The 71,527-nt window shown below is 45.4% G+C and overlaps 1 protein-coding gene across 2 annotated transcripts; it reads right to left on the reverse strand.

The window, feature by feature from the left end:
- Positions 1-5,572: 5,572 nt before the first annotated feature.
- Positions 5,573-53,328, reverse strand: TRAF3IP2 (TRAF3 interacting protein 2). Of its 2 annotated transcripts, XM_043592127.1 has the most exons (10): positions 52,898-53,328; positions 50,609-51,602; positions 37,093-37,923; positions 27,025-27,202; positions 20,418-20,596; positions 18,277-18,365; positions 13,508-13,576; positions 12,274-12,390; positions 8,812-8,886; positions 5,573-6,130 (listed from the first exon to the last, which is right to left on the reverse strand). In XM_043592127.1, the coding sequence occupies exons 3-10, from the start codon at positions 37,913-37,915 to the stop codon at positions 5,984-5,986; spliced, it is 1,677 nt and encodes a 558-aa protein (XP_043448062.1). In that variant the 5' UTR covers positions 37,916-37,923; positions 50,609-51,602; positions 52,898-53,328; the 3' UTR covers positions 5,573-5,983. The 2 variants fall into 2 exon arrangements, with proteins under 2 accessions (XP_043448062.1, XP_043448063.1); XM_043592128.1 differs by lacking the exons at positions 18,277-18,365; positions 20,418-20,596; positions 27,025-27,202; ... (1 more) ...; positions 50,609-51,602; positions 52,898-53,328 and adding an exon at positions 16,397-16,450.
- Positions 53,329-71,527: the final 18,199 nt, after the last annotated feature.

The following is a 71,527-nucleotide window of genomic DNA, read 5'->3' on the forward strand; positions in this document are numbered from 1 at the left end:
CCTCGGAAGGATGCAGTTTTGACCACTGCTGGCCAGGCCTCCTGGTTCCTCCTGGATGAATGCGCCAACCAGCGGCTTTCTGCGAGGAGCCCGGCACCTGCAAGGGGCCAAAGGCCAGGCAGGTACCTTCGGCCCAGCGGCTGCCGAGGGACGAGGCCCGCAGCCAAGCGGAGCGCCTGCTTTTTTACAGCCGCCCTTTTGATAACACTGATTACGTTTCCCTTCACCAGAGCCTTGGGCCGATTGAGCAACAGCCAACTTCTCCGGGTAACAAAGAGGAGGGGAAAGTAATCCAAACACAGGTTTTATTATAAAAACCAGGGAGTGAGAGAAGTATGTTTATTCTGTAAGATAACACACCTGCTCAGTGCCCGGGAGGCTCATTTCCATCAGTTGCCATGGCAAACTCGTTATACTTCAAGGCCATGTGGCTTTGTTTCCTTTTGAGATCTGGTCCTTGTCCTACCTTTTCTAACAACTCCAACACAATGCCATGGAAGCCCGCGACAGCATAATTGATTTCTCCTTCCCTCTATCAACGGTTTACATTTGTTGGGAGCAGGACTGAGGCTCCCTTCTCCTTTGAACTCCTAGCTAACCGTGAAGGCATGCTTCAGAGAGCCGTCCTCATTAACATTCCAGGTCCCCCTTCCCCGTCAGCGATAAACGAGCCCTGCATCAATGGCCTCCTTCCTTCCAGTTTTACAAATGAGTGGCTCAGTTCCATGTTTTGCTGCCGATCCAGGTGCCCAGGCGGACAATGCGGGGCTAAGAAGCACGCGGGAGAGACTAAAAATAGAACAGCAGTTTGGACGCATACCAGAGCAGCTACTTCATCTCAACTTGCTTTGCACACTAAGCCTAATGGGATCCATCAGGCATGAGTTCTCTCAAGCGCCTTCTCCCTCCCTCTCCCGTGTCTTTCCCCAGCTGCCGTCAACCATCAGCGCCTTCCTGGTGAAGGGAGCAGAGGGAGGTCAGGCAAGGGACAAGAAATGTGTGCCCTGGTGGCTTTCGTTACAAGTGCTGGGAGATCTGGGGGCTGCAATTATTCCTTCCCCGCGAGTGTTTCTAGAAAAGAGCAGGGAGGCCCAGCACACTTCTCCCAGGTACACTTTGGTCCAAGATGCCCTTATTGTTTAGCAAAGGCTCAAATACCACTTCCTAAAGGCCCCGGGAAGTGTGACCTAGACCCATGCTCATATGCTCCTTGAGAAGTCAAATACGGAACTCGGCTACACGGAGTGCTGCTCTTACAGGTCCCACCTGTTCTGCTTGAGGCTGAGGACTTGGGAGCAAATGCAGTCACAGGTGGAGGGGCTGTGGTCCATGTAGGCGAGTGGGCAGCACACGACTGCCCAGGGTCCGTGAAAGCTTCCCAGCCCCTACCAAGTACGCTGCGATTCTATCCAAAAGCTTTTTCCGATAGAAAATGGAACAAATCAGGGGCACCTGGGTGACTCAGTCAATTGAACGTCTGACGTTGGCTCAGGCCGTGATCTCACTTTCTGTGGGTTTGAGCCCCCATCGGGCTCTGTGCTGACCAGCTCAGAGTTTGGAGCAGTTTCAGATTCTGTGTCTCCCTCTCTCTCTGCCCCTCCCCCACCTCGTGCTCTCTCTCTCTCAAAACTAAATAAACATTAAAAAAATTTTTAAAGAGGGGCACCTGGGTGGCTCAGTCGGTTAAGCCTCCGACTTCAGCTCAGGTCACGATCTCACGGTCGGTGAGTTTGAGCCCTGCGTTGGGCTCTGGGCTGATCGCTCAGAGCCTGGAGCCTGCTTCCGATTCTGTGTCTCCCTCTCTCTGCCCCTCCCCCGTTCATGCTCTGTCTCTCTCTGTCTCAAAAATAAATAAACGTTAAAAAAGAGAAAAAAAATTTTTAAAGAAAAAAGAAAATGGAACAAATCAGCACGAAGTTAGGAACATGCTACCTTAGGAACTATGTTCCTGTCCTAGGACCATTGCTAGCCTTTTGGGCGAGGCTCTTTAGTGTTGTTGCTGTGCTTCCTGATAAAACGTACCTTTCCTGAAGCCTCCCCCCACCCACAGGAGAGTTATAACCCACACCTTTCTCCTTGTTTCTTCTGAAAGGTAATGCGTTTTCCAAACAGCTATGTATTATTCCAACAAGCGCTACTCTTATAGAATCAGAAGCAGGAGGGAAAGATGAATACCACAGTATTTAAAAAATAAAAGCACGTTTCATTGTTTTTGCCTTGGAGATTGGCCAGATAAAACTGAAACAAAATCGATCTAATAGCAGATTGTATCTGGAAGCTTCAGGGAGGTGCCAAGATCTTTTCAATTGTGCTTTGGTTTTATATAATACTAGTATAAAATAAATATGCCACACTACTTCAAGAAAAGTTACACTCCATATAATCACAGCAATAATTAATTCCCCCAAGAATTTCCCACAGAACAAGTTGCAACATGATCATTTAATCCTCCAGCCACCAGAGGACAGAGATGCATCTTCCCTCAGGCGTCCTTCTTTCACGAGGCTCAGTTTACCTCCAGGAGACCCTGGGTCATTTGTTGAACAAATCTACAACCAAAAGCCAGAAAGCCTTCTAGGTTTCTCAAACAAAGGTCTGCAGACTAGAAATCAGGCTCTCTGGGTTCTAGCCGCAGGGCGAACTTAAACAAGCTTAGGTGTCTGTGGGTCCCACTTTTCTATGCATGAAACCACACTGCAGAGGTGCTGGATTTCCCGGGTCCTTTTCAGATGGAAAATTCCAAATGGTTCCAGAAATAAGTGATTTAAGAATTACATTTATTTCTGTGCTTTCTTTCTTCCTTTCTGGTTTTTGTTTTAGTTTATTTCGTGGGCTCATATAGAGCCACTGATCTTGAAACGTAGTGCCTAATTCTTCAGGATGAGAGGCGTTTTTTCTTTGTGCCATTTTCCCACAGTCTAACCTTCCTCCTCTTTTCATTTGCCGCTAGGAGGTGGGTCTCACTGATTCTTCTTGGTTCATTAGGAAGAAACAGAAAGATCCTGTTTTGAGTTTTGAGAAACTCTTTCTGGATCATTTCCCAATGATCACAGGACTTTTGCAATCCCTTTGGCAAAGGTGATGGTGACAATGGGGTGTTTGGCAAAGTGGGTGGAGGTGGCTAATGAAGTGGCTGAGGTTAAGAAAAATGCTCTTGGCAAAACATCATGAAACAAGGTCTGGAGTGCTCAGAGCCGGGGGCTTTCCTCCCTTGCTGAGATGACTAAGAAAAACCCAATCTTTAAGTAGGTGATTTCTTTAATAGGAAAAAAAAAAAAAGAAAAGGGTATCAACAACAATAATTTTTCTGAGCACTGAACTGAGAAGTAGCCAGTCCAATACTTAGATTGTAGCCATGCACTGAGATGCCATTAAATGATACAGAAGTCAAAGGAACTCGGCATAGATTTTGAAGCTGGTCACTGAAATTAAAAAATTACATTTCAAATTTTAAGTGAGTCACTAAATATTAGACTTAAGAATCTGACCTTGCATTGTGCACACCTTACCGCTAAAATCAGTTTTGGTCTGAATCAAGCCTTGAGGCTAAAGGGTTATTTTTACTGAGTCAGCCCTACCTCACTTCCACCCCCAAAATATCTGCAGATGAACGCAGAGGACAGGGATAACATCTAAATAAACCAAGTGTTAATCCTAGTGTCAGTGCTCTATAATAGTTGTTAAAATTCCTTTGATATCCGTGGTCATCAAATTTCTTAGAAACTTCAAGGGTCCAACTTTCATCACTTGGCCAGGTGTTGTACGTGTGTGTGTGTTTACTTTTTGTTTGTTTGTTTTGCTACCAGTGCTCCCAGCTGTAACACTTTAATGAATGTTTGTGGAACACCGGGGAATAACCCCGGGTAGGAACAGTGGCTGAGGGCTCAGGACAGGTCTCCGAAGGGAGGAGGGGTAACAACGTCCCATTGTTAAACCTTGCAAACTAGACACATTTGAGGGTAGTAATTACGAATGTCATTTTATTTACAAGGGTGTGAATCCTTAATGATCGTGTCACCTCCAAAAAAGATTTAAAAAGAAAGACTTGAAGTCCCAAAGACTTGTTTGGGGTGTTTTCTTAGGCATTTTGAGTTAATCAAACAAGAGAGAGTTCAACCGGGTCTCAAATGCTATGGAGCTAAAGATGCTTGTGTTCGTCTTACAAATGATTCCTTAAGGGATACTAGCTTTTATCCTTTCCCTATTTTTTTTTTTTCAACACAAAGACATTCACCTTACCACCCAGAAGACCTCTAGGTTACAACGTAAATGAAACTAGCGTTCTTTACAATTCATTAGCAAACTTGCTTATTTATAGTTGGTACATATTTGTCTTTTCTCTGTGGCGACATACCAAGGTTGAACTATCTCACAGCACAATTGAGCCTTGTTTAAGAGATTAGATAGATCGGTAACAGGAAGCAGTAGCACCCCTCCACCCCCCACCAAGAATCTTATTAGCTTACTACTTAGGCCATAATTAACATAATGCCACCTTGCTCAATAGTTTATGTAGATTATACACATACTTCATATACAGGTATGTTTGTGTGTTTTTTGGAATCAGATGAGCAAGGTGTACGTGTTTCTAAAATTATGCATGTGAGGGACTGGAGAGATTTAAAGAGAAGAGATTTTAAAAAGAAGAAAATGGGGGCGCCTGGGTGGCGCACTCGGTTAAGCGTCCGACTTCAGCCAGGTCACGATCTCGCGGTCTGTGAGTTTGAGCCCCGCGTCAGGCTCTGGGCTGATGGCTCAGAGCCTGGAGCCTGTTTCCGATTCTGTGTCTCCCTCTCTCTCTGCCCCTCCCCCGTTCATGCTCTGTCTCTCTCTGTCCCAAAAATAAATAAAAAAAAGTTAAAAAAAATTTTTAAAAAAAAAAAGAAGAAAATGTCCTTGTTAAGAAAATGTAAATTTATCCTCTGGGAGATACAATTATGACAACTCAGTCATTCCTCAAAAGAGTATTTAGAACTTAGGTCCCAGACCTTCAACCATTTAGGGCCGTTAGAGGTACATCTGTCCATGTGATTTTGTTTTGGGTAGGCTTCATCCCAGCACAGAGCACAACAAGGAGCTTGCACTCATGACCCTGAGATCAAGACCTGAACTGAGATTAAAAGTGGGACACTTAAGTGCTTGAGCCACCCTGGCACCCCTGTCCATGTCAGTTTATAACGGAGTCCTCGGGGTTTCAGAAAAGTGAAAGGACTTGCCTAAGGTCACATGGCTAGTTAGTGATAGAAGCAAGACTAGAACACAAACCACCATTCCAGCCAAACTTCTACATCCACGGCCACTCCTGACCATAGAGGATATTCTTAGATATACACATATCACGGTGGTTGCACAAGTGGTTTTGTTAAAAAGTTCTACTGCAACAATAAAGCTTTCAAGATTATGTGAAAAGGGATTGTTCAACTATCTGGCTCTAATCCTTTAATACAGACTAGTCTGTTACATGTATCTAATATTATATCTAAGCAACTTTACTAACATCCCTGGAAGCAACTGCCCATCTCATCAGGAATTAATACACATCTATCTCCTTTGAGATAAGTAAAATACAGTCTTACAAAAGAGTAAACATTTTATTATCTGTACACGAATCAGGTTGGTCTGAGGACACAAGAACATCTGGCTAACTCATAAAAATAGCCCTAAGCGATGGGAGAGCGTTTGTGGTCCGTTTACATTTATCGCAACATCATTTATATGATCTACTCGCTAAGCAGTGAGAGGCCCAGAATGGACACATCAGACAGTTAGGAGCAACATGCCGTGGGTGTTAGCAGTAGGGAAGGCAGAGCAACATGGCCTCTGTCTGAAAGGAGGTCTCTGGAGGAAGAATGCTCTGCAGAACAGGTTTTCTGGGGTCGGGGGGAGCCCTCTGAGAGGGCCTGCAAAGGAACAGCCTCTGCTAGAAGAGTGCTTGTAAGCACACACACACAGCATGGCCCTGGGGCTCTGGGGATGGTGGGGGTCATAAGGGTACCACCTGAAGGGTGGGCAGAGGCCCCCGGGGAGGGGCTATGTACTCTTCCTCTCTGAGCAGCCGCAGCAGGATGTTTTTTTTATTCTTGGGCCAGCTGTAGATGTGAGTGTTCTGAAGCCAGGTGGGCACATGCTCCTATGGGAGAGAGAATGACAGGAGTAAAGGCCATTAGAGAAAAACCTGGATTCCAGATCCCCGGCTCCGTTCCCAAACATCTACGGCTTTCCCTGCATGGGCGTTCCCTGCCGAACTATCCAGGGAGTTGTGCTGTTTTGCTTTTGGAAAGGGCTAGCATGTGAGCCTCTCCTGGCTCCGCGTACAAGCTGAATATCTCATTATGGAAACCACATGTGCGCGGCGTTTTCTGTCAGCCTCCCAGGCTACCTGCCCTTTGCATTTCAACGTGCTTTTCACCACCCTCACATAAAAGGGGTAGGACAGAGGTCACGCAGAGTGATGGGAATTCCTTCGTGGCTTCAGAAGAATGCCAAGGCTAGGGGCTTAATCTAATTCGTTTCAGCCACAGATCTGGCCTGCAGCAGCAGGAGCCCAGCAGATCTGTTAGCAGGCAAAAAGCACAAAGCGTGAGCCGGGGATCGTGAGGGTGCGCTTTCTGACCGCCCTCGTGGAGTGGACATTCTGTCTGCTGTGGCATGGACAGACAGACGACGAATCAGGAAAACGTATAGTGTGTTTGATGGTGATACATGCCTTGGAGAAAAATGAAACAGAGAAAGGGACTGGGGAGTGCTGGGGCAGGGCTGAAAGGTTGCAGCTTTAAACAGAGCGTGTAGGAGGAGCGCCTGGATGGCTCAGTCGGTTGAGCGTCCGACTTTGGCTCAGGGCATGACCTCACAGTTCATGGGTTTGAGCCCCGCATCAGGCTCTGTGCTGACAGCTCAGAGCCTGGAGCCTGCTTCAGATTCTGTGTCTCCCTCCCTCTCTGTCCCTCCCCTGCTTATGCTCTGTCTCTCTCTCTCTCTCTGTCAAAAATAAATAAACATTAAAAAAAAAATTTTTTTTTTTAAACAGAGTGTATAGGAAAGGTCTCACAGAGAAAATGAGCAAAGACCTAAAAGAGCAGAAGGGGCCAGCTTTGTGGATGTCTGGGTCCAGACAGTGCAGAGGCCCTGTGACGGGGGCGTGCCTGGCCTGTTCAAGGAGCAACAGGCCAGTGTGGCCAGAGAGAGAGGAGTGAGTGCAATAGAGTAGGAGAGGAGGTCTGGAAGTAGGGGGGCCCGTGTCCCATGGGGCCTTGTAGGCTTTTCTCTGAGGAGATGGGATCCCTTTGGGGACTGCCGGATACACCCAGAAGTAGCACGTGCTACGTGTCAGGCATGGTGCTAGGTGTTGATGACACCCAAAGGAAAAGACACAGTTACTGTCTTGAGGAGTTCACAGTCTAATGTTGGAATGTGAATGAAGATGTAAAGAAACTATTTTCTAGGCAATAGTGTACCAAGGGGGCAGGAGGTGGGAGCACAGGCCACAAGGGACTGTCTGACGAAGTTTTAAAAACATTAATAAAACCAACTAAAAGTCGGTCTCCTTTTCCATCACCATATTCCCAACAGTGCATCCACCCCCAACCACATTGACTCAAGGCACTACGACTGAGAGAGCTCAAGAGTATTGGCAAAGGGGACGAGAAGTCAGGAGAGGCTAGACAGATTGGGTGATATAAGGATAGGCAAGAGTTGACTATACAGACAAGTCAGGGAAGGGCATTGTAAGCGGGGGGAACAGAAAGTGCGCAGGCACAGAAACATGAAAAAACACGGCAGGTGTGAGGGCATGCTGAAATAGCCCAGTACGACCCGAGCATAGTCACTGTGCACACGGTCGGGAGAGGAGACTGAGCATGTGGGCACAGCCCTCTTCTCAGGGGCCTCATCTGTCACGCTAAGAAAGGTGGATATGATCCCGTGGTTGGTTGGCATCCGCCACACGATTTCTAAGCTGGGGCGAGACAGGGGAGATCTACATTTTGGATGTTCCTCTGCACGGCGGTGCAGACGATGGCTAGGGAGGGAGACCAGTCAGGAGATGCTGCAGTGGGGCTTTGAGAGCCTGGGCAAGGGATGGACATGCATACCATCGCATAGGGTGTGAGCTTTGTAACTGGAGGCATCCCATTCGTATCAGCTGGACTCTCCCTCCTTCAGCACCTGAGTCTCAAGGCAGCCCTGACATTTAGGGATCCTCCAGGGTGCAGCTGGGCCTGGGCTCAGGGTGCTGTGCTCCAACTCTCAAGACATCCACCACACCTCTGTCTTCCCTTTGCCAAGCCTGGAACGTGGCTTCAGATGGTTTCTGTCCTCCCTCCCCTAACCTGCTGGCATGCTCTTCTGGGGCAAAAACCCACATAGGAACCACAGCAAAGCTCACTTTGGCAACTGTGTAGATTTAATTCCTTTCATCTACAGGTTTGAGAGCTGAGCTATGTGCACCAAAAGACTTCTGTGGCTAGTCAGCAAAAAATGTACATATCTTGACTTTTATGTACAAGAGATAAGAAGTATCAGATGAACAGCCTCTTTTTCTCTCATGAGTTAAAACACAAACTACTTCTTTGTGTGTAATGGCTGTTTGAACAATTAGGGCAGCGATGGTCTATCAGATAACGTCTTAAAACCTTCCTGATCCATGCAGCTGAGCTGAGTGCTCTACGACCTGTGGATCTTTCTGGTAACACTGTTATCTCTAACGACTGATAAAGAGTTCACAAGCTTTTCCACTTAAAATCCCAGATAGCAGACAAAGCAAAGCTCGAATTGTTGAGGTTTGTTTGTTTGTGTGCTTATTTCTTTGTTTACCTTCTTAGCGTTTGGGAAGAGCACAGGGATGAATCTGAAATTCATGCTTCCTTGTTTTATGAACTCAATCTGCATCTGGAACAGAAGGAATGTGAAAGTTTGATTTCAGGAATGAGGAGGAGGAGTTAATGGCACCCACAATCATGCAAGGCCCACACAGCGTTTTTATTCTGATTTCGAGGGCCACACACTTCGCCTGTCAGGTGCCCCCCATGACACATGCATGCCATACACACGAATCATTTGTTGAAGGCCTGTTAAACATCACACTCAGTGCTCGACCTTGGGTTTCAAGGATTAGGATACCCTCCAGGGTGTGCTGAGCTGGCTCCTATCTGCTCACAAAAGCCAGTTGTATGCATCCATTCCTAATTCCTTGTTCAGTGATTTTACACTGGTAGCTTGAAATGGGCCCTAATGAGAGTATTTATACCATGGAAATGGGGAAATGCTACAAATCAGGATTTTTTTTTTTTTTGAGAACCAGTTTACCGGAACACTACGGATACAATCCCTATCCTCCGAAAGTCAGCAGATTGGTGCGGAGGAAGAAGGGTAAATTGCCAACCACGGTGCAGTGTGAAAAGTTTAAACAAATTGCTGTGGAAGGCCAAAATGGGGGCCATCCATTCTGCATCAGTGATTTGAAGAGTTACAGGGGATGTGTCACTTAGATACTGGAGGACAAGAATAATTTGATCAGGCAGAGGAAGTGGGGGAGAGGGGAAGGACACTCCCAGCAGATGAAACAGCAAGAGCAAACCTTTGGAGGTGTGAAAGAATTTTAGTGGGGTTGGGGCCAGCCAACAATGCTTTGTGGCTAGAGCACAGGATGGGCTAGGGAGGGGATGGGAGATGAGGCTGGGTGGGGCGGGGGGGGGTGTCAACCGTGAGGAGCTCTGCCTGCCACAGAACATGTAGGTTCCCCACACGGTTCCAGTTTGCTCTGACACTGCTGTGGCCCCAAAAGACTCAGCTGCCAAGAACTGTATCAAAACCAGAATTTTCAAGATGAGCGGAGCTGGGAGTCTTCCCAATCCTGTGACCAGCACAAAGCTCTCAGTCAGTCATCTGATGACAAGGAGATGAGGAATTATGTGTCCCCAAGTATCTCATCTTCCAATTGATTTTTAAAACTGAGAAATCTTCATTGTGCAGGGGAATACAAACAGGACAGAGAAGTGACAGTGGTGACAGTTGGTTATTGAAGTCACCATAGAAACCCACAAACACGGTCTCACGCGTGCGCACTCACACACACACACACACACCACACACAAATGCCCCACACGGTGTTTTCTCAGAACCGCTGTCTTTTAAAATCCAGAGGACCAAAAGCATATTTTAAAATGACCCACGTACAGTGCAAATGAAAGCACCAATCATCAGGACAAACACGTGAAAGGAAGGGCACAGGGTTTAGAAGCTAAAAGTAAAGAACTGGATTTCACCTCTGACTTCCCAGGACCCTGTCTCTAAAATTTTGCTTGTCTGCTAGGCTACCCAGCCTGCCGGCGGGCCAGACAGCAGCAGCAGATTATAGTTCTCTCGTATTTCCAGATACCGGCTTTTCGTGAAGTCACTGGCTCTATAATGCGGTTACTCCTGGGTACCTTTTCACTCCCTCTGTCCTAGAGGTTTCTGCTGCCTGGAGGGGACCTGGAGGTCAGCCAGTTGGGCAGGAAGGCACTTCTGTATCAGGCCTCTTCAACTCCTTCAGTGATAAGGAAGGGCCCAAGACATCCATGTCCCCAGACACTGAGTTTGGAGACAATCTGGTTCATGGCTGGGCACAGTCAGACAAACTCTGAGGTTGAGCTGCGTTTTACTGCCTGGCGTGGCCACACACCAGCAGACCTTGACAGGTTTCCTCAGGAACTGGCAGGGACCTGGAGCCCTTCCCACACACCAGCTGTCAGCTCCCAGGACTGGCAGGTTCCTAGAGATGCAGACAGGACATTGAGTGCTTTGGGGCCAGCCAGACATGCAGCAGACAGCCAAGGGATGGCAGCACCCGCAGCCAGCCGTGACCCTTTTCTGGGCCCTGTCCAACCCCCGGGGGGCTGTCAGACTGGGAGAGGATGAACAGGGGGGAGGCTTCGCTCCTGATTCCCTGGCCTTACTCTCTGACCTCACCACCTTGCCTTGGGTTGGTTCTGAACTCGCACAAGTGGTCGGCACTTGGTAGAAGAGGAGACAGATGGGGAACCCCCACCCACTCTGCCTTTTTCCTGTGCTCCTGATCCCAGGACAGACCTGGACTTAAGTCAGCTTCCGCTGAGGTAAAGCTGCATGTCCCTTGCCTGCCTGTGTCCTGCCTTGTGCTGCTTACTTATTCTGTCGGGGCCACTTCGGTGTCTTGCCTCATCTTCCTGTCTTAGTCAGTGATCCTTTCTGCGCATTCCAGGTGCCTGTGGAATGTTACCGTTGAAATGGAGCTTACAAGTTCTAGTCCAGTGGATTTCAAGCCTTTTCAAATCTCAAAATCCTTGGTAAACAAGCCTGAGAAAAGCAAACCAGCTGTGGCTGAGTTGGGGTTGGAGGCCCAGAGCCGCCCTGACCCCCAGCACCTGTGAGAGTCCATCGGGGACATTTTGACCCGCAGGACATTTTGAAAGTCACAAGTCTAGTCCAGCGCCCTAGTCAAGCAGGGACCATCTCCACAGCATCTCTGTAATCCTGGAAAGCAGGGAGATTGCTAGCTCACAAAACAGCCAATTCCAAAGCTGGGTGGTATTTTCGGTCAGAATGTTTTGCCAGATGCTGAGCACGCCTAACTTCCTACAAATTTTTCCCACTGGTTTTAGTTTGACCAGATCCCATAGTTTAGGTGTGGCCGTGGATGGTTGCTCATCTATCATGAGCTAAGAACAGTCCCTTCCCTTGATGTGAGCATCGATATGTTCGTCACGAACGATTTCATTCGATCTTTACAACACTGTAAGTATTAGTGACCCATTTTATGATTAGGGACATGGAGGCACAGAGAAGCTTAAGCAGTTGGCCCGCAGTCACACAACTATACATGAGGAAGCAGAATTTGAACCGGGTCTATCTGACACAACAGCACGGGTCCTTTTCACTATGCTACTCTGCCTCTCTGGTGAGGCAGGGGTCAGAATAGGACACAGATGCAGGAGCCTGCTCTCCGCACAGCCCTGTCCCCTGCCCTCTTGGGACTTCACATTTGTTGGTAAACAACCAAGTCAGCAGAGCACTGTTTTCCAGAGCCTTGGACGTTCCAGAGCACATGTGAATCTCCCCTTGCTCCTGATAGGAACGGAGCCCCAGAGACGTGGTCACTTAAGACAGAGCCAGAACCAACACCCCCCACTGCTGCCTGGGCTTCTTCACCCATCATCATGCCGCCTTCAGTTGGTTTCTAGTGAAGGACAGGCCTTCACAGAAGAAAGCGCCCCTCTCCGAGGGGCGGCGAGGTGCTGCGGTCCCCCCACCACTCACCATTCGATGAATGTACTTAGTATGTAAGCCATGCTCATCCTCGTCCAGCTGTGATTCAGCACCTTCCACATCCTGTTTGTATTTGGGGCTGATTGCTACAATTATCATCACTGTCTTCTGTTAATGAGAGAGAAAGCATGTTTATGGAAGTGTAAAGTGTGGTCCATTTGGTGAAGGCAGGCTGGAAACTGGCCAGCAGGACTGTAAGCGTCGTGACATGCTCCAGAGTGGAGGGCCTGGCTCATTCTCTGCCCAGGGTGAAAGGCACTGGCCTCCACTCTTAACAGGCTCCTGTCTCCCCTTCTCCCCTCCGTCTCCCTCCCGGCTCCCTTGAAATGCAGAGCAAATGGCTCTGTGAGGAGCTCTCCTAAATGGAGGCGGTTTTGCCCACCATTGTCCACAACCATCACTAATAAACGTCTAATGAAAGCCAGAATCGCTAAGTGACTGTGCATCGTGGCAAAAAGGCTCCGGAACATCACCGATGAAAAGCCCCCTCCCTCTGGCAGCTGGGTGTAAGCTGTCAGTTACTGCACTCTTGACTGCCCTGCGTGCCACGAGCGCTTACGAGTCAGCACAGCCAGGAGGAGCAGCCCCTTCAACACAAAGCAAACATCAGGCTGCAGACAAAAGGAAAAGCCACAAAACCCCAGCCTGCTGAGACTCTCTCCCCCACCGCTCTCTCCAAAAGAAGCAGCTGAAGCAGCCGACACGGACACACTGGCAGCAATCAATTTCTATCTTGTTAAAGCACAAAGTGTCCCAGTGGTCAGTATAGATTCTGTCAGTGGAAAACAAATCACAGGGCTCCGAGTGGGCGCCTGGATTGGGGAGGGGGGACGGTTGCTGCACAGGGAGCCTCCGGGGAAAGCTCTGGAGCCCAATCCTGCAAAACACTTGGGGTGGCCTCAGATTAAATTGAATTCTGTCACTCCCTCCCCACTCCCTGCCTTCATTTCCTCCTTTCCTATTCTGGTCAAAAAATTGTTTGCTCTGATTGTTATCAACCACCTGTGTCTGGTTTGACCGTTATTTCCTGCCTGTGCATGTCCAGAAGGGTGACCCCATCCTTCCTTTCCAGGTCTTTGCGCGGCTGCCAACAAGGGAGGCTTTGTTGGGACTTTCTCGGCTTTGGACTTGGTGGGTTTGCCAATTGCTCCTTTCATAAAATAGCCCCATAAGCACATTGTCTTTCCCACCAGCCAACGAGCTCAGAATTTTGGAATGTACTTACATCTCTAAGGTAGCGTTCCATCCACTTGATGATATCAATGCCTCGGATTCTATCCTCAAATATGTCAATCTACAAGAAAAAGACATGGGAGGTGGCTCTTAATGAGAAGCTTTCTCTAGTTGCAGAGCAAGAGAAAACACGAGACTATATGCATTTAAGACTGAAAAAATTATGAGCACTTTTTGCAGAGAGCAGCATATAAGTCTAAAAGCCAAAATATAATTTTCTTAAAGTGTTCCCTATTTCAACATTAGTAGGCATTTAAGTATTTAATATCCGTAATTAGGATATAGTGGTACAAATCAAAATGTATCTTTGGCTACACAATAATTATGTATTAAAAATCTGAGAGATTGGGGCGCCTGGGTGGCGCAGTCGGTTAAGCGTCCGACTTCAGCCAGGTCACGATCTCGCGGTCCGTGAGTTCGAGCCCCACGTCAGGCTCTGGGCTGATGGCTCAGAGCCTGGAGCCTGTTTCCGATTCTGTGTCTCCCTCTCTCTCTGCCCCTCCCCCATTCATGCTCTGTCTCTCTCTGTCCCAAAAATAAATAAACGTTGAAAAAAAAATTTTTTAATATCTGAGAGATATAGTAGACTACCAAATTGGATATAAGCCAGCAAAAAAAAAAATTATATCTATATCTATATATATATGTGTGTGTGTGTGTGTGTGTGTGTATACATACACATATATATATATATCTGTAATATGAAAGGCAAACACGATATGATTCTGGAGCATTTTAATGGATGTGTGGTGTGCAAGTACTGAGATATAGTTCTGGTGCTTTACTTGCATTAGCCAGGTCATTATTATGGTATTATGTCCAGTTTCGATCTATACGTTTAAGAAGGATTGTATGAAACTTGGAGCAAATCCAAGGAACAGTCACAAAAACAATTACTGAGATGGTGGGAAAAGGTTTATGATGAAAGTCAAGAAGCAGAACCTCCTGGGCCTTGAAAAGATAGATATTAAATATCAAGTCTTTGAAGGAGTATTTGAAGGGGAGAAAAACCAGTTACTTTCTGTTTTTTCAGAAGACCAAATAAGAAGGCCTTTCTGGGGCTCAGGCTTTGCCCTGCAGCCAGAGAGTAATGTACATGTGTACAGGGTGCTCTTGTTTGGAAGAGGGATTATATACAAGAATGGGTGACTCGGGGAGAGTGTCCTTGAGGAGGAGTTATTTAGTTCGGCCACACCGTTCTCAGATCAGTTGTCCTAAATGTCACTCCGCCATTTAAGTCCTAGCTGTTCAGTAAGCTCTCCATGCCATCCGTGACCCAGTCTTATTTCTTGTTTCATGTGCCCTGTCTACTTTACTCCCCTGCACCCCAATAGCATAGCCCAAGCCTCCCTGCTCTGTGACTCCTCCCCACTCGCTGACTTCCTCCTCCTCACCTCACCCGACTCAGCCCTGCTGTGACCAGTGCTGTTAGACACTTAACACATCATTATAACATCCTTTCATTCACTGTATGACTCATTTATGTCTGCCTTATCTCTTCAACCTAGTTCTAATCTTCCTGTGGAACGAGAAAGTGCCTCGAGAACACCAAACTGTCAAACACATACAGTATATAATGTTTCTTTACCGATGGCGCATTAAAAATAGAATGGCTTTCCTTTTGGTTTGGATGATTCCTGCTTTAAAATGTCTGATAGCCAATGACCACATGAGGTAATCTCGAGAAAGCTTGTAGCTCTCTGTGACTGTATCAGGAATTCATTTCTATTATATGAGACAGAAGCAATATAATGTTGGGGTTGAGAAGGAACGGACAGCTTGGCTCTACTCTTGGTTCTACTGTTGGCTTCTGCACTTCCTGCTTGCATAACTTTAAAATGTTATGGAGGGGCGCCTGGGTGGCGCAGTCGGTTAAGCGTCCGACTTCAGCCAGGTCACGATCTCGCGGTCCGGGAGTTCGAGCCCCGCGTCAGGCTCTGGGCTGATGGCTCAGAGCCTGGAGCCTGTTTCAAATTCTGTGTCTCCCTCTCTCTCTGACCCTCCCCCGTTCATGCTCTGTCTCTCTCTGTCCCAAAAATAAATAAACGTTAAAAAAAATTTAAAAAAATAAAAATAAAATAAAATAAAATAAAATGTTATGGAAACTCTCTAAGTCTTATTATCCTTATTTGTAATATGTGGTTACTAAACCTACTTCCACGGATGGTTATGAGGATTAAAACAATTGGTTATGAAAAAGGTATATCATAATGCCAGGCTTGAAGTAAGTACTCAATGAATGGTAATTTTTATTGTTAACTGAGCACCTAAATTATTCCCTGCTACTGAGGTGGACTTTCTGGGAGGCACAATGTGCTTGATATCTCTCATTTGTCTCTCCAGGTCTCTACCAAAGTCCACAGCATCTGTCAGGCCAACTTTTCCACACAGCTGCTGTTAAAGGCCACATTGTTTCCCCCAAAACTCACATGTTGAAGTCTTAACCTCCACTGACTCAATGTCACTATATTTGGAGATAGAGCCTTGAGAGAGGTAATTAAGGTAAAATGGGGTCATGTGGGTGGGCTCTGATCTAATAGGACTGGTGTCCTTAGAAGAGATTAGGACACACAGAGGGAAGACCGGTGAAGACACAGGAAGAAGACGGCCACCTGCAAACCAAGGAAGAGGCCCGTAATGAAACCAATCTTGCTGACACCTTTATCTTGGACATCCAGACTCCAGAACTATGAGGAAATAAATTTCTTTTGCTTAAGCATGTGGTACTTCATGGCAGCCCTAGCAACCCATACGGCCTCCCTCTTCAGGTTGCCATAGCCACTGTTCCCTTGCCTCTTTAGACTTAGGGGTGGTGGCAACTTCCTGCTGTTGCTGTAGGCCCAGGATATGCCCTGTTCCCTGAGGATTTCTTAAAATTTACCTAGAACTTTGAAAATAGTCCTTTCGGGGCACCTGGGTGGCTCCGTCGGTTAAGCGTCCGACTTCGGCTCAGATCATGATCTCACAGTTCGTGAGTTCGAGCCCCGCGTCGGGCTCTGTGCTGACAGCTCGGAGCCTGGAGCCTGCTTCACATTGTGTCTCCCTCTCTCTCTGCCCCTTCCCTGCTCATGCTGTATCTCTCTCTGTCTCAAAAATAAATAAACATTTTTTAAAAAATTAAAAAAAAAAAAAAAAAGAAAATAGTCCTTTCATTAAACTTTCCTTAAATTACCCATTAAGTGTTTTTCTCCACTAAGGGACTCTTGATGTATCAATATAGTAACTTAGCTGTCCAGGATGGGGTTCTGTGATTCTAATACAAGGCTTCATGGTGATACAAATTAAGGACAGATTTAAATTCCGTCTAAGGCGTCCCTGACTCTTAAGTTCATAAAAACCTGTCTTCTTCTCCAAGGGCAATCAGTATGCTTTTTTGGAAATGACCAAAAGTAAGATCTTTTCTGCAAATGTTGGCCTTAGGACCTGTAATTTGATTTTACATCCTGGTTGCCGCAGTGCTTTCTTTCTCTAGAAACGAGAAATTGAAATGTTGGCTTCTATACAGTCACGTAAGTTGGAATGTATAAATTGTATCCATTTTTAACCTTGTAGACGCTCCTATTAAAAAAAATTATAGAATAAAGAGAAATTCAATAAAAACTGTTAAATAACGCTAAGTAATGTTTAAAATTGACATTTAGTTGCTAAGTATTCTCTTTTTATCCTTCCACATTCCTATTCATAGATATTTTCCTTAATTTTTCATCACTCTCTAGAATTTACTATCACTCAATACCCAAAGGGGGCCTCTGGGAAGGAAGAGAAGTGAGCTCAGTGTTTTAGGAAAGCCAGTCCTTTGAGTCGCCTCCTGTGGTATTTTGTTTATCCTACAGAAGAACTTACATGACTTTAAGCTGTGCTGTTGGAAGGCACTGCAGGGAAACTTGAGGAGTGTGTGCTTCCTGAGATTTCTTGGGCCAAGGTCACAGTGAACTGCAGGGCTGGGTTGTCTACCTCCCCTAGAACTAGACGAGACCAGCTGAGAATCAGGCCATGTATTCCCTGCCCAGAGGGGCTGCTGCTGCATCAAGATGTGGAAGGCAGCTGTGCACAGTGGGCCTTGACCTCAGACCTTACAGCCTAGTGCCCGACAGAAGGGCCTTGTACAATAAGCAGGTGGCCTGGTTAAGCCTGAGGCCTCCTGCATCACAGGAAACGCAACCAAAGCAGACTTGCTTGGTTAAAAAAAAAAAAAAAGAAAAAAGAAAAAAAGGGCAAAGGTAGAAAGTGCATTAAGAGCCTGGCATTTCCTTTGCGTTGGGGGCCAAGCTGCGTCTGTGGTCAGCGCCGACTACCACCGTTCCGGCTGTTCAGAGGTTCTCAGGGTCCCTCCATAAGCACACAAGAAGTAACTGCTGGAGACTCTGGAGAGTTTAAAATCTAGAAAATAATTACCTACATTTATAAGCGTTTAGCTCCTCATCACGTAACTCAGATAATACAGTTTAAAACTTCAACAGCTATTTTGTTTTGCTTCTCATTGTACTTGCTTTATTATTTTTTTAAGTTTATTTATTTCTGAGAGAGCGCAAGCGCATGCACACGCATGAGTGGGGGAGGGGCAGAGAGAGAGGGAGACACAGAAACTGAAGCAGGCTCCAGGCTCTGAGCTGTCTGCACAGGGCCTGACACGACGCTCGAAGTCACGAACCATGAGATCATGTCCTGAGCCTAAGCTGGATGCTTAACTGACGGAGCCCCCCCCCCCCCCGGCTGCCCCTCATTGTACTCACAAGTCTTCTCTTTGGAGAAAATACTTACTGCAGTTTGGAAGCCATTTACCAACAAAAAGTTCACGAATTTCACCACCTCCGTGGCTGTGTCCATAGAATAAGTGATAAAGACTTTCCCTAAGAGAGAGTTTTCACATTTATTAGAAACTAGTCAAATCATTCTATTCTGAACACTTGTAAATTGTATGCAATGTTTCTTGTCTTTTTAGACTTATAAAGTGAAACTTTATCTGGGGTTGGTCTGAGGGCTTATGCCTGCAGCTGTGTGCATCACTAGGCCCCAAGGGGCGGCAGGGGTCTGTCCGAGGGGCTGCAGACTGCCCAGTGTGCATGGGAAGAACAGTGCTGGCAGCCTGAGCCAAGCCAAGGAGGTCTGCTGAAAAATCACACGATGCATTAACAACATCTATCACCCAGAACCTGAGGGGCCTTAAGATCAGGCCACCTCCTGGTTTCTTAGAGACACTTGGCACTGTGCCTGAGGAATACTCTCACAGCAGGCCAAGAAGCTGAACCTTGCTAAGGGGCCACCCAGCAGTGTCCTCTTTTGATTTCATGATGCTCTCTGCTCCCCGAGCTCTTGCTCAACAAAAGCAAGTGGGAGGAGAGGGAGCAGGTGGTTCCCTACCACCTCCTTCCCCTTACCACTCACTGCTGGGAGAAATGCCAGGAAATGAGGGTACACCAAAGCATGGATTGGGAATGTTAGTAGGAACTTCAACAGCTTGAAGGACAGATTCCACCTCTGGGCATCCAGTGTCACTTATTCTCTGGCTCCTCCCTGGGTCAGCCTGGAGCAACAGATGGCATTGTGCCCACAGACTTGACCCAGTCAGGATGGCATGCCAATGTTTTCTCAGGCTAAAATCTTAGGGAAATTTCTGGGTAGCATGTTAATGTGATAGATGAATAATCTCTGTGTGCTGGCTTTTAGTCTGGAAGAGACAAGCTCAATATCAGGAAGTCCCTGGGGCAGGAGGTGGAGAAGAAAGGAAGGTTGGGGAGAAAATATGAGTTTGTATGTATTCATCTATGCTTGGGCTCTGGACTTTTGAAACAAATATCTCAAATAGAAGCATGTACAATGCTCATACTGACTCATTTAAGCAGCCCGACATATCGATGGCCCTCAATGTATTCTTAACGCCTAATATTCAACCAATGCCTAGGTAAGAATTTCCAGACTCCTTTATAGATTATGGTAAGATAAATATGATCTGTAGATTGACATGAGGGTTATATCCTATGCAGGACAGCATCCATTCTCCAGAAGTGCTCAAGATTAAAATGTATAAGATTTTGAAAAGATTAAAAAAATTTTTTTGGATGATAAACAACAATGGATCCTTACCATAGATATCTTCCAGAGCCCTAAATGACTAATGAGCACAGATTCCCCCGATAAGAGTTAGCAAATGCAGAAGGCTTAATTTTCAAGTTTGGTTAAAAGAAGCACCCAGGTTTCTAAAGGGCTTATTAGAATTACCTGAACTTCTCTAGCAAGCACAACAGAATATAACAATTTCACAAGTAGTGGCTGTTTTCATAAGATTTCTGGAACTTACTGTCCTGACTGACCTTAATATGAGAACATTTTGGTGATATTTCAACATTTCTGGTTCTGGCTGCAAAATCTGGAAAAAGAATCATCACCTGACACTTAGTTGAATGTTTCTTTAAATAAAAGGCTTGGTTTGCATTGGTTGTAAAACAGTATGGAGAATGTGAGACCGCTTTTTCCAAACAAGATTGCTCATTCCTACAGGAAATGACCTCGTTCCTGATGGCTGTTGCTAATTTATGGTGAAACACTAGGTCCCTGGCCAATACCACATGGACATCCAATCAATTTACCCAGGGACAAGTCCACTCAAGAGCATCATTTAGAAGAGAGAAGCGTTGGAGTTATTTGTTGTTGGAGTATACGTTTAAGAAAATCTAACGGTAAGCATTTTGTGAGTTTTGCTGGTAGTGTCAGCATCACTAAAAACGATTCATATAAAATGCTGGTTACTTTTTAAAGCAAAAAGTAAGGAAGTGAAATTTATTTCACTCTGTGTATGAGGAATACCCAAGGTCAGGGATGAAGTAGAAGACCTGACAAGTAGAAGACCCCTAAGTAGAAGACCTGACAAAAAAGAAGGAAAAACAACATTGCAAACAACTTACGTAATTCTTCTGGCAAATTGCTTGTTTTCAGAGTTCCTCTGGCTGGAAGGTTACTAGGGGGTCTGGGGACAGCAGCTGGGGATGGAGCCTGGGGAGCTGGTGGTCTCAACTCTGCAGGACACTCCAAGGACTCCTCAGGAACTCCCGCTCGATTAGGTGGCTGATGATATAGTTGGTCCCTGGAAAAGAATACATTTATGGTAAAATTTTCATTTTTTTACAAAGGCAAACCTAGCAAGACAGAAAGCCTTTAAGAACTATGGGAATATACCAGTGAGCTATCTCTCTCCTCTCCCTCCATTTCTTTCCTGAGCCAGAGGGATGAGGGTTGCTCCATTGAATTTCAGTCAATAAGTAATTCGGCAGGCTGCCATTTGTAAGGACCTGTGCTAGGGGTCGAAAGAGGGAGCAAGACCTGTGTAAGAAGAACAAATATTGTTAAAATGTCGATACTACCCAAAGCAATCTACATATTCAATGCAATCCCTATCAAAATAACACCAGCATTCTTCACAGAGCTAGAACAAACAACCCTAAAATTTGTATGGAACCAGAAAAGACCCCAAATAGCCAAAGCAATCCTGAAAAAGAAAGCCAAAGCAGGAGGCATCACAATCCCGGACTTCAAGCTTCACTACAAAGCTGTAATCATCAAGACAGTATGGTACTGGCACAAGAACAGACACTCAGATCAATCGAATAGAATAGAGAACCCAGAAATGGACCCACAAACGTATGGGAACTAATCTTTGACAAAGCAGGAAAGAATATCCAATGGAATAAAGACAGTCCCTTCAGCAAGTGGTGCTGGGAAAAGTGGACAGCGACATGCAGAAGAATGAACATGGACCACTTTCTTACACCATACACAAAAATAAACTCAAAATGGATGAAGGACCTCAATGTAAGACAGGAAGCCATCAAAATCCTCAAGGAGAAAGCAGGCAAAAACCTCTTTGATCTTGGCCACAGCAACTTCTTACTCAACACGTCTCCAGAGGTAAGGGAAACAAAAGCAAAAGTGAACTATTGGGACCTCATCAAAATAAAAAGCTTCTGCACAGTGAAGGAAACAATCAGCAAAACTAAAAGGCAACCGAAAGAATGGGAGAAGATATTTGCAAATGACATATCGGATAAAGGGTTAGTACCTAAAATCTACAAAGAACTTATCAAACTCAACATCCAAAAAACAAATAATCCAGTGAAGAAATGGGCAAAAGACATGAATAGACACTTCTCTGAAGAAGACATCCAGATGGCCAACCGACACATGAAAAAATGCTCAACATCACTCATCATAAGGGAAATAAAAATCAAAACCACAATGAGATTCCACCTCACACCTGTCAGAATGGCTAACATTAACAACTCAGGCAACAACAGATGTTGGCAAGGATGCAGAGAAAGAGGATCTCTTTTGCATTGTTGGTGGGAATGCAAACTGGTGCAGCCACTCTGGATAACAGGATGGAGCTTCCTCAAAAAATTAGAAATAGAACTACCCTATGACCCAGCAATTGCACTACTAGGTATTTATCCAAGGGATACAGGTGTGCTGTTTCGAAGGGACATATGCACCCCAATGTTTACAGCAGCGCTATCAACCATAGCCAAAGTATGGAAAAAGCCCAAATGTTCATCGATTGATGAATGGATAAAGAAGATGTGGTATATATATGGTATGTATATGTGTATGTATATGTATATATAGTATATATATAGTATAGTATATACATATAGTATATACATATATACATATAGTATACATATACTATATACATATACTATATATATATTATATATATATACACATGTATATATATACATGTGTATATATATATATACATACACAATGGAGTATTACACGGCAATCAAAAAGAATGAAATCTTGCCATTTACAACTATGTGGATGGAACTGGAGGGTATTATGCTAAGTGAAATTAGTCAGTCAGAGAAAGACAAAAATCATATGACTTCACTCATATGAGGACTTTAAGACACAAAAAAGATGAACATAAGGGAAGGGAAATAAAAATAATATAAAAACAGGGAGGGATACAAAACAGAAGAGACTCTTAAATATGGAGAACAAACAGAGGGTTACTGGAGGGGTTTGTGTGGAGGAGGGGATGAGCTAAATGGGTAAGGGGCATTAAGGAATCTACTCCTGAAATCATTGTTGCACTATATGTTAACTAATTTGGATGTAAATTAAAAAAAAATAAAATTAAAAAAATAAAAGAATATGAACAGGAAAAAAAAAAAAAAGAAAGAAAAAGAAACAGAGAGAAGATTCGATTTCTCCATGCAAGGACTGTCTAATTGGGAAGATAAGTAGTATGTGCAAGGCAGACCTGGTCTCCAAAGAAAAAAGGAATATAATGGTTGACATACAAGGTTGGTGTTATAGGCATTCAGATAAAAAGACAGGATTTTTAACTCATGGTAGAGAACAGTTCATTATGTATCAAAAGGTAGAAAAGGCTGTGTAGGTTTAAGTATTTATGTTGTTAATATATGGATGAAAATCTGATTTTGAGGAGCTTTTAATGAAGTTTCTACCACATTGTTACATGTTATTATTAGTATTATTTTTGTTTTGGTTACCAGTATTCCCATGAACATTGTACTGAGAGGAACACACAGATGCACTCATGTGAGATCTGGAAAGCCAGAGGAAATATGCTTCTGCCACTTCTGTGGTTTCTGTTGATTAGTGCTACCATCAGGTGCTGAGTTCCTGGGGAAGCACCCCAGTGTCCCATTACCAGCTCCCATGTCAAGGTGAGGACAGAGGCATCCATTGTTGGCCAGTGCAGATCCAGCAGGCACAGAATGGACCCAATAATTGCAGCACTGGTGGCTTCCTGATCCTGGACTATACGGTGGCGACATGGCCTTGAATGGAGGGTTCTCTGATGGCTTTCTGATCTTCTGCCTCTCCCACTGTGACGGAGGAAGCAGCTTTTTTGGCATCCTGTTCTTTGGTGCTGCTCTGGGGTCATTCCTGGAAGCCTGGCCTGAAGCTTGCCCTTCCAACCTCCAGCGATTCTGTAAGCACCCGATTCCCTGCATTAAATCCTTTCTGTTGAAAATAGCTATTTTCTATAACTGAATCCTGACCGATAGGGGGACTACACCTGCATCTGTAATGTTTTATTTCTTTAAAAAGGCTCTGGACTATGTATGGCAGTATGTTCACATACAAAAAATCTAGGGAGTGGGAACGTGGATGTTTGTTGTGTGCTTGAGATTGTTTTATATTCTAATATTTTTTAAGTTTATTTATTTATTTTGAGAGACAGAGCATGAGCAGGGGAGAGGAGAGAAAGGGGGAGAGAGAGCATCGCAAGCAGGCTGCACAATGTCAGCATATAGCCCTACATGGGGCTCGATCCCATGAACTGTGAGGTCATGACCTTAGCCAACATCAAGAGTTGGCTGCTTAACAGACTGAGCCACACAGGTGCCCCTTTATATTCTGAATTTTAAAAACGGTTTTGATGACAAAATCCATGTGTATATGCCCAGTTTTGTAGATTGTTGCATATGCTCATATTTTTACCCAAAAGAGTATTACAAATTTTGAAATTCTTATGCAACAGGATTTAAAACAAAATTACACAGAATCTCAAGTATACTATATTTTTCCTTTTTTTTTAATGTTTTATTTTATTTTTGAGAGAGAGACACAGTGTGAGTGGGGGAGGAGCAGAGTGAGAAGGAGACACAGAATCCAAAGCAGGATCCAGGCTCTGAGCTGTCAGCACAGAGACCATCACGGGGCTTGAACCCACCAGCCGTGAGACCACAACCCGAGCGAAGTCGGCCACCCAACCAACTGAACCATCCAGGCACCCCAAGAATACTTACTATATTTCTAAAGTGTGAATGTTTGAGGAACTTATTTTTATTTTATATTTTTATTAATGTATAGAAAAAAATCTCCATAAAATATGCTTTTATCTAATGAAGATCCAGCTCCACATCCTTTTTGCGTGAATTCCCTTTATATCGAAAGCTGCTTGGTTGTTATAGAAGACAATTGCTCATTTGATAAAGACATGTTAAAGCTTTGATAATATTTTTGTAAATTTTTTTAATGTTTATTTATTTTTGAGAGAAAGAGAGAGAGACAGAGAGAGAGCTTGAGCAGGGGAGGGACAGAGAGAGAGAGGGAGACACAGAATCCAAAGCAGGCTCCAGGCTCTGAGCTGTCTGCACAGAGCCTGACACGGGGCCCGAACTCATGAACCCTGAGGTCATGACCTGAGCCGAAGTCAGACACTTAGCCTATTGTTGGGAAGATTAAGTAGTATGTGCAAGGCAGACATGGTCTCCAAGGAAAGAGGTGCCGCAAAGCTTTGATCATATCAAAAAACCTCCATATAAAAACAATATCATGGATTGAATGACAGAGGCAAGTTTCTGTGTCAAGGTTCCCTTTCAAATTTATCAGTAAGAGGAGAATTAGCTTCATTACCTGAATTTATTTTTCATTATCCTAAAATGATAAAATAAATCCAAGGAGACCATAGCAGGCTCAAATTGATGTTACAAAAGCAATTACTCTGTACTAGCTTTGCAATTCTTCTGTAAATCTAAAAATATTTCAAAATCAATGTTTTTTTAGAAAAAAATTACTATTGTCTCTCCTATCCAATGCCAGTAGACATGTGTCATAAAGTTGCTTAAATTTTGTCTGTTTTCTTGGAATTTCAGATATTTCTTCTGCAAGCATGCTTATCTGGTTGTACAGTCACATTTTAGTTAATTTCATTATTTAAACTCCATGCAATGTTTTAAGTTTGTTTATGTATGTATGTATATATGTATTTAAGTAATCTCTACACCCAACCTAGGCTTCCAACTAACAACCCTGAGATCAAGAGCCAAATGCTCCACTGGGGCGCCTGGGTGGCGCAGTCGGTTAAGCGTCCGACTTCAGCCAGGTCACGATCTCGCGGTCCGGGAGTTGGAGCCCCGCGTCAGGCTCTGGGCTGATGGCTCAGAGCCTGGAGCCTGTTTCCGATGCTGTGTCTCCCTCTCTCTCTGCCCCTCCCCCGTTCACGCTCTGTCTCTCTCTGTCCCAAAAATAAATAAACGTTGAAAAAAAAAATTTTTTTTAAAAGAGTCAAATGCTCCACTGACTGAGCCAGCCAGGCACCTCAAACTCCATGCAATTTTGTTTTTGAATAATAAGGGCTCTGTCTAGAAAGAAAATCTGAGAACATATGGGCTTTTGAATAAAGGTACAGGCATGCACCTTATCTACCATTGTAAATGGAGTGGGCTTTTATCCTTTTAATAAAGTTGCTGAACTAATTACCAACTTCTGCATTTCTGAAAAATCTGCTTTACAATGACCTTTGTGTCTCATTCTTTTCTCAAAAGAGAATATAATTTTACTCTGAATGGTCTATAAAAATTGTGCTTGAGCAAGAGCAAACATTTCATCTACTCTTTTCAATTTTGTCTTAAATTAAGAAGCTCCCTTTTTACAAATTCTTCCTCTGTATTTTAGATCTGTTAATTAAGAGGGGGGTGCCTGGGTGGCTCAGTTGTTTGTCCAACTCTCGATTTTGGCTCAGGTCATGGTCTCACAGTTTGTGAGATCAAGCCCTACGTGGGGCTCTGTGCTATTAGCACAGAATCCTAGCCCTGTTTAGGATTCTCTCTCTCCCTTTTCTCTGCCCCTCCCTGGCTTGTGCTGTCTCTCAAAATAAATAAATAAACTTAAACAAGAGCAAAGAGAGAGAAGAGGAAAACTTGAAGAAGAGTCAAAGGAGAACAATAAAGAGAAATGACTAAAACTTAGACAACTGAAGTCAAGAAATACCAGAAGTAGTTTTCTGGAAGAAGTATAGGAAAGACCTAATAATGGTGTTCCATATGTGTGGATGCTAATATAAAAAAAAAACACAAAAATTTTGTTTTTAAAAATTTCTCTTTGGAGCTAATCGAATTTAAAATTTCCAAGTAAGACTTGGGTTTAAACAGGTGTAGAAACTAGGGTAAAAAAACCAAATGTCCTATTGGTAGAAGTCAGTCATAGTAAAAAGAAAAATCTATTTCTGGGCTAAAAGGCCAGGTGATTTGACCATAGAAGGAGGGGATGTCACTTGGCATTTTAAGGGCCATTCCTTCGAAAGAATGTTGACTTTCGTTGTCACCAGCGGCTTTATGTGTTGGAAAGAGATTCTTGTCAACCAGCTTCCATCTCCTCCTGACTCAAAGAGTCTATTCCCCTGTGTGGCTTGGTCACTCACCTGGGCAACAAACCAACAGAGAGTTTTGATACATCTTGATTGCACTGGTGTCATTCTTTTTCTTTTTCACGTTAAACAATGTCTGGGGGTGCCTGGGTGGCTCAGTTGGTTGAGGCCCCGACTCTTGATTTCGGTTCAGATCATGATTCCAGGGTTGTGAGATCGAGTCCCGCTTCAGGGTCTGTGCTGACAACCCAGAGCCTGCCTGGGATTCTCTCTCCCTCTCTCTCTCTCTCTTTCTCTCTCTGCCCCTTTCTCGCCCTCTCTCTCAAAATAAATACATAAACATTAAAAAAAAAAAAAATGTCTGAAAGTTGGCCCTGTCATACTGATACCTTGGGAGCCCTGGGGAGTGGTCTCTTTGTGCCGGCCTCTCGTCTTGGTCCCAGGGGCTGGGGTAGTTCAGGATGACCTTCTGCACAGGGTGTGGGCCTCGCCCGCTGGCTCCCGGGAGGGGCTGCCCGCGTGGCTGGAACACTTGATGGTAGGCTGCTTGAGGGTGGTCGAGGCCGCCTGCAGGTGAAGACAGCAAAGTGAACAGGGCAGAATGATTCAAACTCCTTCGTGTGAAAGTATAAGCTCACTGCCAATTTTTGTCTCAATACTGAGGGTTCCAGATGTCAGCTACCACCTCTGTAATGTCCACCATGTTTCCGTACTATTTTTTAGATAGTTTTCGGTCATTTTTTTTTCCTTAATAAAAACATCTGTGGGGGCGCCTGGGTGGCGCAGTTGGTTGAGTGTCCGACTTCAGTCAGGTCACGATCTCGCGGTACGTGAGTTCGAGCCCCGCGTCGGGCTCTGGGCTGATGGCTCAGAGCCTGGAGCCTGTTTCCGATTCTGTGTCTCCCTCTCTCTCTGCCCCTTCCCCGTTCATGCTCTGTCTCTCTCTGTCCCAAAAATAAAATAAAACATTGAAAAAAAAAAACCTGTGAAATCATGAGTGTGGTGTTCTAATTGGAAAGCACGAAGCTCCCCCCAGGCCCCTATTTTAATAATATTTAATAAGATATTTAGGATAATCTAACCATGAGGATCGGCTCACACCACCATTCCTACCATAATTTCCCAGATTTCCAGAACACAAGACTAGGAGAAATGACCTCCATGAAAGATAGAGAATTCCCCCAAGTGGACACAATGCACACACACTCACACACACACATATACCATTCCCTCTTGAGGAAGAAGTAAATGAATGAAAACTTGGCTCATACCTCTGGGAAGTAGCTAACCAGTTGGCAATACCTCCTGACCTTTATTCTTCTCTTTTTGAAGCCTACATGTGCTTGGGACCATGGCAGTTAGATAAGGGCAGGCCTGGTGGCTCAGTTGGTTGAGTGTCTGACTTTGGCTCAGGTCATGATCTCATGATTCATGGGTTTGAGCCCCACATCGGGCTCACTGCTGTCAGTGCAGAGCCTGGAGCCCGCTTCAGATCCTCTCCCCACCCCACCCCCCCTTTCTCTGTCTCTGTCTCTCTCTCAAAAATAAATAAACATTAGGAAAAAAATTTATGGAAAAGGGCAGACCTCAGGACACAGCCAGGGCTGGTGGTGACTTATGTGCATGTGTAACCCAAGAGAAAGTTGGTCTCAGCCAGGCCCAGGAGCAGCAGGGTTCCAAGGGAAGGAGGGCATCCTGCCTGACCAGGTGAAGGAAGAGAATTCAAGGCCAGAGGAAGGATGGGGAGAAAGCAGTAAGGATGAGAGGAAGCCTCTGAGGGAACTCTGAGCCCAGAGGGGCTCAAGAGTGGGAAATCTATGGAGCGCCTGGGTGGGTCTGTTGGTTAAGTGTCCAACTTCGGCTCAGGTCATGATCTTGTGGTTCGTGAGTTTGAGCCCCGCATTAGCCTCTGTGCTGATAGCTTGGAGCCTGGAGCTTGCTTTAGATTCTATGTCTCCCTCTCTGTTCCTCCCCTATTTGCGTGCGCACTCTCTCTATCTCTCTAAAATAAATAAATTAAAAGAAATTTAAAAAAAAGAGTGGGGAATCTAAGCAGTAAGTGTGGGGGTGCATCTTAAGGGTGGGTCTAGCCTACAGAGGGATCGGAGAGGTCCAAGTGGATAACGCAGCAAAATAAACTATCCAGTAACTGCCTAGTGATCTAAGCACTGCCACCTCTGCCCAAGAGGTTGGATGATCTAGCAGGCACAGCCAGTTAGAATAGGAAGGAACCTTGTTTTTCAAAACATTTTTTGATCCTTATTCTTTTTCTGATAATAGTAATAATTAATAATAATAATAGTGATAATAAAAGCTTGCTTGCTGTGAGGTAGGATACATGAAGAAATGTAAAGCAAAATAAAGCCAGCAAGTGAGAAAGTCACCGATAAGGTAGGTTGGAACCAGAAAATGGGGGGTGAGGATATAGCAGAGAATTTTCTTCTTAGTTTGGTGGTCAGCAGCCATTGACGTTTTTAGGGGAGCAGTCAAGGGAACCACAGCCTCAGATAGAGACAGAAAACAAATAATGTGCATGTTCACTGCCTCCAGGTCTCCACTGTCTGACTCAGGAAACTTGGCTGGGTGACCCTGGAAACGCATGCAAGCCAGTCTCTCAAACATGGTCAGGTTCCCTGGGTTCAACCTATTGTCTGCTTTGACACAGGATGCCAGCCAGGCCCTTCCTGTCACCTCTCCAACCCAGGTTGACTGCTGGCCCTGACCCTGATGCTTGCCCTGCAATTGCTCAGGCCTGGTCTTGCTATTTAGGGGCAAGGGGAGGGATGAAAGAGTAGGTTGCTGGATCTATCCCAGCCCCCTGGCTAATAAAGGAGACCAGGACTTAGAGAGTACCTTCAAGAGTGGGGACACAGGACCACAGGGCACGATATACCACACAGATTTTGCTTTTACAGCCTTCTCGGAGCAGGCAGATGTTTCAATGGGGTCCAGATGGCCAGGTTGCTACTGCTGCTCCTTTTCCAGAGCTAGAAAGGGGAGAAAGGGCCACTGCCATCAGATCACCAGGCAGGGACCAGCCCTGCTTCTAGAGGAGTCTTGCATCAGTGGACCATTTACAAAAGCACCTGCAGCGGCAACCCTCTGATCTCCCCTTGCACTTAAAATCCTCCTTTGTGATTGGATTCCTGGGCTTGACCTTGGCCCCTAGTATGCTCTCACAAGCTCACCAAGCCCCAGCTACCCTGGTCATCTTTTATCTTGAACACCCAAGCTTGTCCCCATCTCCGGGACCATGAGATAGTCATCCTCTCTGCCTAGCATATTATTGCACTACGTCTATACAGACCAGCTTCTTGTCATTCCAGGCTCACTTAGGTACCACCTGTTCAAAGAGCCCCACCCCCTCCCCCAGTTGCCTTATCCTACCCCCCCCACCCCATTTTATTTTCTTCATGGTGTTTATCATATGTTTGAGTAGTCATGACTCTTGTCAACTTTTTGTCTGCCTTCCCTACTAGCATTTAAGCTCTGTGAAAACACAGACTGAGTCTGTTGGCCACCAGGTCTCCAAGCACAGTGCTGGCACATGGGGATGCTCAAAAAAAAAAAGGATGAATGAAGATTCAACAGTTCACACACAGAAAAAGAGAAGCCACTAGACTGTCTACTTATGTGCAGTCCATTGTGTTTTTCTAGTGTCTCTCCTGGAAGTAGGAAGGAGAAAGACTTTGCCAGTGGCCTTGAAAGTTTTTAGTATTTGCAGCCATTTTTGCTTCCCATATCTGTTAATAAGCAGCTAATAATGTTTTATTTGCTTTAGAAGGACTACCAGGCTCTAATCATAGGGTTTGTTTCTTTTCCAGAGAGCGGATGTTAGTGCTGTTAATCAAAAGCCTTTGAATCAAGGTCGTATGATTTCTAACAGATTATTTCCCGCACAACATGTTTTTGTCTCATAGCAACAAATCGTGTCATTAAAATCACTAAGGCATGTGGGCTAGGGTTTGATTAGCTGTAACTTTCATTTCTGAAATGGCCACCTGAGGTAAAAACTTGCACCGGTTTACGTGACCAGATGAAAATGATCCACCTTACCTGTTTTTAAAATTGACAAGGAGAGTCCTCTCTGCTGTCCTTTGATTGTTTAAAACAAAGAAATATTGAACACTAGAGGGTCAGCCAAAAACAAGCCTTCCCTTTTGTAAGTGAAATTTGGTTGTGTGGACAAGTGGCTAAATGAAAAGTATTCATTTATCAGGTAAATGAATATCTCTTCATCACTCACGTTTTATTCATTCTGTTCCACTATTCTGACCGAGCCTTGCTCATTTAGTTGGGTATTCTCCATATAATCATGGCCGACACTTTTTGAACACTCGCTACCTGCCAGGTGCCGTACTAAGCTCCTTAGTTGGGAATACAGAGTTCAATTTTCTGTTTTCTTAAAGAAGTTTGAGAATAAAATCTGATTCCCCTACCATGGTCCTTGGATCCTTCCCCTTCTGGCAGAGCTCACCTTGCTGCAGCCCCGTTGGCTTGCTTTTGGTGCCTTCACTGCACCCAGTTCCTTGCTTCCTTCACTTTCTCATCTTTCAAATTTCAGCTCATAGGTGTCCTCTCAAACAGGTCTCCTCTCGTCATCCTATTAATGCCTAACACCCAGTTATTTCCTTCATAGCACTTATACTTTGTTTTGTTTGCCAATTTCGACTTATCTGGCTCTCTAGTAGACTATGAGGCCCATGAAGACAGGATCACATCTGTTGTATCACTGCACACCCAGTGCCTAGCATAGGGTGGGCAAATATTTGTTGAATAAATTGATAAATGAAGGGACAAGTTCTGTTTCCAAGTCCCATTGACGCCCCTCCTTTCCTCCCCTCCTCTCTTCCATAGGCCGTTAAAGATGGCCTTTCCATGGCTTGATATCACAAAGGCTCCACTCATGATTAGGGATTACTCCTTTCCTCAGGAGGCAGGGAACAGACTTCTTTTTATTCATTCAACAAATATCTGTTGAACCTCCACTGCTAGCCATGCAGCGAACAGAGAAAAACAGGATACAGTTTCTTTGAGTAGCTCAAAATAGATGGAGAAAGAGAGAAAATCTGTGTGTCTGTGGGTGTCTGTTTTGAAACACAAACCCACACTCGTTAGTATGTGAGAAGGGGAGGCGTGCAAGTCAGCAGCCACCTACTTGGTAGACTTAAGAATTACCGCCCCAAAATATCTCCCCCACTGATTTGTCCTCGGTGCCTAAAATCCCATCACAAGAATTTATTCTGCAGGAGATGGGGGATGATGTGACAGATGATTTGTGAGCAGGGTAACTCCTCAGTTCCGAGGCAGTGTTCATCACAGAACAAAAATACAAACCTTGCACACTCATAAATGGGTGCCCGGGACTGTATGTTATTTGTCAGTCTGGAAACCCTCTTGGCCTGGATGTACACGGTTCTCATGTCACTAGGGCTTTTACCACTTGGAATTTGTAAACCAAATCCTAAACGAGGTTTTCCACTGATCAGTCAAGACGTTCAACATTTTTCTTCCTTATTAAGAATGGTATTGCAAGAGTTTGAGAGAGGAAATAAAATCTGATTTTCAAGTTGTCAAAAAGCACGATGATATAATGCAATCAGTTTGGCCAGGAAACAAAATGGCCAACATAAACTGTTACGGGAACACCCACAGCTGTAAGCAGCTGCGGTTCCTGAAAGGCAGCTCCTTTATCATTTCTTCCATCTGGGTTATTCTTTTCCTTACTTTTAATTGTGTATGCACTCTAGCATACGAATAATCACTTTTTCAGGTTCCTGTCAGCAATAGTAGGCCTATGCCCACAGTTTTATTTTATTCGGTATTCTTGGTAGAGAAAGCAAAAAATTTTATAGTAAAATAAAGGCTGTTTAGATTTAATACGTTCTTTTTTTCCCCCCAAGTTATTTGCATCATGGGCTTTATTTGATTGCACAGCCATGATCTCCATTCTGGTGACCTTCAGCAGAGGGATCCTGAGACAATAAGAGGCCAACTTCTCTGGGAGGTCTGGTGGGGGTAGGGGAGAAAACATTAAGCCTATTCTACTGCTTTGAACTTGTTTTTTGTTTGGTTTTTTTTTTTTTTTTTTTTTTTTTTACATGAAAGGGGTGACCGGTAACCATTTCTGCTTTACTTGCAAAGGCTAGGGTATGCCATTTGCATGGTGATCATTATTTATTTATGTTTTCATTAAGGGATGAGGAAGTAATGCTCTTCTAAAGCCAAGTAGAACCACGTTTCCAACTGCATGAGCATCCCTTAGGTGAACAGCTCTTTTGAAGTGGTTTTGTTGGCAATTAAGTGCCGTTATAGTCCTGACATGAAACTAAGCATTTGTACACCTGCTCTGAATACTTAAAATCTGTGCCGGTGAGAGGAGTGTGGAAAGGGAGGGGCGCTCTCCAGGACTGGGCTGCCGGATCCATGTGAGTAATAACAATGATAACTAAGAGCTGCTAGTTGTTGAGGGCTTACTTTCCTAGTGCCTTCAGTATATTATCTCATTTAATCTTCAGAGCGGCCTTCATGGGAGCCATTGGTGCCGGGGGCCTCATAAATATTCTGGGCTTGCAGGGCTCTGAAGAAAAACATAAGCACAAGTCTTCCCTGATAAAGCCAGCCCAATCCTGACCCTATTCCTTGTGATTAGATGCTTTTGGGAGCCGGGGCCAGGGCAAAGAAAGGCATGGTAAATTAGTGTGCTATATACTTTCATTGCCTGAGGGGTTTTCTTTCTTCTTTTTCACTTTTACTTATTTTTCAATTATAAACATAATACCTGCTTGCTATAACAAATTTAAGAAAAGTATATAAAGTTAGAAGGACAGTCTCTCTGTCTCTTAATTCCCTGTCTGCACTCCCCCGCCCCACCCTGACTACCCCAAGCCATGATCACTGATAACAGTTGGGGCAATTGTTCCAGACTTTTCAATGTACGGTGTTTAAACATATATAGCTTTTAAAAATAACACATATAGGATAAACACTGCATCTTGCTTTTCTGCTTGATCTTTCTTTTATATAAAGTCAGAATGTGTATTTTAGTCTGTGTAACAGAGGTCTAGTAGTCCGTTGTATAAATAAATCTCAAATTACTTATCTGTCCCCTTACTGAGCGGCATTTGAGTTGTTTTCCTTTTCACTGTGATACAACAGTGCTTTACTAAGCATCCCTGTTCATGTGTTTTCATATGCTTGTTTAGCGTTTCCCTGGGATAGATCCTGTAAGTGCATCTGCGGGGCCAAGGAAGCACATTTAAAATTTTGATAAATAGGGAGATTGCCTTCCAGAAGATTGTACCAATTTATACTCCTGCCAAGAGTAGATGGGGGTGTTCACTGCCCCATAACCCCACTAACACTGGATGTTGTCTGACGTTTTTATCTTTTTGCATATCTAATTAGGAAAATGGTATCTTAAAAAATTTTGCATATATACATTTTTCTTAAATTTAGTAATGTTACATACGCTTACTGACTGTATGTCTTCTCTGAATTATTCCCTTCTCCTGTCCAAGTTCTCCCCTCTGCCTTTCATCACCTCTCCTCCCCCCAGGACCCCCAGTGGTCCCCTTCTCACCGCTTCGGTGGAAGGAAATGGTATACAGAGCCAGGGCAAGGCAGTTGATGAGAGAAATCTCATCAGAAGGTATTAGAGACAAAAAGATTCCCCAGTCAGAGATGTTTGCATTTTAAAAGAGTCTGCCCGGAGGGGGCAATTTGCACTCACCTCCAAAGACTGGATTGCTGGTGGGGTCATTTCAGACTTCAGCACAAAGAATATTTCCACGTGGGAAGATCTTTCTGGGATCCTCGAATCATAAGGAGTTAATGCTTTCTTTGTCTGTCATAACCAGGCTTTCTCCTGTTAGCGGGGAAAGGCAACTGCCTGGGACTTAGTATCACAAAGCCCTTACTAAGTATTCACACTTCTACACATTAATCTTAGGGATTCATCAGAAATGCAGAAAAAAACTCCTATACATGATGTTTGTCCTAGCATTGCTTATTGGATCAGAAACTGGAAACTAGTAACAATGTCCAACAATGGAGAATTGCTTAAAAACAATTTGGTAGATCCATCTGATAAAATACATGCAGCACTTTTTTTTTGAGAGAGAGAGAGAGAGAGAGAGAGAGCACACACACGTGCATATGCAGGGGGAGGGGCGGAGGGAGGGAGGAGGAGAGGGGGGCAGAAAGGAGGAGGGAAAGGAGGAGATATATATTTGACATATATTTTATATGTCAAAACCCCAATAAGGAATTATATTTAGGTGACAGAAGTATGAATTGAACTTTTAGGCATATTTCAATTTTGAGAGCAAAATTCTGATTCTGATTTTTTTTTGATCAGAAAAATCATCTTTCAATGCACAGAGTAGAATGTTAAAAAGTAGTTTATGGTATTATCCTCCCAGAATTATTCCCTTTTATCCTGGAAATCATTGAGAAATAAATGTACCCCTGACCCTGCCAAGGTCCAGGCCTCAGTGATTCACATGTAAGGAATTCGGCCACCACACCCATCCTATTACTGGGCCCAGAGAGCAGGCCGAGGTGTCTACAACCCCAGTCAGTGACTTCCCAGCCTCCCAAACTCAAGGTCTCAGCTTTAGGCCTCAGAGCCTCTTTTTCCCCGAGCTTGCTGCTTCCACAGCTCCTGGCATCACTCTTAACCTCACATTTATTCCTACTTTTTCTTCCAACTGTCTTCTAAGCTCCTTTAAGATTTAGCTCAAGTGTCCCTCTGGAAATCTCTCCAGATCAGCACCTCGTCAGGCTGTTTGCTTCTGCTCTGCCTGTCAGAACACCTAATGTCAGTACGGCATCTACTCATGGGCTTGCCTACCTCCCCCTCCAGAAGGCAAGCTTTTGTACATCAGGGCAACAGTTTCTGTCCCTCCTTTTTTAAAAAAAAATATGAATTAATGAATCACTGTGTTGCTCTATTCACTTTAGGGGGCTTTATACGAAGTGTGCTTGTATAAATACATAAATTGTGATTGGTTATAGGATTTTTGATTCTTTCCTTCTTTTTTTTTTTAAGTTTATTTATTTTGAGAGAGAGAGAGAGAGCACGAGTGGGGGGAGGGACAGAGAGAGAGAATCTCAAGCGGGCTCCACACAGCGCAGAGCCTGACACGGGGCTCAAACCCACGAACCACAAGATCATGACCTGAGCCGAAGTCAAATACTTAACCAACTGAGCTACCCACGTGCCCCAGCATTTTTTATTATTTCTATAATTTATTTCAAAGCTAGGCATCAGACCAAAGAGTCTGGCCATTTGAACTGCTTTTTGTACCACGTTTATTTGCTAAGAAAAATATATCTCACAGCCCTGTGACTTCCCAGTAGCCTTAACGGAGACTTAACATCAAGAATTGTAATGAACCTTTTATCTCAGGCTAAGACTTTATCACTTCCAGAGACACTTACTGCACTGATACACATTACTCACTCATCCGCTCATTCAGAAATAATTTCCTCAGAGCCTAGCGTATGCTGGCCACTATGCTAAACGCTGGAAAATTATGGATTAAAGATATACCTTTGCTGTTGTGCTGGAGGGAGAGGTAGACGAGTCCATGAGTAGATGCATACTGATATTAGGTGTTCTGACAGGCAGAGCACAAGGAAACGGAGAGCCCGAAGAAAGGATTGATCTGGGGAGTTTTCCAGAGGGACCCTGGAGCTAAGTCTTACAAGGTGATGGTTGTATAACTCTGTGAATATACTACAATTCATTGAATTGTACACCTAAGTGGGTAAAGGGTGAACTTTACAGTATGTTGATTAGATCTGTAAAGCTGTTTGAAAAAAGAGGTATAGAACTGGGTCAAATGTGCACGAAGGGGACGAACATCCTGGATAGAGAAGAGCAAGGGCAAATGCTTGGAGGTGTAAAGGAGTTAGACAGGTTTTGGGGGACTGCGGTCCTTGGGGGTGGCCAGGGTTAGAGTAGAGGTGGGTGGCTCAAGTCTCCAATGGGGTTTAAGTAACAGCATCATAAGAGCAACTCAGTCTTCATGTGATGGCATGAATCCAGAGTTTCAATAACATTCCGGCATTTTTGACTGAAGGCCTCTTTCTTTGCCAAAACTAAGATGGAGAAGCAGCTGGGAAGAACCCGGATGCCCAAGAATGAAGACAACAAAAATATACTCTAGAAGTCATTTGGGTCATCTCCCTGCCTGTAGGCAGGTTTCAATTAAACTGAGACAGAAGGATCCATTTTCTCCTTAAAGTTTTATAGAGAAGGAGGTTCCAAGTGGGACAGGCTTTGGGCTAAGATGAAGCATTCTTCTGGAAAGCCCCTATTCTGGGAAGCAGAATGCCTTCCCTGCATTCTGACCTATCTGTGCTGGTCTAGAGATGTGAGGCATTGACACAAGGCCTTGTTTACTTAGTTACCCAGCCCGGAATGTCCACAGGAGGTGAAGTTCACTTACATGGCACCTGGTGATGGGGACCTCCAGGACAATGGTAATGACAGTTCCACTGAGCATGAGGGCTGGGAGGCAGCATCTGTACACACGCTGGGTACCTCCGAGGTTCAAACTGAGGGAACTCCCTGGACCTGAGAGGTCTGGGGAGGTCCTGGGGGTAACACACAGAGGTGAGGGGCAGGGGCCTTTCCAGCTGCCTGATGCCCAGGACATCCTGGGGCTGGGAATCATACCCCGTGTCTATTGTAGGCAGATCTGGAGCTGCTCGGTTCCTGTGGGGCCGGGGCTGTTGCACCGTCTCTTGGTTACTGCCCGAGGAGTCTGCCGAGGCATTAGGTAAACTTTGGTCTGATTTCTCTGAGTCATGGCCAGTGTCAGGAGAAGCTGCTGAAAGCTGAGATTCTAGCCATTGATTCCGTTTTTCCATAAATGAAAACTGATGCTCCAGGGGGAGGGCTCCAACCACAGACTCAGGCTCGTGCTGGCAGGCTGCAGAGGAACCCGAGGGAAAATCTTTGCCTGGGTCCGGGTGTCTCCTCCAGAAGCTGTCTTCGCTCTCCTCCAGGATTTTAGTGCGCAGGCAGGTGACATGCTGGGACACAGGCCGCAGGTGATTGGAAAGTTTCAGGGGTGGATGAGCCTGAGAAAAGTCTCCTGAGGAACAGTGAGGGGTTTGGGGTGCAGACAAGCCATTGGGTGCCATGTTCCTTAGATTTGGAGCAGGTGGCTCGGATGCCTCTTCCCGGGAACAGCCTGGGATTGGTTTCAGTAAGTGACTTGGGTATGGTTCTGATTCATCAACCTCCACAGGAATGCTTCGGTTCATCCTAGTTTCTGGAACAAGAGAAAACATGCCACAGCCTTAGAAGACAGATCATCTCTTGGAGCCCCTACTTTATGGCCTTAAGAGACCTCGTTCAAGATGTGGTTTCAGTTAATAGCAGTGTGACACCAACGTGTTTCAAAGCCCCAGTCACATAAAGTTGTTCACTCATTCTCTAGGCAAAGGCTCTAGCGCTTATTAAGATACTTTTACATGGAAGGCGATTCAAAGAATGTGACGGGACCGTCATGCAGTAGACAGCACAATGGGAAGACAGATGAATATCAACAGCTAAGTATGGAGGAGGGAAATTATAATGTGGGCTGCTGTGTGTGTGTGTGTGTGTGTGTGTGTGTGTGTGAAGGATACACAAGACATTGATTGGTCTGCCTTTGAGGATGCCTCTGAGGATGCAGTGGGGAGACAGTGTCCACCTTATAAACTTTAAAAATGTTGCTTCATTTTTAATCAAACAAAAAACATTAAAAAAAACAACAAAAAAAGAAAGTGTGAGTTAAAAAGCACGGAGAAAAGGTCATAGTGACATTTCCCACTTAACAACTATAGATTGTTTTCTGGACTTAATTCCCTCTGGCACTATGCTTACAGTCAAGGTAGCCGTGGCCGTCTGGTTTGTGATGAACTGGCTGAACTAGCAAGCTGGCTAAACTAGCCTTTAGCCTACAGTCCGAATAATATTGGTTTTACCTGTAAAAATAGAACTTGTAATCAACATGATGGAATAAAAGAGAAAATTAGCCTCCCTTATCATTAGTTTGCTTGAGATGACGTCCCAGGACACCCAAGCTCCAGCGGAAGGCAGGAGGCAGGCAGGGAAAAAGAGTACGGGAGTGACTGACGGCCTGCAGAAAGTTCCAGAGCAGGTGTAGTGGTAGGGAGACCACGAAAAAAAGACATCCCAGAGGTCTGTTCTGTGAAGGCCTTGTACACAGTATACCTCAAATATCATACAGAGGATACAGGTGGTGCTCTGCTGGTGGATTTTTAAATGCCTATTTGGGGTTCCTGGAGAATTTCAGCCATGTACATTTACTGAGGGCGTGCTGTGCCCCAGATCGTGATGTACGTCAATTGTCCCTCTAAGCCAAGTTTTGAAGACTATGAACTCCCCTTCTCTTGAGCCCTGTATCCGTCCCAATGGGAACCTGACAGCACCCGTTTTAAGGTGCTCCCCTCTGAGCAGAGGTGGGGCTGGCAATTTCCTACCAAATTTATCTTCAGTGCCTGTAGGCAGAAACTTCTCTTTGCCTCCCCACCCCCTGCCAGGTGAACTCCAACACTTCTCCTTAGCCTCACTTGGTAACAAACGTACCCATCTGCTGCAAACAACCTTTGTGCTGTTTTCTGGCCCGGAAGAAAACTCTTTTAGTGTCTAATTCCTGGCTGGCCCTCTCTCTCCCTCCCTGCCTCATTTCCCCTTCTCCCGGCTGGCTGACCCCCCCCCCCCTTCTTGGCAGCCGGCTGGGCGGTGCGTGCCCCTGGCCTCTGGACTCTGCAGAAAAGAGACCTCATCACCTACCTCGATCAGACCTTGTAAAAACAAACAGGAACCTACCCCTAACACAAATATCTCAGCTATTTATTATTTTTGAGTGCTCACCATTGTTTTCCTCTCTGTCTTACACTTTTTCTACAGCTGTGAAATTGGATATGCCACACAACATGCTCTTCGGCTGGTCAGGAAACAAAGGTATTTTCTGAGGGGGTGGCTGAGTGTTGTGTAACCTCCTGCAAGCGTCTGTGGGCCCACAGCTGAGTGGAAGGGCAAGGAAGTGCCCCGAGTGAGGGAGCTAGCAAAAGGCCTGCACTGTCAACGATTTCTTGTTACGTGATTCAGGTGCCACAGTTTACATTCTCCCTGGGTTTAGAAAAAAAAAAAAATTTTAACGTTTATTTATTTTTTGAGTGAGACACAGAGAAACAGAAAGAGACAGATCATGAGTGGGGGAGGGGCAGAGAGAGAAACACAGAATCCGAAGCAGGCTCCAGACTCTGAGCTGTCAACATAGAGCCCGATGTGGGGTTCGAACTCATGAACTGCAAGATCATCACCTGAGCCCAAGTCAGACACTTAACTGACTGAGCCACCCAGGCACCCCTCTCCCTGGGTTTTTAAATGTGAATACCTTAATGGGGGGGGGGGTGTGGCTAGATGGCTCAGTCAGTTAAGCATCCTATTCTTGATTTCAGCTCAGGTCACGATTCCAGGGTTGGGGGATCTAGCCCTGTGTTGCCTCCACGCTGGGCATAGAGCCTGCTTGAGATTCTCTCCCGCCTTTCCCTTTCCCTCTGTCCCTCCCCAACTCCTCCGAACAATAAATTAAAAAAAAAAAATGTGATTACCTTACAAGTATTTCCCTAAAAATTGCAAATTCCAAACCTTCCAGGGGCTTGAAAGAAGCTAATAAAAAAAAGTGACAAGCGTGGCCATCTCACATAACTGGAAACCTGAGGTCTATCTTATGGTGGAAATTCTACAATTAAAACTGCTCTGAAATTAAACTAAAACTACCCCTTGGATGGTAGTAAGGATCAGCCGACAATAAATGGCCTCTGGGGAAAGCTATGGGATTAGTAAACCATAAAAGGCAAAACAACCCTTGGTGTTTTAAACGTGTCACTATCAGGGCGCCTGGGTGGCTCAGTTGGGCATCTGACTTTGGCTCAGGTCATGATCTCGCAGTCCGTGAGTTCGAGCCCCGCATCGGGCTCTGTGCTGACAGCTCAGAGCCTGGAGCCTGTTTCAGATTCTGTGTCTCCCTGTCTCTGACCCTCCCCCGTTCATACTCTCTCTCTGTCTCAAAAATAAATAAACGTAAAAAAAAAATAATTAAAAAAAAAAAAACGTGTCACTATCAAATATTCAAAGAGCAAATAATTACTGAACCTACTATGTGTCCAACTCTGTGCTCTATAACCTCCTTCTGAGGCATGGGCTGAATGAAACCCTTTTTTTAATAACAAGTAATACAAGTGATACAAAGTTCAAGAGTACAAAAGGGTATACAGTGAATGGTAATCAAAAGTATTTCTAAAGCCTTAAAAAGCATTATTCCTGCCCTCATGTTGCCTGTGATCCAGAACAAGAGAGAAAACTAATAGAGGAAATCAAAAGCCCTATCTCAGGGCCTTTGCACTTGCTGTTCTGTCTTCTCTGAACACTCTTTATCTACATGTCTGCAGGGCTTGCTTCCTTTCTCCTTCAGGTCTCCTTCTCAAGTGTTTACTTGCCCTTCTCACTCCCTGTCTCTCTTCCCTGCTTCACCATCCTTTCCAGTAGTTATCACATCTTACATACTGCAAAATGTGTGTTATAACTGCAAATATCTAATACATTCCTTGTTTATTGTTCCTCTCCTCCCCCAGAATTTAAACTTCATGAGGATGTGATTTTTGACTGTTGGGCTCATGGCTATCTTCTCACCATCTAGAGCTGTACCTGGCACATAAATATTTGTGGACTGAATAAGTGATGGATGCCTGTTTTTGGAAAGAGTACAGATCTGTGTGGCTGGAAGGATCACTGACAGTGAGAATATCAGGCACCATGGTGGGTAGCAAGGAATATTGGGTGGACCAAGTACTCACAGTTCTTAAAGTTACTCCACTTGGGGACCCTTCCCCCTTACATCCTTGCTTCTTCTTAAATATTTATTAAGGGCTCACTAAGTGTCAGGCCCCAAGGTGAGTCTGGGCCATGCCTACGAGGTCCCATCCGTGGGCAGAGTTGACCGTGAACCTTGCTTGCAGAATACAGGTGTTTCTACCATCTAAAGGGAACATCTGGTATTCTGTTCCAGATAGGGAGCTGGTCTGTTCATGCATCATCAGGCTTTGCCCGGAGCAGTGTAGGGTGGGCATGCCTCCCAGCTACCACGTGGGTCCCTCCCAGCCCTAGATCCCTGCCAGAACTGGCAAAACAAACCCTGATACACAATGGTGTCACTAAGAACAACTACACGCAAATGCCGCATCAGAGGGTCATGGGCAGATTAGTGGGAAATGGCCGTTTCGTTTTTGGTCTTTAATGTCAATATTGTAAAAATGCTACACATTAAAAATAATCATTCAATATCTCCCAAGGCTAATATTTCCATTTTTCCCTGTTTTATTCCAGGGCTTGTCACATGATATCCACATGGTTACATGGCCTGTGCTCCAGTCCCCAACAGGGGGTGGCACTTGGAGTGAAATGGAAAAACCTCTGTGTCCTATCACTGTTCTAGAGGAGAAGGCACTGACTCCCCAGAGGGACAGAAGAGCTGCCAGCCAGGACCCTGAAAGCCTGAGCGGCAATGCCCCGGACAGATGCTCGTGGACATCCTGTCCCACTCAGCAAGCCTGGGGGAAGCTGGGACCGGTCAGCCGGTCAGCCGGTCAGCCAGGAGGATAATGGTCAAGTCTACCTGGCCTCGGGGCAAATTCCTGGGGAAAGGGAGAGGCCAGAGGGTGAGAGAACTCAACTCAAGGGAGTCTTCTGGCTCAGAATCTCTTTTTGAGGCTCAGAACACAGGTGCTCAAGCCCCACACCTAGAGATTCTGAGGTGAGGTCAGGGCTCCCATGTATCTTTAAGTCCCACAGGTATGCAGATTCTCTTGTACTCTGTGATCTGTGCCATTTGGCAGGAACTATCAGAATTTTAAACGTTTATGCCCTTTGACCTAGTAACTTCACTTCTAAGAATTTCCTCCACAGGGATATGGGTGGGTGTACCTTGCAAAATGAAGACGCTATGAAGATAGGCGATGCAGCCTTGTTTGTAATAGCAAAGACTAGAAACAACCCACATGTGCAGAAAGGTTCTAATTTTTTTTTTAATTTTTTTTAACGTTTATTTATTTTTGAGACAGAGCGAGACAGAGCATGAATGGGGGAGGGTCAGACAGAGAGGAAGACACAGAATCTGAAACAGGCTCCAGGCTCTGAGCCGTCAGCACAGAGCCTGACGCAGGGCTCGAACTCACGGACTGCGAGATCATGACCTGAGCCGAAGTCGGACGCTTAACCGACTGAGCCACCCAGGCGCCCCGGAAAGGTTCTAATTTTTAAAAACTGTGGTCCGGCCAAACAACGACCGCTCTGTGTCTTTTTTAAAAAGACAGAGGAAGTGCTCTGGGGACTGATGTGGAATGATGTCCAAGATTTATTTGTGAAGTTAGGAAAAGTAAAGAGGAGGACAGTGTGCAGAGCATGCTACCCTTTGTACGATCTGAGGTTGTGTATGCACATGCCATCTCGTCAGAAATTTGGAACAACGGTCGCCTCTGGAAAGGGAACTGGATGGCTGGGGAACGGGAACAGGAGGGATGCTTGCTTTCCGGAGCATTTTATACCTTATATATCTACTTAAAAGATAGGAGAAAAGGAAGAGCTTCAGAGTGGTCCTGCTGTTCACAAAGATTAAGAACCAACGTGAAGGAAGGGGAGGTGTGTCTCTGAAAAGACAAAAGACCATTCCGCTGAGGGTGAAAACATTTGCCCCCCCCCCCCCCCCGGGGGCAGGAATGGGTGGGCACCAGCCAGGAACAGAGGGCTAGTCTGGAGTACACACAGCTAGGCTGAAGCAGTCATGCGCGGGAGTCTGGTTCTGATTCACTGAGTTGACCCAAAAGACGCTAACTTCCCTTCTCTTGAATCTCATTGCCCTTTGGACAGTGAGCTGTGGTTCTAGCCCTTGATTCTGACCGCAACTTTCTTCAAATCCGGCGGTTTTTCTCTGTCCAAGTCTCGACTTTGGCTTCCTTTCTGCCTCCTCTGGCCTGAAACCTTTCTCTTAGCATATCCACTCTACCTTGAGTAGCCTGATTTTGCAGATAAGCTCTTATCCAGATGGCAGCGGTTCCAACATCCCATGTGACAATGCTCCCTGGTGTCCCATTCACAGAATTTCCCACCCCCTCCTCCCTTTTCCTGCACACAGCTCTTAGTCAATCCCCTGGAGCTGCCTCCAACTCTTTGCTGGTATCTGTTCCCGGCAACTTTTTTCTTCTCCAGCACATCCTGCCTTAAATTCTTAGTTTCTTGAAACAGAGCCTATTAAGTCTTCAAAACACGATTTTTCTGATCTCACAGTTCATAAAAAAGCTTCTTTTCCTTTCCTCATCCCAACCTTCCTTTCCGCGTGTCCATTACATACCGCCCTGGCCTGAGTGCAAAACAAGTTCTCTCAGGGCACACGTGAAGAGACTTCATGTCCACGTTCGCAGTGGACTGTGGCTTCTGCTTTCCAGATGGACTTACTCTGAACCAACACATATTTCTAGGATGTAGTATTTAAATGCACAGGCGCTACATTCAAACTCCCCACGTTTTAATTCTTTCTTTGCCAGCTGCATGATTAGATGTGAGGCCTTGAGAAAATTACTTTACTTCCCCGGGCCTCATTTTTCTGATATGTAAAATGGGGAAAAGACCATTTGTCTTACAGGGATGTTGTGAGGATAAAAGAAGATGGAAATAAAATGCTGACTGCAGAACCCGACCTATATCAAGCTCTCAAAAAACAAAACCTGTTTTATTATTGTTACAACTGATTTGGCTTTAGAACTTTCTTCTAGACTATGTTCGCTGGTTTTATACCTGAATGCTAGCGTTATTATATGAGCCTAATGAATGAAGACCATATCTTCTTAACCAATATATATATTTATGGCACATTCGATACGCATGGCCTCTTGTCTTAAAAAGAGCTGGGCCATGGGGCGCCTGGGTGGCGCAGTCGGTTAAGCGTCCGACTTCAGCCAGGTCACGATCTCGCGGTCCGTGGGCTCGAGCCCCGCGTCGGGCTCTGGGCTGATGGCTCAGAGCCTGGAGCCTGTTTCCGATGCTGTGTCTCCCTCTCTCTCTGCCCCTCCCCCGTTCATGCTCTGTCTCTCTCTGTCCCAAAAATAAATAAAAAACGTTGAAAAAAATTAAAAAAAAAAAAAAAAAGAGCTGGGCCAGACAGGGTATGCCCTATAACTTTCCCATTCCTATTTCACAGAGGGTTAGAGATACATTAAGTAGCTCTTCCAAAGTCACAGCTGCATCTAGCCTATAGATCTCCGAGATCTTTCCATTAAACCACATAGATCAGGAGCAAACTTTTTCCGTAAAAGCCCAGAGAGTAAAGAGTTCACGCTTTATGGACCACAGATGGTCTCTGTCTCATACTCTTGCTTATTTAAAAAATTTGTTTTTAAGCAACAGTTTAAAAATACAAAAGCCATTTTTAGCAGCATGCTGTGGCAAAAACAGACTATGGGCCACATTTGGCCTGAGGGTTATAGTTTACCAATGGCTGATACAGATTACACTGATAAAATACAAAGAAACCTTCCCCTTTATTAGTAGTAACTGCTAATATTTGTTGAATGTTTACTATGTGTCAAATATTGTTCCAAGTGCTTTACATGTATTAACTTATTTCATCCTCACAGCTACCTTATTTGGTAGGTATGATTGCCAACCTCATTTTACAGATGGGGAAACTGAGACACAGCGAGGTTAAGTGACTTTCCCAAGGTCACATGTCCAGTAAGCAGCACAGACAGGATTCAAATCCAAGCAGCTCAGCACCAGAACCCGTGCACTTAACAATCTGTTTCTTGGTTAAGAACCCTGACTTTGAAGGGCGGGGGAGGGGATTGGAGCAGCTGAGTAACCCCTGGAAGCTTCTGGAATGAATATGTTTCAGACTCTTCACCTTGAAGCTAAGGAGGCATGGATACTGGCCACCTGTGTTTTATAAAGGATTACCGGGCGGGAAACCTGTGGTGGCTTTCCTTCATTCCAGTACAATAGAGGACATGGATGAGGACTGCAGAGGCATCTTGATTTGAGAAAAGCACTTGATTGGATCTCATTAAATTTTAATCATAAACTGAATTCAAAATAAATTGAAAACTGGTTGACAGAGCACAAACAAAGGGTGATGATAAATGGTGATGCATCGAGAGAGGGGATATCTTCCAGGGGACGCCTCTGAGGCAAGGACGGATGGGATTTAATGAAGGTGTTATGTCCCTGGAAGAAGACAAATAGCGAGAAACAGAGGAAGGGCAGGAGTGAGCAGCCTGAGTAATTAATAAACCACATTACCAGCTCCTAAATAATCAAGGCTTGCTGTTCACCAACCACGTGGATTTTTTTTTTTTTTTAAAGAATTCTTTGGGTCAACAATAGTCTTGAAGAGTCCTAGAGGCACACACCATGAATATTTCAGGTGGACGTAATAAATATATACATTTTCAGCTAGAAAGATCCTCAGATCCAATTTGGATCCGATACTTTCAATTACAGATTCTCAAGGTCTTACTTCATTCTGCAGAGAGTAATTTTTTGTTTTTTATAAATTAAAAGTCTAAAAGCCATGTTATTAAAAAAAAATCTTTAAACTCATTAATGCTCTTTGTTTACTGCCCAAATGCATGCAAACTTTCACAATGTCAGTTTGCTCAGTGGAGGCTGGTTTTGAGTGAACTGTTTGGCTCCGGTTCAAATTCCAGTGAATAAATACTTCCAAGTTTACTTGCAGAATTTCCCAGACAGAGAAGTTCTTCCATTTGGTTTGCCAGAGGACTGGAAGCAGTGGTGAGCCCTGGAGACAAGGGAACATTTACTGGCCCTTGTTCATCCCCTGCACGGTACAACTCACATCAGGCTCAAGGCAGCACGGCATGACCTGACCTGATTTGAAGTTCACTCTGGAACTGTTCTGAGCCGCTGAGCAAGGAGACCATGGACTAGTGGGAATGGACCGACCTGGCTATGTTGTTAGTTGGTGATAAACATTTGGAGAGCAACCTCAAACCGGCCCAGGTTTTTGTTTTTGTTCCGGATAAGGTTTCTCTCAGCACATATCTGTGATTCTTAATTTCAGTCCAAGCCCTAGAGTGAAGACGAAGGGGCAGAAAGGAAAAATCAGGAGAGGAAGATGAAGGGATAGAACATAAGAAAGGAGAGGGGCGCCTGGGTGGCTCAGTCGGTTAAGCGGCCGAGTTCAGCTCAGGTCACGATCTCACGGTCCGTGAGTTCGAGCCCCGCGTCGGGCTCTGGGCTGATGGCTCAGGGCCTGGAGCCTGCTTCCGATTCTGTGTCTCCTTCTCTCTCTGCCCCTCCCCCCTTCATGCTCTGTCTCTCTCTGTCTCAAAAATAAATAAAAACGTTAAAAAAAATTTTTTTTTTAAAAGAAAGGAGAATGGAAGAGGAGACACACAAGGAAAGAGGGGAAAACTTGAAGGACATTTAAAACAATTTGCCTTTTATTAGTGTAGGAGAGAGACTTATTTGTGATTTTTATGTATTACTGAATACGAGAAAGGGCAGTTGGAAGGGAAGAAAAAGAATGAATACAGTGAAAGGCGAGAGTGTTGTAGGTAAGCTGGTGAGCCAGGAAGAGCCTGGACGACAGCACCGAGGAGGAAGGCAGATCCGAGATGGCAGGGAGACCTAATGACCCTGGGAGGGGAAGAAGGAAAAACACTGGGACCCCAGGGCAGGAAAACAATGAGGCAGAAAAGAGCCAAGTTTTCCTCATCGCTGAGGGACCTGCCAAGATCCCAGCCAGCCTCGGTGTTCAGGGTGGAAGGAATGGGGACACGCAGGCTGGGGGCGGCAGTCAGTTCCATCACTCCCAAATCGCTCCACCTCGGCTGCCTGGTCGGGGAGCCAACCCAAACTGGCACAACTCTCCGGTTCAGCCGGTACATGAAAGGCCCCCCCACCTCCTCGGCCAGGGTACAACTTGCGGCCTCTGGGAAGGTCTAGATGCATGCACGCACGCACGCACGCACAGAGCGACACGAGCGGCCAGGCATTGAAGTACATGAGGGCTAGTAGAGGCCTGCTGGTGAAGAGACGCAAAGAATGCCGGGGGGAGAAGGGGCAGCTGGGGTTTCATGAACTAAAAATATCTTGGTGACAACGCACTTAGAAGAAACGGGAGAGGCCCAAGGGGAGAGCTTCTTGATTCCAATCCTCAGATGCTTTCTCACGAAAGGCCGGCAGGATTGTTTTGATAAGGAAATGTGGTCAAACATCAGGGGTCATTTCATTGGATCTGAAAGGAATATAAAGTTTAATGTGCCTCATCTGTGCCCTTGCCCCCGCCCCCGCCCCCCCCCCCAAACAGTTGCCTGCAATTGTTACATATTGTTATGGGCTAATCTAAAACTTCCTGCTGCAGAAAAATGGTTGGATTCAGGGTATTTCTGAGATTTCGATTCTGTGCAGGGTAGAACAGATTTCATTTAGACAAACTACCCACATAATCTATCTTTCTGAATGCCTGTTAAAGAATGCCTGCAAATCGAACTACCTTGTATTTTCAGAGCGTTTGAAAGTCACTAACTCCTTAACCCTGAGAGAAACAAGCTTCAACACTTTCTGTCTTTGCACCCTCCAAGAGTCAGTATCCCTGAGTTAGGATGATGGTTCATCCATGCTGGTTCACTGCCCTGACTGCACTCCCTAGTCAGCCCACCACACACAGTGAGCAGAGGTACCACACTGTTTCATGACTGCCATCAAAAAATGACTTGGAGGGGCGCCTGGGTGGCTCAGTCGGTTAAGCGGCCGATTTCAGCTCAGGTCACGATCTCGCGGTCCGCGAGTTCGAGCCCCGCGTCGGGCTCTGGGCTGATGGCTCAGGGCCTGGAGCCTGCTTCCGATTCTGTGTCTCCCTCTCTCTCTGCCCCTCCCCCGTTCATGCTCTGTCTCTCTCTGTCTCAAAAATAAACGTTAAAAAATTTTTTTTTAAAAATGACTTGGAGCTGTAACACCAGATTAAGAATGGCTACGGGTGGTCTTTCTGGGTAAAAGCAGGGCTGGCGGCTGAGAGCAGTTAGCCTCATTTCAGATAATGGTGCTTCACCCTTCGAAATTAGAATCAGTAATTCATCACAGGTGAAACATCTCGAAATTCCTGCCCTCTCATCCCGGGGGGCATAGAGAGGGCCATCTAAGAACGTGACAATGACTACACCAGGGCCTTTCCACAGAAACAGTTTAGCAATACTGAAAGCACTGAGTCAGCCCATCCCCATCAGCCAGGGCCTGTTGGAACGGTAGTGACAAAAAATAATTGCCCAAAGAAATAATAACAACAACAACAACAACAATAATAAAATAGTGGCTTGGAAAAGGTTAAGGATCCTGTGTCTGCCATCTAATGTGTCCAATCATAGTCATCACCCTTACATGCTATTAGGATGTACTTCATAGCTTCCTTTCACCTCCCATTAAAGGCCCCACATGCAGCGATTATTGGTCTAGCCCAGGAGTGGTTTTCAGCTCCAGCTAAGTCAGTAATGCAACCTTCTGGAGCCAGGCTGGTCTGCCAGTTCTCTGGCCTGCCATGAATCTGTGGGCAAGTGCATAGGACAGTTCTTCCTGAGTAACCCAAATGGGACATGAACTAATTTAAGAAACCCCGTTTTATGTAACTAGAGCCAATAAAAACGCCTAAATTCCCGGCAGCCTCCCGCAGAGCCACGTGGCTGCCCAGCTTCCCCCAGCCTTTGGCCCTGACTGAGGCTTTTACCTTGTGCTTTGAGAACAGGTGAGTGAAACGGAAGTCAAAGCAGCTTATGTGATAAAAGCTTGAGCACCTATGAGGTGTTTGACAGTATACTTGTGCTAAGGGGTAGAAAAGGATTAAGAAACAAAGTCCTTTTCCTCAAGGAACTAACCATCTAGTAGCAGGAGGTAAAATTCATACGTTTGAATAGTCAGTAAACAAAGTAAGTCTTCCAAGATCACCCATTAAGGCTAGCCCTCTGGGGACTCCCATTTTCCTAGCTTTATTTTGTGAGAAGGGAATTTAGACAAAATCATGTTAGTTCACCCCCCCACACACATTTTATTGATGAAGAAATCCAGTCCTAGGGAAACCAAAGTGATTGCTTAAGCCACAAAGCCAGCAAGGAATGGAGTGAGGACTTGAAACGGACTTTGTCCTTCTTTTTTATTGTTTATTCGGTCTCTCCCCCCCGCCCCCCATTAAAATCGCCCTATTCTAAGAGACCATCTTGAACTTGAAAGTCACATGAAACTTGATGAGCTTCTAAGATCGAGTAATGGCATTTCTCTCCTTGTTTTCTGTGCCAGCAAACGTCTGGGTTGCCTGGGAGGGGCGGGGGGCTGTGGGAGAGCGCTGGGAAGGCAGCCGGGAGCCAGCGCAGAGCTGAGCTGAACTTCCTGGCCCACGAATATGGGGTTGATCTTTTCCCTGCATGAAACAAGGATCGAGAAAACTGGGAGTTTTCCTTCCATCTTTGCCACTGACGTGTCCCGGGGCTGGAAGCCAATGACTTAATTTTTGCCATCCCTGGCTCCCTCCTTGGAGAAGTGAGGCTGGATTCTTAACTGAAACTTGTGGGACACGAAGTACTCAAACAAATGGTTCCCAGACAGCTCCGAGAAAACACCCGTGTGTGCGTTTTCCACCCCTCAGAGAGTTAATCTCCTCTCGCCTGTCTGAAATACTAAACCACCAGCGCTTTCTGGCAGCCAGATACTTAGGTGTCATTTTCTCAGCCCCAGCCGGTCTCTCCACGAACAGGTTAAAAAGGTGGGGAGTGGAAGGTGGGGGGAAAGTAAGGCAGAACATTTCAGCGAAGGCGAAAACTGCTTTTGGAAAATGGGTCAGCAGCTAAAAAGTAAGGCCAGGCAGGCGACAGCTCTGAACGACTTACCTTAGCACCACCACGGACAGACAGACCGGCCGACGGGGTGGTCGTGCTCTCTCCTTCTCACACTCCACCTTGGGTCGCTCCCGCCTCCCTCCTCCCTCTCCAGGCCCAGGTAAGCGGTCGAACAAGCTCTGAAGCAGGAAGTGGAAGTTGTATGCAAATTTCTACGGAGGCTAGGAAGCCTCTGCCGAGAAAATCTCCCTGTGGGCAGTGAATCAACAGCTGAGAAGTCACTTTATTTCTTAAAACAGAAACCTCCTTCATTCACCAGAAAAGGCCACTGACTGACCAATTGGGGTGCATTTTTGTTTCCACCACCCAGCTAAGTAACTGCGGAGGAATGCCCGCACTGCCCTGGACCTCGGTGCTACTGCAGCGCCCTAGCCCTAGACAAGGTGTCTGGAGAGGGGATTGGATTTGGGTGTTAAGATTGGTTATTCATTAGCTGCTCCAAAAGAGGAGATTAGGGGCAGATAGCGGGGTGGAGTGTGAGTCAAGGGCTTCTTACTATCTCTGTTTAAACGTCAGCATCTGCTGCCCTTGCTCATGTGGGGGCAGGACTCACTGCCCATCCCCATGTGAGCGTGCGTGCGTGCACACACGTGCATGCACACAAGCACAAGGATGCATGCACTGTCCTCCTTTGGCTGCGTTTTTCATGACCTCAAGTTTATTTCCTCTCCTTCCTTCTCCTTGTTTAATCCATAGACTGGAGAATTTATTGTCAAAGGAAGCACATGATGGGAGCTGTGGCCGCTAGAGCTCTGGAGTCGGAGGGATGTGGGTGTGAACTCAGTTCCGCCACTGGCCGACCGGGCACCACAGCCAGGTGCCTGGGCAGGCACACTGTGCTCCTGGTGCTGGCCTTGCCTGCCCAAGGGTCAGCACCCGCTGCCAGCCATCTCTCCACCTTTGTGCAGGGGACAGGTCCCAGAGCATCCCCATCCACACTGCCAGGTTCTGCTCAAGTAGGTCACACGAAGTGGGTTGCTCTACACTGCAAGCAAAGGAAACACGGCTTGTTTTTAAAATAACGTATAACAGGTTGCATATATTTTGGTATATCCTTGTGATGGAATACTATGCAGCTGTGAAAAATAATAAATATGTATGTATATATTTCTACATTCTAACGTGCAAAAGTGACTATATTATTTATTAACATGATCTCATCTTTGTCGATATATATGGCAGATAAACACGTGTACATTCATATATAGATTCATGCTTGTTCACTGCTTGTTGGCCCTGACACCTGCCCGGAACATAGTGAGCAACCATTCTATATGCGTCAGATGAATAAATCATAAATGTCTGGAAGAACGCATCCAAACTGTTGAGTGGTTTTCAGCCCCCCGGGAATGAGATTGAGGGCAATGAGTGAGAACGGAGGACTTATATACTATTTACACATATGGGCTGTTTGATTCTTTTTTTCCACAAACATATTTTTCAAAAAAAAAAAAATTGTACTTGCTACCTTAGCCTTGACCTTTCTGCCTCAAAATTACTATAATAATAATCTTTTTTTTTTTTTTAGTTTAGAGAAAAATAGTATTCTCTGTGCAGCAGCTGGTACCAGGATACTTTGAAAAAGCTATCTGTGTTAGGAGAGGAGGACAGAGAAGAAAAGAATGCCAAGGGGAGGAAATAAGAAGGAGAGCAAAGAAGGGGGCGGGGTGAAAAATAGTTTTCATTTCTCTTAGGCCCCTTACATGGATTGGGAAAAAGCCTGGAAGATGCTTCTGTCAAGTACTACCTTTGGAATACAACTCACCGGGAAGAACAGGGAGAATCTTTTTTTCCATGGCTCCCACCGACTGTTTCCCCAGCCATGAGGCCTAAGGGCCCTGGAGGAAGATAACTAAGTGCTGTAGTGCTGCTTTGAATTGCTGTCAGCCGGGCCTTCCTCCCGTCTCCATTTATCCTGAACAGAAAGTCAGTCACTTGCCGGAATAGGTTAATGGTTCCTACCCGGGAGCCTTCACGGAGGCCCCTACTGCAAAGCAGCATGGGAATGTAAACTGTTTAGAACGGGAGAAACTCCTGTCTAAATGTGCTGGAGGCAGTTACAGTGAAATGTGGACGCAGGGGAGGTGTCAGGGAGTCCGGAAAATGAGCACCTCTGGCCCCCAGGAGTCCCCACTGGTGTTCTCACTCTAGCACAGACACCCTTTTAGCTGCCATCACAGGAGAGGGGCGCTTCACTGAGAACCCACCATTCACCGCCTATCAGCACATTTAATCCTCCAACAGTCCTGAGAGAGGCATCGACCGTCATTCCCACTTTACCTTTGAGGGATCCGAGGCTCAGAGACACTGAGTAACTTCTCCATGTTCACACAGCTAGTCTGTGGAAAAGAATTCTGGAACTCTCCCACTTCCAGGTGGATGTTACTTCTTGCCCCTTCCTGCCGTGTTGTGGTCTGTCCTTCCTACATGCTTGGGTGAACACAGGTAACTTGCTTCCTTCGCACAACTCTCGACAGCACTCAAGAAGGAAAAAGGGTGTAGACCACAAAAGGGTGGAGCCGAGATTGCCAGTCACGTGAGGCCACGCGTGTCCACGGCGCTGGCTGCTGGATATGTGCTAGGCAGAGGAGCCAAAATACGGGTCAGCTCTCACCCTCCAGTTAAATGTCTAGGAGGGGAGGATTTGTGTTTGCCCGCTTCTAGCGTTGCTCGGTATTCTTGCAAAACACATAAGTAGATGAAAGTCGGCTGGCTCTCTCCTCCTCTGTAAACAAAACAAAACGAAGCCATTTGGATCTGATATTCAGAAACTCTCCGTTCTACGGTATCTTTTAAAAATTTTTTTTAATGTTTATTTATTTTTGAGACAGAGAGAGACGGAGCATGAAGGGGGGAGGGGCAGAGGGCGAGGGAGACACAGAATCGGAAACAGGCTCCAGGCTCTGAGCCATCAGCCCAGAGCCCGACCCGGGGCTCGAACTCACGGACCGTGAGATCGTGACCTGAGCTGAAGTCGGACGCTCAACCGACTGAGCCACCCAGGCGCCCCTCCATTCTACGGTATTAATCCACGAGAAGAAGGGGAAAAGGAAAAGATTCATTCCTTGGACAAGCCTTGATTTTTCCATTTTTAAATGGTATGATTTCAAGTGCTGGAAGGGCAGAGCGAATTTCCCTGAGGACGGCCCTCGTTCGGAGGGTCCCTGGCACTCACACTCTGCTGGCTGACAAGTCTGTGGCATGGCCGTTAAGACCGATGGCGGCAGGAGCAGAAACGCCCAGAAACGCCCAGGCTCCCAGGGTCTAGTCCTGTTCTCCTGCATATTCCGGTCCCCCAACCTTTAGTGAGCACTTGCCTCATTCAGACACACACTAGGTGCTAGGCATGCAAACCGAAGGATTCTCAGCATGTTCTCGTGTGCCTGTCAGAAGCAAAAACTGAAGAAACAGGGCAGCTCCAAACCAACCGGCCAGCAAAACAAAGCTGCAGAGTCATCTGGCTGCTGCTTCTCCACTGCTTTGGCGGGCTGCTTCTAGCCCGGAGGGAGTGCCAGACCCAGGCAGATGCCAGAATCCATCCATCACTAGCTCTTCCATGCCCCCCCCCCCCCCCCCCCCCCCCCCCCCCCCCCCCCCCCCCCCCCCCCCCCCCCCCCCCCACTGAGCTCCTTGAGACTGCCCTACCAGTCCGGAGCTCCTTCCTTCTTGCTGAGTTCCCCTCCGGAACTGTTTCCTGTTCTGTCAGCAGATCCATCCAGAACCTGGCAAAGAGGTCGTGGTCACACTGACTCTCACAAGGGAAGGGTTTTGCTCTCAAGCTTCTTTCTTTCCAAGATGCAGATTTAAGCATCTCGTTCCACTACCAGGGGCTACTGGGGACAGCAGCTTCGGTCAAGCTACAAAAGGTCCTGTCCTACCATTTCCCAGAAAGATGGGTGCCTGTTCACCTGCCAGTTGTATACTTAAAAGGAGGCACTCCAAAGCCAAAGATTATCTACCCCGAGGTGATTCTCCTCATGGTCCACTGGAACCCAAGGTTGTTGGCAGCTTCTCTTGCTAAAAGTACGATTAAGTCCTATCACGCTGGGGTCCCATTACTACCACTGCGATAATAATACCACCACAGTAACTGCAGATAGTGCTTATTAAGTGTGAGCAGTGTGCTAAGAACTAGTCATTTCATGTTCACAATGTTTCTATGAGGCAGGTACTACAAGCTTAGCTACCATTTATTTATTTTAAAAATTTTTTAATGTTTATTTTTTGAGAGAGAGAGAGACAGAGTGTGAGCGGGGGAGGGGCAGAGAGCGAGGGAGACCCAGAATCTGAAGCAGGCTCCAGGCTCTTGAGCTGTCAGCACAGAGCCCGACGCGGGGCTCGAACCCACGAACCGCGAGATCATGACCTGAGCTGAAGTCGGATGTTTAACCGGCTAAGCCACCCAGGCGCCCCGAATTAGCTGCCATTTATTGAGTAGCTACATTGTGCCAAGTGATTTACATTATCTGTATAATGAAGTAGAGAAATGTGTTCACCGGAATTCCAGACAGCTGCTCTCAAAGACAGAAAAGCAGATAGAGACCAGATTCTGCTTTCTATGGAGGCTGAACGCAGCAGAGCAAGTCAGATGAGAGAGGAATGTTTGGAAAGGGATGGTGAGAAAGTAGCTTGAGCCCAACAGAGGAAGTGAAGACACAGCAGTTTGGCAGCGAGGGTTTCTGTGGAGCAGTGTGGCAGGGAAAGAGCCGGAGGGATCCCTGTGCCCCTTCAAGAACATCTATGATAAACTATGTTATTCTCCATGTATTCTCTAGCTTGATGTACTCAATTGGCTGTTGGTCATGTCCGTGGGCAGCTTTGTGTAAGGTTTACATTTAATAATGAGGATGTTTACAAGAAGAAGAAGGAGAAGAAAGAGGAGGAGGAGGAGCGGGAGGGGCAGGAGGAAGAGGAAAGAAATTAAGTGTTGGTGAGAATGTGGAGAAATTGGAACCTCATGCACCGTTGGGGGGAATGTAAAATGGTGCAGCCACTGTGGAAAACAGTAGGGTGGTTCCTCAAACAATTAAAAAATACCATTACCACGTGATCTAGCAATTCTTCTGGGTGTCAAAAGAATTGAAAACAGGGTCCTGAAGAGATATTTGCGCATCCATGTTCCTAACAACATTAGTCACGATAGTCAAAGGGTGGAAACGACACAGTGTCCATCAGGGGACGAGTGGACAAACAAAGTGCGGTATATCCATACAATGGACTACTATTCAACCTTAAAAAGGAAAGAAATCCTGACATGCGCTACAACATGGGTGTACCCGGAAGACATTATGCTAACTGACATAAGCCAGTCATAAAAGGACAAATACTATACAACTCCACTTACTATAAGCCACCTAGAACGGTCGGATTCATAGGGACAGACATTAGAAAGGTGGTAGTTAGGGGCCGGGCAGAGGGGGAATGGGGAAGTCATCGTTCAGTGGGTACAGACTTCCAGTGTTGCAAGCTGAAAAGAGTTCTAGAAGACGGATGGTGGTGATGGCTGCACAAAAATGTGCATGTACTAACTGTCACTGCATTGCACACTTAAAAATGGCTACAATGGCCAATTTTATCTTCTGTGTATTTCACCACAGTAAAATATAAGATAAAATAAAAAATTCCTCAAGCAGTCCTGCACAATGGGTTTTATTAGCCTCCTTTTACAGGTGAGGAAATTAAGGTGCAGAGAAATTAAGCAGCTTCCTGGTGCCACACAAACAGACTCATCTCCCCTCTGTGCCCTTTTCTTTCTCTGGACTACCTTTCGGCTCCGCCTAACTGTCCTTATTCTCTCTTCTGCCTTTCCCTCATCAAAAGGTGCTCTCAGGAAAAAAACCCGATCACTCACTTATACCTAAGTTACATGGCGTGAATTTAAATGAGTGTGCTACCTCTCTGAGGGGTGCTTGCATTTTAAGCCTCATCACCCTCTATGAAATGAAAGCCTTTGTTCCGTATTAAAGGAATTTCAAGCATCAGGGAGCAAGCAGGGGGGATCTGGAGTGCGGTGGTGGCAGGCAGGGCAGCCACAACCCAAAAAAACACATTAAGTGGTGGAAACTTTAGGCACAAAGTTAGAAGGGAGATACATTTTATGGACAGACTGATCTTTCAAGGCTCCACAAAGATGTGAGATGTGAATACAAGGGAGGGAGGCAGACGATTCATGTTAAACCCTCCCCTTTGGGCAAACTTGCTTGCCTGACTTCCAGACTCTAGTCTTATTTGGTGCCAGAATTGTGCACAGCCTTGAAAAGAGAAGACAGAGGGTTGATTTTTCTCGGGGCATCATTTCCCTGACAGTTCTCGATGCCTCTTCTCTTCTTGTTAGATTGTGAAATTCTGGTCTAATGCAGCCAGGTAAAGCAGCTGGAGATCTCCGTCCGAAGAATCTGAGCAATCATTCCTTTTGTGTCCAGAATGCACTCAATGCGCACGTGAACATAGTGTGTTGTACCAAACCTAACACAAATCATGTGGACGCAAAAGCCTGTCTCCCGGGTGCTCATGGCCTGACTGGAAATTTCCAGGGAGAAGACCTCACACCAATAGCATCCAGGTTAAGAGCCTGGCCTCTGATTCAGGCTTCTGGTCTGGGTCCCCACTCCATGGCCTGCCAGTTGTGTGACCGTAGGGAAGTTTCTTGACTTCTGTGTACCTTGGTTTCTTAATCTGTGTAATGGGAACAGTAAGGCAACTCTTTCACGGGCGATCAAGGCTTCAAATATAGCAGTTCTGGTGGCTGTCTTTGTGTGGAGAAAACATTTCTCATCCAAGGGGATGAAACCTCTCCCTCAGCACAGACCTTGGTGAGTGAGGACCAGGGTAGGTTTTTGCCCCACTGCCTCCCCAGCCAGACACAAATGGCACAACTGTGCCCTGCAGCCCTGGGGGGGGGGGTTATCATGAAGATTAGATTAAATGATCTGTGTAGAGGGCCTGGCACTGTGCTCAATAAATATCAGCTGCTATTACGATAATAAATATTAGCTATTAAATAAATGCATAACTCCATTAGGATCAGTTATCAGTCAATACCGTAAGGGGAAAAACAACATAGCACATAATATAAATAGTCATATGTAGTGGTAAGAGGTACTTTTATGCTAACAATTGAATAAGAGCATATTGTCTGTCAGAGAATTGACTACAGATCAGAGAATGCAACCACATGTGAGGATCCAGTTGAAGAAAAACCAAAGGCCGAACCACATACCTGGTGAGGGGTTTTGTCTGCCCCGCTCTGTTCTGGGCACAGACCGACTACATCACCTCTCAGGCCGCCTGAAAGCAGAATTGTCTTCGCTCTCCAAGCTTGCTGCCTTGATGCTCAGGCCTTCCCGGCAGAGAAGAAAACTAAGGATTCTTTTCATTTAAAAGGTCTTCCCTTTCAGCTTTGCCTACTTGGCAGGATGCATATGGAAGTAAGCGTAAACAGGAGTAGGGATACTATCTACAAGAAAGATGTTTTTAGAATTGCATCTTCAAGGGCACCTGGGTGGCTCAGTCGGTTAAACGGCCGACTTCACCTCAGGTCATGATCTCGAGGTCTGTGAGTTCGAGCCCCGTGTCGGGCTCTGTGCTGACAGCTCAGAGCCTGGAGCCTGTTTCAGGTTCTGTGTCTCCCTCTGCCCCTCCCCCGTTCATGCTCTGTCTCAAACATAAATAAATATTAAAAAAAATTTTTAAAAAATAGAATTGCATCTTCAAGACAATAAAGTCACGAAATTTTATGTGTGTGTGTGTGTGTGTGACAGAGAGGGAGAGAGAGGGAGGTTGATTTCATTTTTCGATTAAGCCAAAACACAAAAGAAACCCAAACCCTACAACCTTTTTGTCCTGTGATTTAGCTGTTCTCATGAGCTCCCATTCCACTAAAGAGTCAGGGAAAAACTTTATACTTCCAGTCAGAGTCATTCAATCTCCGTTCTGTCTCTCTTCGGCAAGTATTCAGTCTTTTGGCATTTCTCCCTCTTTCTCTTCAAGATAGGGTCTAGAGGTAGAGGAAACCCTGTGTCTTCTTAGTAGTGGGGCGGGGCCTCAGGCCCATGTTGGACTTTCCTGTTCTCTGTGGAAAGAGTCTTTCCTCACTGAGCACCTTGCTCTTACCTGAAGATGATGACAATGCCTGACAAGCAAGTCCCCTTTTCAAGGTTTATTTATTTTTGGGACAGAGAGAGACAGAGAATGAACGGGGAAGGGGCAGAGAGAGAGGGAGACACAGAATCGGAAGCAGGCTCCAGCCTCTGAGCCATCAGCCCAGAGCCCGACGCGGGGCTCGAACTCACGGACCCCGAGATCGTGACCTGAGCTGAAGTCGGCCGCTTAACCGACTGCGCCACCCAGGCGCCCCAGCAAGTCCCCTTTTAACACTCACCTTGGCTTTCCTGGAAGGGCAAGCTGACTTGTTCTCCCCCTTCTCTCGGAGACTCTCTTAAGAAAACAGACCCAATTTCGGTCCAACCCAACTGGGTTGTTGAAGTTCGTAGCAGTGGCTGAGAGTGAATCCCAATATCCAGTCCCTTCTTCTGCCACAGTAACTCGAATCTTTAGTTGGGCAAATGGCTACTCAGAAAAAAACCTACATTACTAGCCTTCCCTGCAGGTAGGTATGGCCATGTGGACTAAGTTCTGATCAATGAGGTACGAGAAGTGTCATGCCCTTTGAGTGACACTTCTTTCCTCTTCTTTCCCCTTATCATTGGCTAGACCATGGATTTAGTGGGGGTGGGGGGGTGGGGTGGGGGGTGGGGCAAGCTGTTGGGGACTGTGTGGTTGACAGTAACACTCCAAGAATGGTAGGACAACAAGATGGAAGTAGTCTGGGTCCCTGATAACACCAGAACCTATATTCTAGGTATGAAATATTATATCACTTTGATTTGCCTCATTGGGATTTTCCCACTAAAATTGTATCTCAACTCCCATCCCCCTCAACAGCCTCAGGTGGGGGGACAGATTTTCTTTGAGAATTGTGGCCATTTCCGTTATTAGTAATCTCAAGAAGAGTTCAATCATAGAAAGGATTTGAGGACTGAGATTGGCCTTGGACCAGAATCAACTCTTCCTCTCTTGGGGCCTCTTGAATAGGGCTAGGACCCTGGATGGAGAGCACATCTTCTGTGGGGAGGTAAGCTAATCTATGGGAGGAAGTTGCACACTGAGACTCCCTCAATAGGGGCTAGTTCTAAGTTGGAAACAGACAAGCAAAGGGGATCTTGCCTCTAACTGGCACCTGAGACTGACAAGGTAGCTAGAACCACAAGACCCTGACAATCCATAAGATCACCTTTTGCTCTCTCTTGCTCTCTTACTCTCTCTGTGTGTGTCACACACACACACACACACACACACACACGTGCACATACACGTGGTGGAAATGTCAGCAATTCTGGAGAGCTCTTAGGCCCTTTGAAAAAGCTTAATTTCCAGCAACTGGTGGCCCTCAAGCCTTCACACTTTGAATCTTTTATTTTATTTTATTTATTTTATTTTTTTCTTCAACATTTATTTATTTTTGGGACAGAGAGAGACAGAGCATGAACGGGGGAGGGGCAGAGAGAGAGGGAGACACAGAATCGGAAACAGGCTCCAGGCTCTGAGCCATCAGCCCAGAGCCCAACGCGGGGCTCGAACTCACGGACCATGAGATCGTGACCTGGCTGAAGTCGGACGCTTAACCGACTGCGCCACCCAGGCGCCCCTGAATCTTTTAAAAGAAGTATTACTGAGGCACCTGGCTGGCTCAGCCAGTAAAGCATGCAACTCTTGATCTCGGGTTTGGAAGTCTGAGCCCCACATTGGGTGTGGAAATTACTTAAAAACACGATCTTTAAAAAATAAATAATAAAAGAAGTATTACCTGAAGAATTTGGGTGAGAGGCAGAAGGCTGTTGCTACTAACACCTGGGAAAGAGGTGATGTTTGTCTGCAACCTCTTTTCACTAATCGATTCCCTTCATGGGTTCCGGGTGCCCTCCTTTCAAAATGCCATCGTCCCAAGACACTCCTTGCACAGAGAGGGCTGCTGACCATTGTGTCACACACCTTCTAGCCTCCCAGTATTATTGCCACCAGACCCTTTGCCCTCCTTGAGCCGTTCCTGCCCCAAATCTGGCCAACTCCCTGCCCTCCAGGGCGCCCCCGGTTCATGAGGCAAATATGGAGTAGGAAACGGAAGGAAGCTGAGGCCACTTGCCCAAATCCACAAGGCTAGTGGGTGGTGGGGCTGGGATTTTAATCCATGCGGTCCAGTTCCAGGCTCTGGGCTCTTTGCCATAAGTCCTCCAGACTTGAGAGCTCATCCTTCCTTTAACAAATAAAAGTAAGTCCATCTCCCACATCCCGTGGGAAGTCCCACACCTCCTGAACATTTCCAAGGCTTCCTGGGCAGTCAGGGTTGAGTTATATTCTCCTGCTCATTCCCACTTAAATTGCTGATCCCTTCCAGTCCTTGCCAGCAGCTGCTGGCTTCTCTCCCTGTCCTTCACTCAGTGCAAGAGTGCTGTCTCTCTCCCTGATTCCCCAAAGCACACCCAAGCCAAAACCGGCGTGTTAAACCCGCCCTTAAGGACTGGGGACTTTTGGTGGTAACAGAGGGTCGCCATGCCACAGCGGAGCTGAGGGAAGAGCTGCAAATTCATAACGGGGCATGACTGTTTGCAGGCTCACTCCTGTACCTCCAGGGATGGGGCAAGAGCCCTGCTCTTACCCCTCTCCCATGTTCTTCCTAATGCCGGCTCCTCCGAGGGGCCTCGCGTGTGGCCACCGTGGTGCATATTGAAACTCTGTACCACCCCCTTGGAGAACAGGACTCATGGGATCAGGGAGTTCCACGGTCCCAAAGTAGGGTTGAGGCTTGGTGTGGACACACCCGTCGGCCCCAAGCAGGTGTGCTGGTTGGGGTAGGTGCTTGAGAGTTGACTCATCTCTTCTTAACTCTGTCCTCAGCGCTATCACACCAGTGGCCTCAAAAATTGGCTGTGGTGTGGTAGGAATATGTAGACAATAAAAACTGGCAAACTGTCAACTTTCAAACGCTACAACTCAGTTTTTTCTTTTCTCCTGGAAAGTCTGTTTGTCAGTATACCACTGGTCCATGGATACCTTGTGCAAGCACAGGGCAACAGCCAGAAAAAGGCCAGGGCAGAACCCTCTACAGCAGTGGTTCTCGGATTTTGCTACACGTCAGAATCACCTGCAAGCTCTCATGGTGGGCTGTCAAAACTTTAAAAAGTCTTCCAGGAGGGGCGCCTGGGTGGTTCAGTCGGTTGAGCATCAGACTTCAGCTTAGGTCATGATCTCAGGTTCGTGAGTTCAAGCCCCACATCGGGCTCGCTGCGGCTGTCAGTACAGAGCCCGCTTCGGATCCTCTGTCCCTCTCTCTTTCTGCCCACTCCTGCTCTCTCTCCCTCGAAAATGAATAAACATAAAAAAAAAAAAGAAAGCTCTCTAGGTAATTTCAACATACAGCCAAAGTTGCAGACCAATGCTCTAAAACATCTCTTATCAACATTTAGTGTACAGGTAAATTGCCTGGGAATCTTTCAAGTGGCAGATTCTGGTTCAGTAAGTCTATGGCGAGGCCTGGGATTCTGCATTTCTAACAAGCTCTTAGGGCGCTGCCGATGCTGCTATTTGTGGGTCACAATTTGTAAAGCAAGGCTCTAAAGCGGAGGGCCCAGGCCTGGTGCTGCTACTCCCAGGACGCTTAGCTTTGCCTGCCCTGGAGAATTTCTCACTTGGAGTTACCTTCCTCCATAAGCCTTAAACTTAGCCATTTTGGGGGCCTGTTCTGCCCCCTTTCAACATATTCTGGGTGATGGGGCAACAGTCTCCCTCGGTGCTTAGGGAAAATCCCCCAATTCCTGCCATTTCGTTACCTGGGTCACTTCAGTTCTCCTTCCAGACTATGCTTGGAGCCTCACCTTTTATAACCAACCCACATTTTCCTAAACAATGAGGCCATTTTCTTTCTGCCCCGCCCCGCCCATCCTACACCTCTAGAATTCAAACACACACGTACAGTGATTTATGTTTTGTTTTGTACCATTCGGTTTCCTTTTCTGTTACATTGGCAAAGACTGAGACCCAGTGCTGGGGGTCCTGAGACAGGTGTGACTGTCCAGACGATGCAGGATGAGGACAGGCAGAATGTGCAGAAGAGGGACCAGGCCCCAGAAGGCCAGAGGTTAATCCCTCAGTCACACAGGCTGGCATCCCCAGGCCCCGAGCGAGCCAGGACTTGCCTCAGAACTAAAACAATAGCCAATCTCTCATAGTTTGTTATGTAAAAGTGTAACTCAAGAATAACAAAACCACACCTCATTCCTGCAGAGTGTGGGTTCAGTCACTGTCAAGGAATCTTTTGTAGCTTAAAGTCTGATTCAAGAAACCCGAGTTGCATCTCTGGACAGGGTGACCCTGTCTGTCTCAGAATCAAGGTTCTGATACCCACGGTGTCCTTATTGAGGATGATGGTACTTTACAAGGTCCTGTCACAGTGCAGAGTGGGTTCTGTCTGAGCTGGGTCATATTCCAAGGCCAGTCCCTGGAGCGACTCTTTGGAGATGTTCCTCATAGTGATGGGAAATGAGATCTAATCTAAGCTGCCCCAGTGTCCCCAGCTCTCTGAAATCTACAGAGTTCTGTATAACAGGCTGTGAATTTTGATAAAGTTTGTCACAGAGAGGATGAGTCTCGGTTTCTGGCCTGGACCCTACGTTCACTAAGCAGGACGTTTTTGCCCACGTATGACACTGGTGCTTTACCTAGGGTGGCTCTGGTTTTCCTGCTCAGAAGCATGGGATTCTCAGGATTACCTGGAAAGTCCCAAGTTTTCCCCTTGTCTGCAACTGCCTTTTCCTTCAATACCTACTCCAAGTGGCTGTCCCCACCTCATCTCCTGTAGGATTTCTGAAGTGCCTCATGGCCACCTGGAACTTGATTTTCTGCTCCCATTGGATACAGCTACAGTTCAACTTCCCCCACATTGAGGAACCCCCCCCCCCAACCCCTGCCTGGTCCCTCCCATTCTCCCCATTTAATCAAAGGGCCACTATCACCACTTTGTTACACATAACAGACTTTAGCTGAAGGTTTAGTGACAATGGAGAGGAATGACAGCTCAGGGTAGACCAAGCAATCTAAAATTGACTGTGAGGTATTCTAGCTTCATTGGCCATCTTTGCCTTGAAATATCTCCCTGATCATCTTCTGCCTGAGGATCCCTGACCTTGGTGTGGCTCCCCCTCTCTAGAGACCTCTTCCCTCCCTCCTTTCAGGGCGCTAGACCGCTGTCTCAGTACCACCCAGGGAAGACAATACTTTTGTAACTTTATCAAGGCTGTACCATCTAGTTGTTTTTCTTGGTGGCGACGTTCTCCCTCTGGATCATCGTAAAAGGATCTCACTTTTTACAGCCAAACATGTCCCATTAGGGTCATTCCCTCAACAGCCACCTGAGAGCAATACCATCCCCTAAATGCCCAGAGCGAAAATTATCTTATTTTTTTGTAATGATTTTTTTCCCCCTCTCTGTTAGATGAGAAGTTCTACGAATATTAAAAACACATTAGGAAACAGTTTGGTGATTCCTCACAAAGAAACATACCCAAAAGAATTGAAAGCAAGGACTTGAACAAAGATCTGTACACACATGTTCACAGCATCTGTTCATGGTAGTCAAAGGGGGGAGACAACCCAAATGTCTATCAACAGATGAATGGATAAACCAAATGTGGCATATGCACACGATGGAATATTATTCAGCCTCAAAAAGGAACAAAGTACTGATACATGTCACAACATGGCCGGACCTTGAGAACATTATGCTAAGTGAAATAAGGCAGACAGAAGAGGACAAATATTATTTGATTTCAGGGACGCCTGGGTGGCTCAGTCGGTTGAGCGTCCAACTTCGGCTCAGGTCACAATCTCACGCAGGTTCCCGAGTTCGAGCCCCACATCGGGCTCTGTGCTGACAGCTCAGAGCCTGGAGCCTGCTTCAGATTCTGTGTCTCCCTCTCTGTCTCCGCCCCTCCCCCACTCATGCTCTCTTTCTCTCAAAAACAAATAATATACATTGAAAAAATATTATTTGATTTCACTTACACGAGATGCCTGGTCGTAGTCATAGAGGCAGAAGATAGAAGAAAGGTTACCAGAAAAGGGGAGAATGAGGGGCTGTTGTTTAACACGTGCAGATTTTCTGTTTGGGATCATGAAAACAATTCTGAGGATGGTTAGTGGAGATGGTTGCACAACAGTGTGAATGTACTCAGTGGCACTGAATTGCACCCCTGGAAATGATTAAAATGGTAAATGTTATGTATATTTTACCACAACAATAATAAAAAAAAAACCCAACCAAATTAGGAGTTTTGGCTCTTTCATCTTCCACACCCTCAGGCAAGACTCTTCTCCATACACATCCCCGGAGAGCCCCAGAGGGGACAGGTGAGGGTGGAGGGCAGGGCAAGCTGACTAGTACAGCTCAGCTCTCCCCGTAAAGCAGGAGGGGCTGTTTTGCAGATTCTCCTTCTCACTGGGACTCAGAATCCATGCTTGGCTCACAGGTAAGCCTTCCCTCTAAAGATCCCAAATGTTATGCTGTTTTCAGTTTTCACCTGTCTTTTGATTGGGTTGAAGCCAGCTCCCTCCCTGGGATTAATATTCACAACAAGCAGCGAGCGATTAATTTAACCAGTTGAAATTTATTGTGCGCTCGCCTTAACTCAAAGCCAGCTTCTGCTGGGTGTTTATTTTTCACCGTTGATGCATGGCACATGACAGCCCCTAAGCATCTGAATTTAAAGCACACCATTGTACAGAATTTCTGCCACCCCCACCCCTTCTTGCCCGACTCCCTGAAATCTACAGAGCTCTGATTTCCACACCATGTCTCAGAGAAGGTAATTCTCATTGCTGGCCTATGGGAACAGTTGGGAGCCTTGAGGCAGTTTAAGATTTGGATTTCATGCCCGGTGCACTGAGCTGGCGAGTCCTTTCATTTCAGGGGGCTTCACTCAATAAATTCCGACTCTAGCTTACAAGCATATCCCACCCCACCCCCCAGCCATCACATAAACAACTAGAGTACTGAGCTTGTCTCTCAGAGCATGAAACCCTCTCTGCTGGGTCGATCCTCACTCAGGCTGCACACGCGCCATCGGGCATCACGCAGCTCCTCCAGCCCCAGACCCCTCTCCTGCCTCCCTTCGCCCCAGCCCACTGGCCCTCCCTGCCAAGTGACTGTCTGGAGAGGACTCTAACTGCTGGTGCCTAACAAGGCAGAACAAAGACCCGCGTGCTCCCAGAGTTCCATTTGGAGTGCACGACAATTTCAGAGCACAAATGGAAAAAGAAAAAAAGAAGGTTTGAAATCTATAGCTGGCTTTTATCAAACCAGAACTTGTAGCTCTCAGCTGACAATCAGCCAGCAGCTAAAACCCACGAGGGATGGTTCTTACTCGCAGCTTCTGGCTGGCTATTAGCTACCAGCAGCCTTCTGACCCTTTTTCCAGGGAGGTAACAGCTGGCAGCTGACAAAGGCCCTGGCAGAGTGGGCAACTTTCGCTCTTCTGGAAACGAATGTAAGATTGGCAGGAAATAAGGCATTTAAAAAATGACGATTATAGGCATTTTCACTTGCTTTTCTTTATTACGCTTTTGGGTTCTGGCTCTGATTGCTAAAATGTATTATGTGCTAAGGAGCTCTGGTGGCATTTTTTTTCTTCTTCCTCTTCTTCTTCTTCCTCCTTGCAAAGGAGATGTCTTATCATTTTCTCCTTTCACAACACTACCCCAGGAAAAGGTGCATTCTGTGAGCATTGTCTACTGAGTGCTCTGTGAAGCAGTTGTTAATAAACAAAGCAGACAGACCAATGGCCATGAGATGGTGGGAGCTTAAGTGCAGGGCTACTGTCTGATTAAAACAGGGCTTTAGTTTATTTGGTCCTGTCTGTGGTGTTGCGGCAGCTGCGGAGAAGAGAAATTGGGATGAAGTGAGGCATGGATGGATTCACCAGCAGTGGTGTGGGATAAAGATCAACTTAGCCTAAGTTTTCTCTTCTGTGCTCTGCCCAGCTCTCCATTTTTCTGTCAGGAAGGGCAGAAATGGTAGGTATACAGCAGGAGGGACCAGCTGAGGAGCCAGCCACAGGAAAACCATCCCTGGGGGCGCGGAGGGACAAGGTGTGAGGATCCCACACTTCAGTCACTTTGGCTCCAGCTGCTTTGCTCCTGTGTCTCCCTTCCTAGGGCATAGCACTTTGGGGCTGTAGCTAATACAATATTTGTGACATTGCTGTTTTTATTCTGATAATAATACTACAATCTGCTATTGTAATGGTTGACCTATATTGGAAGTTTTCAGTACGATGTGGATGTTCAAAGTAATGTTTGTCCAAAGAGCACCAGATGAATGAGGACAAAAAGCCTAGATCCTGAACCCAGGAGACAGAAATATCTAGAAGGTCCAAGGGACTAGACTAGATGGAAGAAGCATGTTTTCCGTCACAGGTTTAAATGACACACGTGTATATGCATTTTGACTTAGCAAGCAGAGAATTTTCACAACACTGGATTCTGCTATTTATGTTCTTGCCTAAGGAAAAAAATTAGTCAATGTTGAGAAGAAAGCTTATTTTTCAAGACGGGCACATGAGTTTCTATACGCTCCCTTCCAAGGATCCATTAAAATGATAATGAAGGAATATGCAAAAGGTATAACCCCACAACATGAATAAAATTGAGAAGCAGGAATCTGTGGACAGTGAGAGAAGGAAAAGAAGACAGTTGGTTTGCTGAGGATGTCCTCTCTACCATTTGTTTTTTCAATTGTGTAGATATATTACTTTGGTAAAAAATACTTTTTTAAGTTAGAAGGGATCTTTGTTGTCTTATTCCTACTCCAGTTTTTTTGAAGTATAATTTACATACAATATCTTGTTAGTTTCAGGTGTAGATCTTAGAGATTTCATATTTTATACATTCTGAAATGATCCCCATGGTAAGTCTAGTTACCATCTGTCACCATACAAAGTTATATTACAATATTATTGACTAGACTCCCTATGCTGTACATGACATCTCCATGACTTATTCATTTTATAACTGGAAGGTTATACCTCTTAATCTCCTCTTTACCTATTTTATTCACCCGAACCCTTCCCCCTCGGGTAGCCAATAGTTTGTTTCTTGTATCTATGAGTCTGTTTCTGTTTTGTGTTTTAGATTTTACATATAAGTGAAATCATATGGTATTTGTCTTTCTCTTTCTGACTTATTTCACTGAACATACTACCTTCTAATTTCCTTTATGTTGTTACAAATGGCAAGATTTTAGAGCGCCTGGGTGGCTCAGGCGGTTGAGCGTCCGACCTCGGCTCAGGTCATGATCTAGTGGTCTGATCGAGTTCAAGCCCCGTGTTGGGCTCTGTGCTGACAGCTCAGAGCCTGGAGCCCGTTTCAGATTCTGTGTTTCCCTCTCTCTCTGCCTCTCCCCCTCTCATGCTCTCTCTCTCTCTCTCTCTCTGTCAAAAATAAATAAACATAAAAAAAATGGCAAGATTTTATTCTTTTTTTTATGGCTGAGTGATATTCGTGTGTGTGTGTGTGTGTGTGTGTGTGTGCATAGCACGTCTTCTTTATCCACTCATCTATCAGTGGACACTTATGTTGCTTCCATGTCTTGGTTACTGTAAATAAGGCTGCAATGAACATGGGGTGCATAATCTTTCCAAGTTGTGTTTCCATTTTCTTTAGGTAAATACCCAGAAGTGGAATTAGTGTATTACCTGGTAGTTCTGTTTTTAGTTTTTTGCGTAACTTCCATGCTGTTTTCCACAGTGGCTGCACCGATTTACGTTCCCGTAACAGTGGGCAAGGGTTCCAATGTTTCCACAAACTCACTGGTACTTGTTACTTTTTGTCTTTTTGATAACAGCCTACCTGACAGGTGTGAGGTGATATTGTGGTTTTGATTTGCATTTCCCTGATGATTAGTGGTGTTGAGCATCTTTCATGTGCCTGGCCAGCTGTATGCCTTTTTTTTTTTTTTTGAATGTCTATTTGAATCCTCTATTTTAAAATTGGGTTGTTTTATTGATATTAAGTTGTGTAAGTTCTTTACATATTTTGGATATTAACCCTTTATTGTAAGTATGATTTGCAAATATCTTCTCCCATTCAGCAGGTTGGCTTTTCATTTTGTTGACGGTTTCCTTTGCTGTGCAAAAGCTTTTCAGTTTGAGGTAATCCCATTTATTTACTTTAGCTTTTGTTGCCCTTGCCTGAGGAGACTGGTCGAAAAAAATATTGCTGGAAAAAAGTGTTAAAGAGCTTATTGCCTAGGGTTTCTTCTAGTTTTCTGTTTTCAAGTCTTACATTCAAGTTTTTAATCCATTTTGAATTTATTTTTGTATATGGTATAAGATGGTGGTCCAGTTTTATTCTTTTGCATGTACTTGTCCAGTTTTCCCAACACTATCAAAGACACTGTCTTTTCCCCATTGTATATTCTTGCCTCCTCTGTCATAGATTATTTAACCATATATGCATGGATTTATTTCTGGGCTCTCTATTCTATTCTATTCTATTCTAATTCATCTATGTGTTTTCATGCCAGTACTATACTGTTTTGTTGCTATAGATTTGTAGTATAGTTTGAAATCAGGGAGTGTAATACCTCCAGCCTTCTTTCTCAAGATTGCTTTGGCTAGGGGCGCCTGGGTGGCTCAGTCGGTTAAGCAGCCAACTTTGGCTCAGGTCATGATCTCGCGGTCCGTGAGTTCAAGCCCCGCGTCGGGCTCTGTGCTGACAGCTCAGAGCCTGGAGCCTGTTTCCGATTCTGTGTCTCCCTCTCTCTCTGCCCCTCCCCCGTTCATGTTCTGTCTCTCTCTGTCTCAAAAATAAATAAACGTTAAAAAAAATTAAAAAAAAAAAGATTGCTTTGCTTTGGCTATTTGAGGTCTTTTGTGGTTCCATACAAATTTTGGGACTTTTTTTTGTTCTAGTTATATGAAAAAATGCCATTGGTATTTTTTAAAGAATGTATTTTCATTAATTAATTAACTAATTAATTCTAAGTTAGCTCTATGCCCAGTGTGGGGCCTGAACTCATGACCCGGAGATCAAGAGTTGCCTGCTCCATGGACTGAGCCAGCCAGGTGCCCACCATTGGTATTTTGATGGGGAGTGCATTGAATCTGTAGATTGCTTTGGGTAGTATGGGCATCTTAAAATATTAATTCTTCCAATCCATGAGCATGGTGTATCCTCCCATTATTTGTGTTGTCTTCAATTTCTTTCATTAATGTCTTATAGTTTTCAGTGTACAGGTCTTTGATCTCCTTGGTTAAATTAATTCCTAAGTATTTTATTCTTTTTGATGCAGTTGTAAATGTGATTTAAAAAAACATTTCTGATAGATCATTATCAGAATATAGAAATGCAACCGATTTCTGTTTGTTAATATTGCATCCTGTGACTTTACTGAATTCATTTATTAGTTCTAGTAGTGTTTGGTGAAATCTTTAGGATTTTCTATATATCGTATCATGTTGTCTACAAATAGTGACAGTTATCTTCCTCCTTTCCAATTTGGGTGTTTTTTATTTCTTTTTCTTGCCTAATTGCTGTGGCTAGGACTTGCAATATTATGTCAAATAAAAGCAGTCAGCACAGGCATCTTTGTCTTGTTCTTGATCTTAAAAGCTTTCAGCTTTTCATTGTGGCAGCTATGGGTTTGTCATATATGGCCCTTATTATGGCCCTTATTGTTATTACTGTAATGCTGGTCTTATAAAATGTTTGGAAGCTTGAAAGTATTCTTTCCTCTTCAATTTTTGAAAATAACTCTTCTTTAAAGGTTTGGTAGCATTCACCTGTGAAGATGTCTGGTTTGGGAATTTTGTTTTTTGGGGGATTTTTAAATTGCTGATTTATGGGGCGCCTGGGTGGCTCAGTCGGTTGAGTGTCCGACTTCGGCTCAGGTCATGATCTCACAGTTCGTGGGTTCGAGCCCCGCATCAGGCTCTGTGCCGACCGCTTGTTCAGAGCCTGGAGCCTGCTTCAGATTCTGTGTCTCCTACTCTCTCTGCCCCGCCCCCATTCATGCTTTGTCTCACTCTGTTTCTCAAAAATAAATAAATGTAAAAAAAAATTTTTAAAATTGCTGATTTAATTCCTTTACCTATAATTGGTCTATCTTGATTTTCTGTTGCTTTCTGAATCAGTCTTGGAAAGTTTTGTGTCTCTCTAGGAATTTATCCATTTCTTCTAGGTTTTTCAACTTGTTGGTATATAATTGTTTGCAGTAGTCTCCTATGATCCTTTGTATTTCTGTGGTGTTGTAATTTCTCTTTCATTTCTGATTTTCTTTATTTGGGCCTTTTTTTTTTGTTATTGATGAATCTGGCTAGAGGTTTATCGATTTTGCTTATCCTTTCAAAGAACCAGCTTTTAGTGGTAGTCATCTTTTCTCTCTCTCTCTCTCTCTCTTTAAAGCTCTACGTCATTTATTTCTACTTTGACCTTTATTGTTTCCTTTCTTCTACTAACTTTGGACTTTGTTCTCATTTTTCTAGTTTCTTTAGATGTAAGTTGTTTATTTGGGATTCTTCTTGTTTCTTGAGGAAGCTCTTGCAATGAGCTTCCCTCTTACACTGCTTTTGCTGTGTCCCATATTTTTGGAAAGTTGGGTTTTCATCTTTATTTGTGTCGAGACATTTTTATATTCCCTCTTTGCTTTCTTCATTGACCCATTGGTTGTTGATGTTGTCTCCATGTGTTTGGATTTTTCCAATTATTTATTGAGACTTGTTTTGTGGTCTAACATGTCAGCTATACTGGAGAATGTACACTTGAAAAGAATATGTATCCCGCAGTTTTCTGATTAAATGTTCT

This window comes from Prionailurus bengalensis, chromosome B2, assembly GCF_016509475.1.
Source record: "Prionailurus bengalensis isolate Pbe53 chromosome B2, Fcat_Pben_1.1_paternal_pri, whole genome shotgun sequence".
Classification (NCBI taxonomy): domain Eukaryota; kingdom Metazoa; phylum Chordata; class Mammalia; order Carnivora; family Felidae; genus Prionailurus; species Prionailurus bengalensis.

Bases quoted from the DNA above. Each gene is read 5' to 3' on its own strand.
- TRAF3IP2 (XM_043592127.1), bottom strand. From the start codon at position 37,915: ATGAACCGAAGCATTCCTGTGGAGGTTGATGAATCAGAACCATACCCA. The intron at 27,203-37,092 runs GTAAGTGAACTT...CTTCACCTGCAG, and splicing joins TCCCCATCACCAGGTGCCAT to GCGGCCTCGACCACCCTCAA. The intron at 18,366-20,417 runs GTAAGTTGTTTG...ACTCTCTCTTAG, and splicing joins CAATTTGCCAGAAGAATTAC to GGAAAGTCTTTATCACTTAT.